The 72,089-nt window shown below is 47.7% G+C and overlaps 2 protein-coding genes across 2 annotated transcripts; one reads left to right on the top strand and one right to left on the bottom strand.

Moving 5' to 3' along the window:
• Nucleotides 1–23,926: 23,926 nt before the first annotated feature.
• LOC8023415 (monocarboxylate transporter 1-like) lies at nt 23,927–53,469 on the top strand. The gene is given in 7 exon segments (XM_029977434.2): nt 23,927–24,122; nt 25,203–25,346; nt 41,159–41,424; nt 42,128–42,222; nt 49,839–50,377; nt 52,007–52,156; nt 53,432–53,469. Coding segments are annotated over 7 exon segments (1,428 nt in total).
• Nucleotides 53,470–58,680: 5,211 nt separating this feature from the next.
• LOC115317830 lies at nt 58,681–67,098 on the bottom strand (the record flags this gene model as incomplete). The annotated part of the gene is given in 2 exon segments (XM_042293844.1): nt 58,681–59,029; nt 66,733–67,098. Coding segments are annotated over 2 exon segments (642 nt in total), but the record flags the coding sequence as incomplete, so codon positions are not given.
• Between the last annotated feature and the right edge of the window lie 4,991 nt (nt 67,099–72,089).

The following is a 72,089-nucleotide window of genomic DNA, read 5'->3' as shown; positions in this document are numbered from 1 at the left end:
GATAGCCTAAAGCGCGAAACACACGCGCGTCAATACTGTCCGATCCGACGTGCGAACTGCCGGAACGACGTTTGGAGGCAATTGGGTTTTCGACGCTCTCCGGTGCTACGAAAAGTCTCGCCCCCTAACGTCGTCCCGGCAGTTCGCACGTCGGATCGGACAGTTTTGACGTGCATGTGTTTCGCGCTTAACTCCTCATATGCACCACTCAAGGCGGCACACACCGATCGATGCGTTTGTAGATATCCTGGCAGTAGAAGTTTATTATGGGTCTTTGCCCTGAAAACGCTTGCCACGCAGAGGATTCTTTATGAGAGGAAGGTAGAAGTCAGTGGGCGTAAAAACGGGTGAGCACGGGGAGAGGGGAATGATTTCATAGCCGGATGCATCACCGGTGCGTCGTAGGGGCGCAGATACACTCCATTGGATAACTTCCCGCGACGCTTGATAACTTCCCGCGACGCTCCCGTAGGATATATGTATAGTCAGGTTCCTGCGGCTGCTTGACCCTTACGTGTATAACCTGTCAACAGCACACCACTGTTGTCCCCCCTCCCTCCCTCTCCCCTTCAAAAAAAAAAACAACAACAAAAACAACAACAAAACAACAACAACAACAAAATTACGCAAATCTTTACCGATTCTGGCTTTGTGTTCTCCTATTTTGGTGGTGTTGAATCCGCTTGCTTCCGCGGTTCGCTCTTTGCTTTATTGTTCAGTCATAATGGTACCCTTACCACTCCTTAACACATCATAAAAAAAAAGAAAGAAAATAAAAAGCTTTGACAGGGTTGGTTTTGCAGAGCTGCAACGTTTCCGTTGCAAATTCCTTTCAGTGTTAAATTTACATGCGCACCTGCAGTCGCGGAGTCCAGCGGGTGGGGACCCTCATCAGGTACAAATAACTGGGCATGTGCAAATCACTGGGAACAGTTATCGTGGGCTAGTAACCCACCATAGCATCGCGATAAAAACTCTTTGAAGATACTGATACTACACGGGCGTGGGCTTCGCCCGCAACGCGAAGTTTGGCCATATATTCTTATCTTGCCGCCAATAAAACAGACTTTATGAACAGCCCTCGTATATGCTCAACTCAGATATATTGTTTGCTGCACATTAGATTCGAATTCCGAATTCTCCTGAAAGGTTTGAAAGTTAAAATCGACGGCAGACTGATTTACTTGAATACAACATATTGATTACCGCTATGTCAATGTTCGTTCGCTTGAAAGGTGATTTGAACAGCTTGTAAATAATTCAAATATTTGCAGAAGTGACGCTTAGCCACGTCGTGTTAAAAAAGAGGAAAAAATCTCTCGCTCTAAATGAATTATCTACAACGTACGCCTAGATGCGTAACTAGCACGTCGCCCCAACTGTCTAAACACCCAAATAGCACACTCTATTTTAAAATAAATAACTGAGGTGCCCAAATACCGAACAAACTTGAGGCACGGATGGGTCAGGTCACGAAGCGAACACCGGCGGGAACCAGCACAAACCAAAGAGGAGAGTCTTCTAATCGCAAGCCCGAAAACTGGATCCTCTCTAATCATACGTTTCGTATTCCTATCTACCCAGTTCGCATCAAACTACTGTTTGCCACGGTCCTCATGAAGATAGCGGACGTTTAGGCGATCGTCGTCAGCGATGATCCCCAGCTTCTGCTAGGACCTTTCCTTAATGCGGTATACATCATTTAATACGTTAATACGCTCAGTGTTGTGTCTCTTACTTTCTGTCCCTGTTTTGCGGAGCTTATTGTCAAAAGGAACTATGTTCTAACCATCCAATCTATCCCTACTGATGCTATAAGTCACTACTCTCCTCTTGAAGACCTCAGGTCTTCAAGTCACATTCGCATGCGCGAGAAGGTGAGGCACACGTGCCGAACCTTTCTGCTCACCGCGCGCACGCGCGGGTCGCGGTACGAGGTCCACTGGATGTGCCGGAGTCTTCTTCGCAATGGGCGCGTTCAGTAGCGGCCCCGGAGTCAAGGAGTCACTGACTCCTTCCACTGGACGGCCAAAAGTCACTTCCGGTGCACGTAACTCCGGGGCTTCGGAGTCAAGCTCCGAAGCACCGAGTCCGGAGACGGTGCACGTAGAGTCAAAGGAGCTAAAATGACGTCATTTCCTGACTGGTGACGATTTCCGGCGCTAAAAGAGAACAAAAATAAACAAAATGGCGGGATAAGCTGCTTCGGTTCTGTCGCGGGTGTGCAGTTTGCTCGCTTTTGTTAATGAAAAGTGCTCAAGGTAAGACGAATAACGCGTCCGAATTTCTTTTTGAGGTAAGGCTCCTTCGGAAAATGCATTGGACCGTATTTTGCTTGGTTTGAATATGCTAATAAACGACGTAAACGTTCATTTGACGCCGTGTCTTGATCGCCGTTGCACGGAAACTCGGTAATATTGACGATAGTCTTGTCCGCGCTCAACAGAGCAAGGCAGGGTATGACCGCGACTTTGGAAGCCGGTTGGACACTCACGCAGAGCATGATACCGATCAATGTTTTGTTTGCGTAGCTAAATCGGGGTGCACGTTGGCTGAGGCTCGCTTCGGCCGACAAAACCTTGAACGCCGAGCGCGGCCGTACTTCCCGTGTGCATACGAGTTCGTTACGAAGGGCAGAACAAACGTATGGCCGTATAAAAGTATCGCAACCGGCGGTGTAGATTCGCCGAGCTCTATATTTTACGTGTGCTGACGACGTTTTTTGTCGGCTTTTATAACAGTAGCTGCCTTTGCACCGCCAAGCGAAGGGCTCGATCGCGTTGCATCGCTTCGAACAGCAGCGCTGATGTGTACAATCACCCGTTTTTTCTGCAACGACCTTGTAAAGACTTCAATACTGGCGTCAAATAAAAGCGATCGTGCTCGCCATCGTCTGCTTCCAGTTCGGAGACCGTCTGCCACAGGGGAGGAAGCGGAAATTGCGTAGAAGCAGGTTTGGAGCAGCGGGTTTTTTTGCCGTTCAGTAGGCGCTCCGATGACTCCGACTCGAATCACTCCGTTCGGAGGCAAGGGAGGCGCTACTGAACGCGCCCAATGCCTCCCAAAAAAAGGGAGAGGACGTGGATGGAAAGAGCTAAACAGAAGCGGTGAGCCTTTTTTTCGCAATTCCCGCGCCCTATAGATGGCGGGGCGCTATATAGTTCCGATATGGCGGTAGAAACGGGGATAGATTCTCAAGGAGTTCCCGTGTGCCGGCTCGCTGACGTTGGTCAGTGTGCTGAAATGAATTAATTTGGATACAAATACAAAGGCGTCAGTGCAGGAGCATATCACGGGTGATGTTGATGTGCGTTGAGAAAATGAGCATGTTGAGTTTTAAAAAGCGGAACACAATTACTATCTTTAGGCACATGCACGAACACGCCGACCAAGGGCCCTAATCTGGACACTTGGCGAAAAAGTCGGCGAGTATTCTGGCGGCAGTGATTGGCCAACTCCGCACTTGGCGCCTGCCGTTCAGAGCCGCTGGTTTTCTCGCCTTCTTTTTCGCCAAGTGTCCAGATTAGGGCCCCAGGACAACGCGGTAACCGCAGCGCCATGGCCCGACAGTCGTCGATAGCCTCTGCCACCGTCTCCGCGGCTGTCCCCGCTCCTCTGGTTCTTCGTTTGTCCGCGAGAAGGCGAGCGGCAGGCTGAACTTGCGCAGTTTGACTTGTCTGCAGTGCAGTGAAACACCGCAAAAATACAGCCCGTTTTTTTATATTTTTTTTATGACTTTTATGTGCGTTGTTTGCGGTAAATGACTCGAAGTTTATATTCTTACTGATTTCTCCTTGACGATTGTCTCCCGAACCAACATCATCTTGATTCTAGAACCTAAATCCCGCGCGTTTCGTTTTGTTACGCCAGCTACGTCACTGCTCCTATAGACCAACACGCGGCCCTGACGTCACGCAGCTGCGGTGGCGCAGTCGACGGCAATGCGCATGCGCAGACGAATCACTCCCTCATGAATTTGGTTTAAGCGCACGCGCAGTGCCCACACCTGGTGTGGGCAAACGCGGGCTTGTTTGTAAACAGCGTGTCGGTCTATAGGCCAAGCGAGGAGAGCCGAAAGAGGGTTTTCACCGTCGAGCATCCGAGACAATGGACCGTGGGGAAACGTTTTTTTTTTTTAGTGCTTCGTCATCTCTGGTGTCTTTAGTATGAGCGTCAAAGATGAATTGAATTGTGTTATAGGTAGTACCGACTAAATATAATAAAAAAAAAAGAAGATTACGCGACGTGACGACGCAACTTTATCAGACTACAGGCAGCTCGCAAGCGAAGAGAAGCCTCGCATTAGGGGCCCTAAACTCGTCAAATACAAAGTTGGGGCCGAAGCTCACGGTGCGCGCCGATTGGACTTCCCCGACCATGACTGCAGCGCTTTTGACGCCCAAGCTCCAATGGGCGCGCTCCGCGAACTTCCGGCTCCAACTTTCTGTTTGACGAGCTTAGGACCCTAGGTGCGCAATCGAGCAACGTAGAAAGCCGTGGAAATGCGGAGACAAGACGCCAGCGTATTCACTGCATCCGTCGGCGACCAGAATCTCTGGTGTTTCGTGTGTGCCAATGTGAAGAGGATCAATGCTTTACGTGTTTTGTGTACTTCGGTGTCGGGAAAATTATGCGCGTGAATCGAAGGTTCACATATTCTCCTTCCCAACCGACGAGCGAAGACGTATTTAATGAATTAAGGCAATTCGGGAGGAAGTAGTTCAAGTTGCGAGCTCTTCGAAGGTATGTTGATTTAGCAGATTTTTGTTTTATCCGTGAGCTCTTGCACTTCTGAATTGTGAATGCGCTCAGAAGGACGATAGTAAAGTAAGCAACTCCGCTATATTTTTGTATCCTCAAGGCGGCATAGTAGTTATATTTAGATGGAGTTACCACTTCGAAAGTGTTTTGACGTATTTTGTTGGTTTTAGCACGCGAGTCACCTGTATTTTGCTATGTGTTCTAGCTTTTGCATTTCACATCACCGGCTATGATTTAGCAGCGCTGTCGTCCCATACTTATGTTCTGACATATACGCAGCTGGATACTTTGCCTCTGTGACTGTGAAAACATTCAAGTGCGAATACCGCAGAGGAGATTTGGTTTTGGAGAAGGTTTTCTCACGATACATCAGTGGTTCATCATCGGACAGATGCTTTAAATTGAGGGGACTGCAGCTTTCAACACAACTGGTCGTCAGTGTGTTGAAGTTGTTGTAAACAAGCTTATGTCGTCCCAGCACATCGCTTAGTTCTTGCGGTTACGTGATCAACGAAACGTTGTCAGGGACCTGACATTAGCTACACTGCCAACGTTAGAATAGTTGGGCACTTGTGCAAGGGAGTCGACAAACATTCTTCTCAACAATGTCTGCAAATAAAAAAAAAAAAAAGCCTTAGGCGTGATGCAGGGTCTGCTCCAGCCAAAAGGCAACTGCCTGTTTTCCCAAAAAGTTAGCCTTGTTTTAAAAATTAGTGTGAAAGAACCAGGACATCGCTGTAGACAGTACTTAAACCCGAAACGGAGGCAAAAAGGAAGTTGTATCATGAGACGAACTATACATTTTGTCAGGTTCATTTATTACATGATGGCCTTCTGACACGCAGTCCATCAGTCACATTTTGTTTCGCATTTGCTTGTTTCCCCTCTATTAAATCTATCTTTTTTAATAAAATAAATGACTCCTTAATTAGCGAGCCGTCACTTATTTTTGTACATCTTAAATACAAAAGCGGTCGTCCAACCTGTGGTGGGAGGTCGAGAGCGTGCTGTTATCTGTTTTTTTTTATCTTTCAGGGAAGTGGAAGCACCCGGAAGGCGCTAGGCTTAAAATGCTACTTCATATATGTTCTAGTTGTGTGTTAAGCATCGACGTAACTTAGACTATTTGTAATTGCAGGGCAGCGCTTGAGTTTTGCAAGGCAGATTAAGTTAAATAATTGCGGAAAGGGTGTAGTAGCTAATATTTATCATGAGTAACTGTAGAGTTACAGTTATATGATCTTCTGATCTTAGAAGACTCCCACATTCGATTAATTGCTTCGCCGTCAAACACAGATAAGTGACATTAGGCAGTTTTCGTAGATCGTTTCCGCTTCTCCCGCTACGCTCTCCGCAACCCGCTACGCTAGCCGGAACTCCACACCCAAGGCCATCGGCGCCGCAGGCGCAGTAGTGGCTGCTTCGTTGCGGACGGCTTAGCGGGGGGGGGGGGGGGGGGGGGGGGGGGGGGGGAAAACGCGGTCCTACGAAACTTTTGTATTCATGCAATATTTCCAGTCAAAGCTATGGGCTGCTCCATCAGCGCGTTGGCACAGCGAAGCCCAGCGCCCAGCTGACAGTCGGTTTTCCGCTCACTAGTCTAGCTACAGTGACGGCACGGAGCCGGGCGCGCAGACTAGTTTTCTAGAAGATGTAGCCCAAACCCGTTGCCGAACACCGCAGCTCCCGAAAACTTGTTTTTACATCGCAATAACTTACGATGAAGGTTCATATGAAGGTGGAATTGACGTCACATAAGGGTAGCTCTCATTCACCATTTCAGCCTGTACCAGTCCGCTGATCAGCGTGAAATCTTCTTTTCCAGCAAGTGCTTGATCGTCGCGCAATTAAAAGCCAGCAGAAGACACGCCGCGCTCAGGAACGCTGCACATTGCACCGGTTCCTGTAGTAGCCTAGTGCACAGCCTCCTATATATTGACAAAGCCTGGCAGATCGCCATGAGAAGCGGCCGCTGTAATGAAAAAGGTGGAGCGGCAGGCAACGGATGAGAGGAGAGCCACATGATTGGCACCCCGCTGCGTCGAGACGCCGAAACACACACTTCTCCCGAGCGAACAAGTGTGTTTCGGGTCCTCGCCGCTACAAAAGCTGTGCCCTGACGTCCAGTTTCGCCAAAAAATGGCTCTTCGATGCTCTGTGCTACCAGATCCTCGCGCTCGAAATCTGCGACCGGACACACTACGGCTCCGTCGTCGAACTGTCAGGCTTAGTAAGTATAGAGGAGGCTATATGCCTAGTGTCACTCAGGAGCAGTGGCGGATCCAAGGGGGGGGGGGGGGGGGGGGGGGGGGGGCGGTGGGGCGGCGATCGCCCCACCCCCCCAAAACGCCTCGCCAGGCAACCCCCCCCCCCCCCCCCCCCCCCCCCCCCCCCCCCCCCCCCCCCCCGGGGGTTCTTCCTCAGCTCGAAGAAAAAACGTAGCAATCGACGCGAGGGACAAAAGATTAAAACAGCGGTGGGTGGACGCGCCTGCTGGGCGCTTCCAAAGTGGGGTTTATCTCCGTCAAGGTCACGGTACGTCTTCCCGACAGGAACGGCGCCAGGGGTTTTGAAGTGGGAGAGACAGTGGGGAGGCGCACGAAATATCAGGGTTCCTCGGACTGCAGGCACACTTCCACACAAGGCCAGCACGTCGAGCACGGGGGGGGGGGGGAAATACCTTCAACATATCTAGTCCCCTTTCTCTCTCTATCTGTCTCCCTCTCTCTCTCTTTGGGGGTTGTCTGCGAAAAATTTGTGCCCTGAAAGCTCCCAAACGCAGACGTCAAGCAGCCTTCCTCAAGGGTAGCGGATTATCCTTCCTCTCTAGCGGCCGCCTTTTCATCACTTTTCGTTTGATGGTTAATTCGTGGTTCTTTGCATGTCTTTTTTGGCTTGCTTTGAGATGCTGTCGCCCACGGGCTCACTAAAGGTATCTTATTGGCACGGTGTGCTCATTGCCAAGGGAAGTGCGGAGGGGACATACCGGGAAGAGACGTTCCAGGGGGGGGGGGGGGGGGGATGCAGCTTGTACAACCAGGAGACTAATTGCTTTTTCTTCTTAACTGGGAGAGAAAGCAAATGCTCTGGGTACAGTGTAGTCTGGGTCTGAGCTTCTCCTGAAAACGCTCCGGACTTCCCCACTACCTTGGCTTAAACATAAGCCCGCTTTCGCCCTCGCCTCCATCCCTCACTGAGGATCAGCGCCGCAGCGCGCAATACAGAAAGAAGCTGACGAGCGCCAGAAGGGGGAGATGTTTCCTCTAATGGGCTTCATACTGCTTGCGGTTACGACTTCTCGTGGGGGGAAGCTAATAGGGAGTTTTAGCAGGTCGTTTCCACACGAACGGTTCGCCCCTCCAACGCATCCGCGACGCCACTACGCCATGCGCGCGCGAGTCGTTCGGGGAGTCGGGAGGCTCTTCTCGTTCGTTTCTCCCATTCCAGCCGCTGGAGTCGTCACCGCAACGCAGCCAGCACCGTTCACGACTCGGGTAAAAAAAAAGATGGCGGTCGGTTCGGCGACCGCCTTCGCCGACCCAGCCGAGCGTTAGGCTTAGGACAGCGGGAGGCGATTTGCCGTCCTGTTAGTCTGCTTCATTTGAGAGCTTGAACCAAATCATTTCGAGGACTGCTCACAATGGTAAGCGATCGTGAGTGCTGTAAACTGCGCATGCTAGTAAATTTTTGCGATCTGCGGGCAGACTCTGCAGTGCCGACCGCGAGCAGACGAAATGATTTGGTTCGACGGCACACAATGTGAACGATCGTTCACGTTCACGATGACGAAGACACACCACATACCTTTACGGTCGTTCAGACACTTTTTACTCTATCTAGCTTCGCAGTTCTTGAAATTCCGACCGGCAAATGTTACGTCGGCCGTCTTGTTTACATCAGTCGCACGCCGGAAACACGAGCCGCCACCACGGTGCCCGCCACCGTCAAGGACGGCCACCGTCGCCACGGATTTACACGTTGCAGAATGTTTCACATGTTTACTAGAAGATGGCGCCACCGTTAAGCCCGATCATCATCATCGTTTACACGGTCGCGCCACTTTCACGATTCGCTAAAGTATGTCAAATTTGACGTACGGTTTCGCGGAACGGACCAGCTGTACCGTTCGTGATTTCGGAACCGTGTGCTTGAAAAACGACTCGCTAAATCTCCCTAATAAAAGAAAGAAAAACGGTACGAGCACTCTGAAGGCTGGATGGAGGCTGCTTACACGGGGTCCTCAAGCCGACGTCGTAGGCATTTATTTGTATATAATGCCGTTTCAACTTATAGGGTGGCGGAACATATTTTAGGAAAGGCGCCCGCTACCCCTTGTCTCCCCTTGGCGCCGTCGTAACTTTTCGAGTTAAACGCGGCTTCTGTGGATTGACGGCAGAGCTTTCGCGCGGCTTTGCAGGAGCGAATATGTGTATGTCGAACGGACTTGGGGAAAACGAGGCCCTTTCAAAGATGCGGCTATACATAAATTAAATAGACAGTGCCTGTGCCCGTTCGAGTGAACACCGACTCCCAAACATCCATGCTCCAGTCGTGATCGGCCTTTAGTCCAGTTGAGATTCGCCGACCTTACAACCGCTCTGCCCTATCATATCTCTTCACCTGTCCTCTCGACCCTGACGAATGAGCTAACCACCCAGAAACAAGCAAGTGTTCCTTTCATACAGAAAATATCCAGACGAAGTGCAATTGAATATAATTTGGAAGGATTCATTGCTGGTTTAAAGGGAAGATGGGGCACTTCTAGATTTGAGAAAAAAACGCTTGAATTGCGTTCATTTGGCCTTTAGAATAACAGATATCAAAATTATATTTCAATGCGACGCACCGGAGAGCCACAACACCAATTTCAAAATAGGGCTGAAGCCCCGCCCCCTAGCCTTGGGCAGCCAAAAGAGCCGTCGATGACGTCACGGACAGCGACTGTCTTTCGCGTTTTTCTCGCTTTTAACAATACTTACGCAGCAAATGGTTTGGGTATTCGGGTTCACGGGGTAAAAATACACTAGAATTCACTTCTAACTCATTTTTTCCAAGAAGCTCCGTAGCTTCCATTTAAGGTCTTGTCTAAGTTCAAAAGTTATAGTTGGCGAAGTGCAACATGCTTTCAAAAATATTCAACAATTTTTCGCTTTCGTTCTCTCGAGTTGCATCCAGAACACGTGATAACACGAGCTTGGGTTGGCAATGCCGCATGTGCTGAGCTCTGGACATTCCAAATATACAGCGAACAACCGACGAACGTGCATGGCAGCGTTCGTTTCGCTCGCTGCGTCAAGAGTGTTTTGACGCCCCGAGCATCGTCGAAGCCGCCGGGCCATTTTTGTCGCTTGTTTGCAACGTACTCGCTCCGCTGATTTAAGTCGCCCTTCCCGTTGCCGCAGCAGATGAGCACTAGCTCCAACCAGAATGTCTGCCAAGGCAATATCTTTAAACTGCCCTCAATCGACTGCTCACGTAGTGTCGGTCTGAAACCCAAGTTTCAGAAAGGATAGTGTCACCACGATTTTTGAGATACTTACCTCTAGCGTGGTCACCCGAAAGGCTTTAATTCAAAGGGTTCATCCCCGACAGGTAAACCGATACAAAAGCTCTCAAGATATATATTATCTTATCAGAGTTTAGTAAAAACGATAACTCCACAAAAAATATAACCCCCCCCCCCCGCCGTTTTAAACCGAGGAACCGCCCCCCCCCCCCCCCCCCCCCTAAAATGGAGGTCTGGATCCGCCCCTGCTCAGAAGGTCGTGTTCTAACAGTGATAACGCGGGTCCCGGCGCTGAATGCTGACGCGGTATTCGTGTCAAATCTCTGTCTCGTGTTCGCCATCTTTAGGCGACGCAGAAAATTCAGCTCTATGGCTTTTTAGGAAGAAAAAAAAGAAGCAAGTTTTGCGCATTTTTTATACGCCGCGGGAAGCAGTTCTTAGAATATTCGGTTGTCAGAGGAATAAGCAATGTTTTTGGCGTTTGAAACGTGTACGTATTGATAAGATAACATATATCTAATCTAAAATTCACCGCTTTTAGATTAATTATCCTTAAGTCTCCACACAAAAGGGAAAATTAGTAATGCCCCGCGAGGAATCGGACTTTCTTTCATTGCTGTCTTGGAGGTGAAAACGAGTAGGATATGTCAAGCCAGGCTGCCACCTGAGGGTCACGTGTCTACTATATGAAGTGAGGACACTCAAGTGCCCTCCATCGTGTTTCACGTCGGCAGCAGACAGCTACAATAGATTATGGCCCAAGGACAGAGTATCCAAAGGTTATCTTCGGAGTAAGCCGATCAAAAGAACGGTACGGGTGCAGCATTTCTGGAAGAAATCCCAAAAACGTGAAGGGAACCATGAACAAGCAAGCCCCGATTGGACGCCTTTTGGGTGAAATTGGCACATGTCATTGCGTAAGCCGGGAAAAACAATGGGGCCCTGTAGCGCGAGGATTTTTCGGAAACCAGCAATCAGTGCCATCGGCGTTGGCTGATGGCCTCCTTGTCTTCCGGGTGTGCGTTGTCTTTTTGCGGTGAAAACTCAAGAGTCTCTCTCTCCTTTCTACTGGTCGAGGGTCGATACGCCTAATCTGATGCAAAGGCTCGGCTCTATTGCAGACTGGCTGCACGTGCTTGCTTACATTCTTCAACAATATGAAAGACCCATTCGACAAAAGAGTTTTAGGCGCCCGTGCTGGATTCGCTTTGGCAAGACCTCATTGCATAAGGTGATGAAATAAATTAGGCATTGTTCTATTATCTCCTTAAAAATGGGGTTACTCTGGACGAAGTGCCCTTAGCACTTCGTCCAGAGTAACCCCATTTCTCTCTTGCAGCATGCAAGCGCGTAAACCATAGCCATTTTGCAGTTCGGATGGATGGATGCTAACGGCTGTATTCTTTAAAGTGGGCGGTAGCTTGTACCACCTAGCTCAGAAATTAAGAACCACAAGTATGATTTCTTTCTTTCTCCAGTTTGCTTACCCTCAGCGATTTCGTAACCATCACCAGGTGGTGTGGGATACTTTCGCCAAAACGTCCTTTAAAAATCAGTAAAAAAAACACAAAAAAACAACACTTTTCCTCTTCTCCCCGGCGAGGGAGTCGCCAATTTTTTCCTGGTCAAACCTAGTCGGCGTTACTCTTGCACCGGGCCCACTGGGAGACAAGGTAGAGACTTCAGGCCGGAGCCACGCAGGCGGGAGTCCCAATTTTCTTCTGTCCCGCCTGTCCCCAGCTGTGTCAGTTAGTTGTACGTCATTCAATTCTCCCTAGATAATTTTCACCAGTCTTCCAATCTTCTCTTTGTTATTGAAATGCACTTATCATCCATTCTTCTATTCTCGTCTGCAAACCTTGGCGCTCCGGCTAAATCCGTCAAGCCTCGGGAAGGGCGGAAGGGCGAATGCACTCAACACCACATGTTCTATTGTCTCGTCTTTCCCTTGGCATAAGGCACACCGCGTATCCATTTCCTCCCACTTTCTCCTATACACCAACTCATGTTTACAAACAAACCCGAGCGCCCGGAGCGCCCCTAGCAGACGCCACCGGCGCCGCGCATGCGCGATGGGGGTGTGGGCAAGAAACTCGCCGTCGCCCATAAGCAAACCATTGAAATGCGATGTTGTCGGCGTCGGTGTGAGTCCCCCTGCCCTTTTTCGCGTTCGAATTGTTGGTTCTACGTCTTGCTGGCGATGTCTATCTTGAGCGCGTCAGCGTAATTACCGAGGCTCGTTACACCGCAAAACTTCGCGTGAATAATGTGACATGTGGCGATTCATTCCGCGTGGACGCCGCAGATTGTACGCTAAAGCCTGATTCGCATGATGAGATTGCGTTCGGAATTTTCAGTCGCGACGCCGCTCGGGCTGCTAAAGCGTGAACCGTAGCTGAGATGGTCGACGACGATACTGAAAATCGCAAGCAGAATCGGACCAACTGAGTTAGGCATAACAACAAGTCGGTGTCGGTCACTGGAATGACCAACATCTCCTTGTATCTACTGTTTACATCGAGCCTGCTTACCAACCTTCAAATTTAAGTCTTTTGAGGCCTGCACTCACTTCTTATCGCAAGTACCGGGCCAACATTTGGTCTACGGACCGGCGTCGTCTAAGAGAGCAGACGACAAGCAGAAACGTTTGAAAGAGCAGACGACAATTCGAACAATCAGGCGGCCGTTTGAACTTGAAGACGCACTGAACGTACTCCACAGGTGGTCCGCACAACTTGACAGTTTTCTGGCGTTCATGTTGGAACAAAACAAATAAATCTGATGACCACAAGTATCCGTGAATTCAACCCAAAGTGCTTCCCGCCCAAGCAATCGTTGTCCGACGGCGTCCGCTTTTCCCTTTTCACGGCACATATCCAGATTCTCGGACGAACCGAGCAGCTGAAAACTGACCTTCAAACCTTTCTCGAAAGTTTTGGTACGGCCCCAGACGAGGCGTTTTGACGAGAAGGCAGGTTTTTGTCTGGTTCCTTTCAAAACAACGCAAGAATACACGTCTGGCATGGGGACTTCTGCCCACAGCCCCAGACCGGAAGTGCGACCGACGCGCCACCACCGCGCCGTGACGTCACAGAGATGAGTTCGTGCCCTAGTCCTTAATACTTCCGTTTTAGCCTCGAATAACAACGCGCTCCTCCGTGAATATCCATACCAATGTTCCTACCTTATTTTCTGTCTTCGTCTCGTATGTTAAAGCTGATTTTTCCGGCATTCTTACCTCCCATATCTTTCTCTCGGATTTTTTACTGACATTTTAACCGAGGTAGTGTACACTACACCAACACTTGACAGTTTGTATTTGAATTTTAGTTTTCGTGTTCGCTTTGTTTATTTAGTGTTTAGACTTTTCATGTATAGATGCGTATATACCTTTTTCGCCCATCGTGTATCTTCGATTGTGTCTAGCCTTTGTTTAAATTTCAACCTACTGATCACCTCTCTATCCTCGAAAGGTGACTAGTTCATGTCTCCCTGCACTTATTCATTTGGTGGATTCCCATGCCCCTCCAGTGCCAGTCTGCCCGCGTTCCTCTGCCGGGTCTCTAAGCTCGGCTAGACCTCAGATTTCATGCATAATACCACATTGCCAAAAGAAAACTCCGCTACTATGACTTCTTCTCATGTTCCCCTAAAAACTTCATGTCTATTGTAATTCCATAGTGCCCTATGCTTCATAACTGCTGCATTCCTTTTTCTTTTCTTTGGCATATTTTCTTCCTGTACTTCTAAGTATTGTTTTCCCTCAGTCAACCATACTCCTAGGTATTTAGACGTGTTCTACTGAAGTATCTTGAATTTTCAGCGTAGCATTGCTCGCTCATCCCCCCACATAACACTGATCTTCTCGGCCTCGGGACTACCAAGCAGGCGAAGCTTTTTATTGAATAAATACATGCTTTCGGGTAATCATTTCCAGTGGACTTGAGTTTAGGATGATCCCACTCTACTTCCATGTTTAAAGTGGGACTATACATTTCTCCAATGCTTGCCAAGCAGGCGTGGTATGCCAATCCACCGGGCCGTGGGCACATCTACGGAGCACGTTGTTTTGCGGAAGTGAGCTATTCCGCATCATCCATGCCCAGGTCGCAGACAGAAAAAGAGGGCAGCGCGCAGAGGACGTTTTTATTAAATTTGGCTTTAGAACTCTGAATTAAAGAAAATTGTTTTGTGGGCAAATACCGGTCTGTCTGCACGTCAACGTTTCTAAGAATCGTTCCTTAGAGGGCGACCTCAAAACTTCACGACACCAATGGCTAAAGGCTCCACTAGACGACGACGACAAACCTTATGCAACTTTCCCGGACATGGCAGAAGTCGGCCAGGGGCGATGCGTTAGTTTTTTACCAATCAGTGATTCGCCATTCGAGGGAGCTCCATTTTAAAATTGAACTCGTATACTCCATCTTACAAATGTATGCAGTTAAGACAGAGCGTGAGCCTTCCTCGGCAAAATGCTTTTGCTTCTACAAGAATGCTATTGTTTGTAGAAGTCGTGGATAAGGGGCACTTTCCAAAGCCACGCGCTCGTGCCGATACCTTTGTCTGCACTGCAGATGTTTGTTAGATGCTGGGCTTCTTGTCCAATTTCTTTTAGCACATCAAAAATATCACCAGTCATCTCAAATGACAAAGCCAGGAAAGCTCAGGTTCGCGGTTGCGGTTCCGACAACAACGTCAGTGCACTTTAAGAACGCGTGTCTCCAGCTTAGGCACATCGACTCGCGTGATGAGGGATTCCTGCATGACATTGGACACACTTTTTTCTTTTAAATATGGCGTGCAAGCTCATCTGTTTCTTCTTGTGCGAAATGCGCTCGCACGCTTTTGTTTTTTCGCGACCTCAACTAATAACGGCGCGCGCCTGTCTGCCTCGTCATCGCGCGTTGTCTATGTATCCCTTTGATTGACGTGACCCTCCTTACGTTCTGATGCGCCACACATGCATTTGGAACACTTGCTGGCCGTATACTCCTCTCCAGCGCTTATCATCGCGACGAAAAATGCCGAGTCATTGAGCTGTGGACGTATGTGCGGCGTCTGTAATTCCGTAGAAGGGAGCTCCTACTAATGTTCGAAGCGTCCAGGTTCTACAGCCCAGTACACGAAAAAGGCAGAGTGCAGAAGGCGATTACTGCAAAAGTCTATGCTATACGCATTACACCCAAAAAGATGCTTCTCCCGGAAAAACGCGACTCGCGAACGTCTTCGAAGGAATTCCACAAAACAAAACGAGTATAACGAGCATGTGTCTCTCTTCGCCACTATCATCGCGGCGGAAGAGCGTGCGTGTGCACGCACTCGCCATGATGCGCGTCAGACAGCAGCACCCACCCAAGATTGGGGCATCGATAGCCACCGAGATGCTTGTCTCGGTCGCGCGTCCAGATAAACAGCTTACCCTCCTCCCAATCTTTTGCCGGATTGCAGCCACGGAAGGCCCCTGGCGAACCACAAGACCAACGAGATCCCCGCAGAACTAGACCGAACCAGTACCTCTGGGCGGCCCGTTCTCACTCCTTGATGTCTTGAGGCGCGTTCTTAGGAAGCAGCCTTACCGCTCTTACTGTCTCGATACGGAATTGGTCGGCATGCAGTTTTGATACACTTCATTTCTTAACACAGGGTTATGCCAGAAGCTAGTTCGCATAGTTTCCTAGTACGCTTCTCTGGCCCGTGCGATAAGAAAGTGAAGGTTTAGGGACTTCACGGCGTTGGGCTTCTAACGAACGGCGACCACGGAGTTTATAAAGGGAGTTTTTAAACTTAAGTTAATCTAACTGACACGGACCACATGAAATAGTGACGAGTCACCTCACCGACCGGAAGACCCTGTGGATTTTCCGACCAGTGCTGCAAGTTGTCCAGCGCAGCACGTCGTTCCCTGTTGTAAGGTAAGTGGAATCATCCAAGCCCTTTATTAATAACCACTTCATCAGCTTAGTACTGAGGTCATACTGTGCACGAGATGGCGTAGTACAGACTGGTAGATCCCCAAAATAATTATCGAATGTTATACGAAATATATTTACAAATTCAATAAGTGTTAGCCCGTAAAATATTTTACATCTTCCAGGCGTGGATAAGCTGCGTACTAAGTCAGAACGTTTATTCTGTGTTTGCTTGAAAGTGATTAGTTCTATACTAGCAAATTTCTTCAAGTTTAGCCGTGTTTTTACATGATTGAAGACGTTTGACACCGCAAAAGAATTTCATAAATTCAATAGACCTATCACTAAGCGTTCGGCGCATGCGTGACGCTGCCATAACTTTAGTTCTCGAAGGCAGGCGGCCGTGCATACGAGGGCTGCCGTAACTTTGGTTCTCGAAGGCAGGCGGCCGTGCATACGAGGGCTGCCGTCTAGTGCTCCACACGCGCAGAGATTGGGTAAGGTTCTTGCACGTGCAGAAAAACTGAGGTTCCCTCGATGCATTGCGGCAACGGTGGGGAAGACAAACTGGCGGGTGAAATCGGTCTATTGTCATCTTTTTTACAAAAAAAACAACAACAAATAATCTTAAAAGCCGGAATGTGAATGTCTCAACACGTATATACCTTTTTTTATGCAGATGAAACCCTGAATCAAAGATCAGCATTTGTTTTTTCGTAATTCAAACTTTTAGCAATACTTTCATTGCCATAGAGAAGATTCAATAAGCATTCACAGGTCATTATGACCAAATTGACCACACACAACACTAATTCGTCAGCGATATACGCAGGTTGTTTTGACCATGGGCAAACTGGACACACTAGTGGCTTTTAGCAAACCGTTACCGTGTTCCGCATACCGCACTACCGGGGCCTTCGAAGCCATCGAATAAAGGAGCCTATGTTGAAGCATATGATTCTAAGCGCGCGCCCTGCGGTCACGGTGTCACCCGGGAGCGCGCTTAAAAGCATGCTTCAAAGGCTCCGGTAGTGCGGTACGCGGAGCAGGGTAACGGTTTGCTCAAATTCCCTACTTTGGGAACGCTGCAAAGTATACGAAAGCGCCGGCTTTCAGGTGCGACCTTGACCAAACCCTCCTAGGTAGCAAGTCGGTAGTGGTGGGTCCTGGTTCAGCGTTCGGTTCGAACACGTATCCTAACTGACTGAACAGGATCGGTGGATATACGGTGAACCCTTTTAATCGGGCGGCGGCTCGCCATTTAGCCAAAGCAAAGCATACACGCACCCCGTGCCGAACGCTGACGCGGCACTCGTGTCGAGTCTGAGCCCTGCGCTGGCCTACAGTAGATGACGTAGGAAGTCTAAAGCTACGGCCTCGTGTTCTAGGAGGAGTTGGCTTCACTGGCCAGGGGTCAGGCGCCTTTTCTCGCACAGCGAAAATGGACACGCGCCAGACCACGAGAAGTTGTGCTCGAAACATTTCCTGGAACGTCTGCAAGCTCGTATAGAGATAAAAACGTCGCGATTTCGCTGTTGGATGACGCAGAAGGGGTTCGATATTTCGAAAGTCCCCCTTATCCAAGGGCCAGAGCAGCAACAACAACATTGAACGCTCGGCGCATGGGCGCTCTCCTTTTACCCATATTTCGTGTATCCACATTGTACTTTGTATAGTGTTTGCTGGTGGGACTGAAACGGAGTGTGCCGCTGCCAGCTACCGACCTCGGATATCGAGATGCAGAGAGCGTTATGCCACAATCATATTTTAGCTAACAAATAATGTCAGCCTAGTTTCTTTTTCTCGTTTTTTGTTTGCGTCACAACATTCATTTACCTATAGATCGATGTAAAGCAGTTATTCTATGCTATCCTTCTGCATAATTCTTCCTGTAATAGTAGTTTGTATGGATGCACCATATATACCGCGAAGAGGGTGCATCTCAGGCGTATCTCATCTGTACTACGTTTATTATATACTTATATACTTGCCACGATGATGGTTTTGTACGTTTTACACCAGGTTACCTCGTGGAAAAAGTTAATGTCAGCCATTCTCTTCAGTAGCCGGGAATATAATTATACCAAGTAAGTTTAAATATATCTAAGAGCGAAGTGATGCGTTGTATTGTACAGCGTTAGGCATTGGCAGCGCCAGCTAAAGTGGGCGACACTTGAAGAACATAATGTGAAGCTGTTCTGTGAGGATCTCGAGGAATGTCCCTGGACGTGCAAAATGCATCCGGCTCTTGACGGCCATTATAGTTTGCATGGCGGTCAGTGGGCATGTGTAATGCAGCGAGATAAGTTTGGTTTCCCATTACGGCAGCACTAAAGTTGAGGAGCCATCCCAAACATCGACTAGACCTGGGCCCTGTTAGGCGAACGTTCAACCAACCTCGTTAACAAACACTGTTATTTGTGCAAACAGCGCAACGACACAGACAGAGTAAGCGATGGCTGACAGACGGCAGCACTGACTTATAAACTTCTATTGGAGCTTCCATCGAATATGAATATTACGTGTGTCAAAACCAAACAAGTCAGAAAAAGAAACCCTACACCTCTATTCCCTGGCTTGTTTGGTTGACACAAGGAATATTTATACTCAGTCAATCAGACTTGTACGTAATTCAACTATAGTAAAAGCTTAGGACTGCTGGGCGAATTGGTAATTGTCATTCATATTAAAAATAGCGCAAAACAGACTGGACAAAAAGACGAAGAAGCACACAGGAAAAGCGCTAAGTGGCAAATAAAGTTCATTGTATGCTTCCAACTTTGCTATCGCTGTGCCCGCGCGTAATCTCGTCTCAACAAAAACACGGCGTACCGCGAAATCAGTAGATATAATCCGCCCACCGCCTGTTCAATAAGTTAGGAAAACAGCCATATCACCCCGCCGCACAATCCGAACGAGGAAAGGAAAAAGCGCCGTGTTAATATTTACAATCTAGGTAGTGTTAATGAAACTGTTTCATTATCACTGTCTAGCTTGTAAATATTAACATGGCGTAAATATTAACACAGGACAGACACGTCGCAAATGAGGCCGAGTAAGTGCGGGATTAGTACCAAAGGCTGGCGTTTTTTTTTGTTTGTTTTTTTGTGTCCCAAAGCTCAATGAGACTTGACCGCTTGTCCCCGCTTGCTCACAACGAATGAACTCTTTCCCGCTACAGGAGGTGTACACACTGCATCCTCACTTAAAGGAGTTAACAAAATGCAGCACCCGCTCTGAAGCTCACGTCATCTGGTCATTTCTCTGAGTAAAGCAATGGCGCGCTATAAGACAGGTACAAATAAGTGCCTTATAAGTTGATTATGTTAAATAGTTCGTCAGCGAGAATAAAACAATTACTCTGTGGCGACTTATACTATTTGCCGTCATTTACGAAAAAGAAAACAAAAACAAACGGATGCATTTCAGATTTCGTCGCCCTTTTCGAAAACAACTGATGCACCTCCGAATCTCCTAAAGCAATGCATACCGGCTAAAAAAAAAAAAAAAAAAAAAGAGAGAAAAAAACGTTTTTTAGGGGATGAAAGGGCATTCTGAACGATTGTTTAAAAGTACTTATACTTTACTTCGAAAGTACATTTTTTATAGTACTTTATTTCAAGTACATTGAACCCGATGTACTCACTACTTTACTTGAAGTACATAACCCCTCATTTTTTTGTACTTCCCAGTAGTTTTAGACGTACTTTACGCAACAGTGTAAACAAGCAAACACTATCTGCGGAATCAAGCTCAGGCAGTGCTAAACCTCAAAGGAGAAACGATACATCCGCAGTACATCATTGACCAAAAAGAAAGAAAAAAAAAAAAAGAAATGCAAAATCGTTAGGCATGCAGAAGCAGAACTATCTATAAAATAAAATTCTGTGAAAACACAAGCCGCTTTATATTCGGCTGCATATTCGGCTAGCACTTCAAAAGTAATTCACAACTTTTCGCAGTAATTAGTAATTTACTCAAGTGCTTTCATTTTGAGTAATTTCTACTCTACTCAAACTACTTTTGAAGCTGATACTTAGTAACTTAATTACTTTTTTTTTGTAACTTGTACATGTCTGGGTCAACTCCTATCAAGTTTATTTCTTAGTCAGTGCTGTCATCCGTGACTCTGCTTTTTCTCTGTTCGTATCGTGCCGTTTGTACTTTTAAAAATGAACCAACTAGCCCAATCGTTAATGTTATCTGTTGCCGGCTGGAGGTGCAACAAAAAGGTTGCGGCGAGGTGTAATGTCAGCAACCAGGAATGCTAGATGCACGCCTCATGAAATTCGTTTATAGAGGACCTTCTTACACACGTGACACCCTTTCCGAGTGCATGCCCACTTATACTCTCATAAAAAGGGTGTATTCTTACACCCCTTGCCTTATGTACGACACCCCAAAAGGGTGTATTCTTACACCCTTCGTCCCATATACGACACTCCAAAACTTCAGTTCGACGTACAGCCGCGCTGACGTCGAACCGACGTTCCCAACTTTCACACGCGGCTTGATAGCCGAGTGGTATACAGCTTATTAGAATAGCTAATGCACGTGTTATTGACTACAAAAAAAAGTAATCGGGGTTCTCTTGGCATTAATGCAAAACCTCGATGATTTTGTATGTGTGTGTGTTTTTTTTGGCAGTCTTTCATACGTACTTTAGCCGTTTAATGAGGTATATCTCACCATTCTCAAGCACCTCGTAAAAGTTCAGGCCGTCTCTTCGACGTCCGACCGTTGTACGTTGAGCTTAAGTTTTGGGGTATCGTATATGAGACAAAGAGTGTAAGAATATACCATTTGTTTTTTGCTGAGAGCGTAAGAAAAGAGACGACTGCCTCCAATATAAGAGGCCACATACAGATGCACAAAAACAGACCAAATCCGTCCTAAGACAGGTCGGATTTATACTTTGTAGTATCGTGACCTCATGGTTTTATGGTGCTCAACTTGTGCACCGGCGTGTCGTACGATCTCTTGGATGTTTTGTGTCGTATGCGTCTTGCGCTTTAGGCATGGCCGTATACGCCATATAGTTGTGAGTGGGGCGAGTTGCATGAACCCGTATACGCCATATAGTTGTGAGATGTGGGCGAGTTGCATGAACCAACTCGCCCACATCGCTACTCTGATTCAGTTCCTATAAAATCGACTACAGAACAGTGCGGCAGAGTCTGTATAAGCACGGGACTTTTTTTCTCTAGACTCTCTCCAATGAACCTTTTCCGAGAAGTGTTCTGCGCACGCGCTAGCGCCCGATGCCAAGCGGCGGAAGTCGGCACGAAAAACCGAGGGAATTCCGGAAATTCGGAAGGAGGCTGTGGATCAGCGAGTAGAGCACGTAATTGCAGCATATATATAAATGTGTTACACAAAAGGAAAGTGGACGGAAAGAAGAACATGACGCTTGGATAAACGCTACGGATGCTCCTCTTTAAAGCCACGTTGGGCACGCGCCTCAGCTCAGAAAGCGAAAAAACATGTATAGCGTAGCTCCCATTATCGATTGGGTAGCTCAGGTAGATCACTTCCTGGATTTTTAGGTCGTGCCGCCACCGCCTGGTGCCGTCGTTATGTGGAAAAGGTCAAATAAACGAATTTCTTCTCCTTTCTGAACATTTTCATAGGTACAGATAGGGAAAGTCAAGCGTTGCTGGCTTTTTCTGCGCATCTGCAGCAACGATTCGTTGTTCGCAAAAAAGAACCAGAATGAAGCCGTTTTGTTTTCCCTGCTATGTTTAGTGATTACGATCATTATTGCTTCAGTATTTCCTAAAAAAAGTTAAATTAGTACGTCAATAAAAAACGACTAAAATAAACATGTTCTTGCAGATGAGACGTTCGCACGGACGAGGGTGAAACGAAGTACTTCAGTTGGTCACCGTGGGTTCGGAGGGGCGGGTCCATTTCAGGCACGTGGGCTTCCAAACCCGGAAGACCCCTCAGCAACTTTGTCGAACATAGCGAACTTGACTGATAAGACAAGGCGACGCACGGTGTAAGCGCGCAGTGGGAGTCCGGATTCGAAGAGGCTGCTATCTCGGAGACACAGCTACCTACTTGGCTCGGCAATATACAAACCGCGTCAACGCTGTCTATACTCAAAGATGGAATTCAGTTGACGCCCCGTTGCAGTTTCTATTTAGGCGTTCCAGATACAAAGAACCAAAGTTAGGAGAGATGTAGCGAAACATAGCAAATAGCGCTACGGCCCTATAGGAACGAGTACAAGAAGTGACCACCGACAAGCCACAGCATTGGTTCTATCCTCTTCTTCTACACGTCATTGCCCGCAGCGCAATTTGTTTTTGCCGTGTTTGTCGTCACCGCGAGCCACCGAAGCCAATCCAATGGCGTTTCAGGGTCTCGTGATCTTTGGGACGGCACTAGCGATGTTTCGGGGTGCGTAGTCACATATGACACGTTCGCTGCGCTGGATTGGCTGGTGTGTCTCGTATACTGTCCGCTGCGATTTATCGTAATGTGAAACGGAGTGTACACCAACAATAAGGATAATGCGGAGTCTTGCGGTTTAGAGAAGCTCGTTTTAGCGAACGCCGTTTTACCGACCCCAGTTTATCGAATTCCTTTATAGAGAAACCCAGTTTAGAGAAAATGGCAATGAGCCTCCTTTTAGCGAATTCGGCCGCCGCGAAGCGGCGTGTGCGAATAAGTCGGGTCAGTTAACATTTTTGTAATGAGCCACCGCACACTGCCGCCGCCAAGCGGCTGGAGCGCAGCAGGGGGGCTCTAGGGGCCCTTGGGCTAACACGCGCACCAGTGATACACGCAAGTAGAAAACCCTTTTTTAAATAGCGTCCCCTTTTCGATAAACGGCATTTCTGTAAACCTAGGCTCTGCTTTCTCTAAACTATGCTTCGATAAAACGTGCCCGTTCTCTAAAACGTGCTTCGACGACATGGCATTCTATCAACTGTAAACCCAGGATGATGTACCGGATCAACCGAACACGTTTTATTGACCATTTGTTATGCTATCAATGGTATGCCAATGTAGAACATTCCAGCAATATCTTAAAACCCGACCTATACTTTGTTTCACTTTACGTTCGGGAGCAGATGATCATAAGATTCTTTGGAGCCGATCGCGCAGCACCAAGAAGGCATCGTCACGGCGCTCGTCGTTTTTGTGCGTCTGCAATCACCAACTACCTGAACCAATCGAGCATACAAAAAAAAAAAAAAAAAAGAAACGGAGGCTTATGAAAATGGATGGATGGGTATGTTATTGGCTGTATACTTTGTAACAGGCGGTAGCTTGCGCCACCTAGCCTAAGTCATACGGATTCACATGCGCGTGATTTGTTTGACGGTGATGACAAATGTTGAAAAACGACGAGCTCAGTGACGGTGCACTTTTTACGCTGCCTTGTTGGCTTGATCCGATCGTATAGCGGTGGCAGCTGCGCTTGGACTTGATGTTAAACGGACTGTAAAAACCTCTGCAAAAATCGCCCTCTGCGCGCATGTCATCTTTGTCTGCTGGGCCGTGGAACGCCTTCTGAGCATGCGCTGCTGCTCTGTTGTGCGGTATATTAGACGCTGCCCACGAGTCTACAGCTCAGTGTCTCAGCATTTTTTACACGGGTGATAAGCGGTACAAAGGTCTTGTTTGCGGTTGTCGACTCGAGGAAATATCGCTGGAGCGCTTTTTTTTTTCTTTTCTCCAGGAGGTTTTCCGAAGTGGAGCTGGCAGCGAAGGCGCAGCGGAGACGTCCTTCGAGATGACCCAGTTTGTGGCTCCAGACTCCCGCGCCTGCTGGGCTGTGGCTGTCTCGGCAGCCATCTACGTCTTCTTCGCTATGGTGCTCGTCAAGTCCGAGTCTGTGCTCTACTTGGGCTTCATGGACATGCTCCAGCTGGGCAGGGAGGCTGCCTCGTGGCCCCTTACTCTGGCGCTCATCCTCTCGCAGCTCGGAGGTATACGGGACCATTCATTTAATGCCGTAGCCGGGCCACTGCTACTACATCGTACAAAAGGCAGTCTACAGACACCGTCCGAGGTGTGCTTCTTCCTTGTCACTCTTGTTATACAAAAACCGTCTGCAGACACGTTCGAAGAATACGTATATGTATAAGCAAACATGGTTGAACCATGCTTGAGGAGTGTCCGCGGGTAATACTGTCGTCATGTCGGTAGAGAAACTCCGTGCCTTTCGTATGCGGAATGCAAGTTCGTCTGCTCTTTTTGCAGGACTTGTGGTGACGTCAGAACTCCGAGTTCTGATTGGCTCTGAATGAAGAATAGTGGGTAGACCTCAAGGCAGCTTGCTTGGAGGTCTACCCACTATCCCTCAATCAGAGCCAATCAGAGCTCGACGTCTTCCTGACGTCACCGCAACTTTTGCACGAGAAGCAGACGGCTTGCATGATGTATAAGTAGTGTGACAGCGGCTTTAGGAGTTTTTACGACAGACAAATAAAAACAAACATTCCCGCGTAATTATACAATCAAATTATTGTCTCGCGTTTTTTTAGTCATCCGTAAGTTCGCACGGGTCATAATCGTTGTTACAACTCAACGATTGTAATGCTCGCGAAAACAAGTACTTCAGCCATGGGCTTTTTTCTCTTTTCAATCACAATAAGATCCAGTGGATGCTTCAACGCCTTGCAGCAACTGCGCGGAACGGCAATTTTGTGTGAAAGCTCGAGTAGGCATAAATATTAATGTAATGTTTCGATGGCTATCCACATATTTGATTGCTTCTTGAAAGCACACATATCCGCCAAGTCAGTGCTTACCACAAAGTTATATTGGACTGTATCAGCTATGGCACTGCATATAGGCCCTAACAGGTTTCCCAAATCGCCAAGCTTTAGACATGATTAAAATAACGCGAACTGGACAGGGACGAAAAAAAAAAAAAGGCACACGTACGACAGGACTGGCATTTTAGTTCACGTGCGACGTGTTGCTGCCGCAGCGCATCTCTCGCGAGGGCACTACTACCAACCCTGTGGTTGAAGCGCAAAATAATGATAAGATTGACTGCGCAGGTCCCTTGTACGGCGTGTTGAGCCTCTGGGTCTCAGAACGGCTGCTCATGATCGGTGCTGCCCTGGCGTGCTCGCTGGCCACCATGGCGTGCTCCTTCGTCTACAGCCTGGGATGGGTTGTCCTGCTCTACGGAATCATCTTGGGTGAGTTGGGCAGGCTGACTTGAATTTGGTTTGATTCGTGCAATTCCTACATGAGTGTAATGACTATTTTTTTTGGTCTGGCCTCTTAGTTGTGTGGCTCTCGGGTTCTGTGCGGTTCTACCTCAACCGATCGGCTGCTTGCGCACGTAAGCGCGCCCGCACCGGCAGGAATTTCATTTCTTTGGGGTCATGAAGTATTTTCCCCCAGATTTTACCATAGTTTTGTCTGGTGTAGTGGTTCACTAACCAGAGGTCCAGAGCACCACATGCTCAAATTTCACCATATTTTCGAAATCTGGTGGCAAATTTTACCATCTAGCAACACTGCGAGTAAACGTTGTCACCAACCTTTTCTACGCTTGCTTAGGCTGGGAACAACTGGCCCCATAATAACATTGAGTCAATAAACTCTCGTCCGTTGAGGCAGACCAAGTTCTGGGCTGTTTAAACATACACACAACCCAATTTGTTTTTTCGTCAAACACAGGTTTTTCGCGTTATGACGTGGCGGGGGAGTGGAGAAAAAACGCTGCAAAGTTTTCTTTTCTTACAAACCCGCAGATCCTTTTATCTTTGGGACGTCTTTCACTGAAGGAGCGAAAAATCTCTACTACTCCCTATACACCGTTTATCCTTAAGCTGAGACTACGGTCAAAGCAATAAGCTCGAGCTTACCCGCACTCCTGGCTTTGAGACATGCATTTATTCGTTCTGCAAGAAACAACGCTTCAAAGCAGCGACCTCGAGCTCTAGTGCTTGTAGCATTGGCTGTAGCCTCAGCTTAAGGGCGAAAAAAGTATAAACCTTCCCAAAAAAGAGCGTGTGGCCGGTGCCATTTTGAGTGTTCGCGCGTATGGCGCGTGCTTTGCTCCTTTTCCGAAGCGACGAACGCAGATCGTACGCTGGGCTGTGATTTTGTAAACATTGAAATGGTGTATTCGCGGCGAGGTGTTTTGGTGGCGCCCTCCTATGGTTTCCTCTCCTGACGTCAATAGCTTGAAGTTCAGGAGTGTTTGTAATGAGCATGGTGGAAGCTTGAAATCATTGTGTTCTGATAACAACACTGCCAACACTGTCAAAATTAAAGTTTTAAAGTACTTTTATTTCCGTCGATAAGAAATCCTTTGCTGACCTTATAGTCAGCATTCGGCCAATCGTGGCAGGCCGACCACAGCGACGCTTTCGCTCGCTCACGTCACCAATAGGCGCCAAACAAGAGCAGCACAAGAGAGCGTGCGAGGACGACCGTGGTTCACACCTGTGACGTCACGACAAAGGTTACCAGCTGCGACAAACATGTTTGATGGTCTCTCAGAATCACGCTGGAGGCTTGGGGTAATTTCATTCTAAACTCAACACCGCCCAAGTTGACATTCTGACGTGGTTCTTATTTCCGCCGATTGGAAAACGCCCCTGCCGTTCCTTTCCTTTCTCTCGATCTTTTAGATATCCCGACGTGGCTAGGTTAGAACCAGCCGAGTAGCGTTGTCCGCCTTTTGGGCGGATTTGGCCTCCGGGCAGTTGTCCCCCATCGGAAGGATCAAATCATTTTACCGCTTTTTTCTAAGCAGCGACTATTGGCCACGTAGGCTACCAAAAGCGTCGGTGTGGTCTGTTTTTCAATATTAGCCCAACTTGGGATGAATTCTTTTTTCATCAATGGTAATAAGAGTAAATGGCATGTTGTCTATATTGACGGTGATGTTTTAAGAAAGCGATGACTCGAAGCTTACATTGTACACAATCAAATTTGTCACCGCCGATTCGAACACGCACCATCGAATTTGGCGTGCACAACTGATAACATGACCCTGACGTCAAAAGAAGGAACTATAAAAGGACATCACTGAACGCGCCTGTACACTATGAGCCCCGGCACGAGCCTCTTCGCTTGGAAGTCTGTCATGGCTGCTCGTGAATTTATGGAACGCTATTTTTTTTTTTTTTGAATTTCAGGATTTCTAGAACTATTATTTCAAAGATTGCACGCGGTGCTGTTCCTTGTCGTCGCTCAGTTGTAAAGCCTCAAGGCAGGAGTGTCGAAACAGGGGGACAGGGCGGGGTAGACATGTAGAAGCTAATAAAAAAAAAGTAATTAGGATAAGTTACCGAGTATTTGCCTCAAAAGTCATTTGATTAAAGTAGAAATTACTCAAGTGTAAAGTAATTGAGTAAATTACTGACTACATAAAAAAGTAGCCAATTACTTTTGAAGTTCTTTTTATATTTTATTATGGTAACAAAAAAGAACACGGGTTTTGATACGTTACCAATACGTTACCGGAATTCGGCTAGCCAAATATAAGCGGTTTGCGTTTTCACAGAAATGCTTTCATTGTTGGTTCTGCTTCTGCGCGCCGAATTGTTTTGTTCTTTGTTTTTTGGTCAATGATGTACTGCGAATGTATCAGTTCTACTTTGAGGTTTAGGACTGCCTGAGCTTGATTTTTGCAGACACTGTTTGCTTGTTTACAGTACTGCGCTATGTACATCTCAAAAGTACTTGAAGTAAAGTACAAAGTAAATGAGAGCTTATGTAGTTCAAATAAATGATTAAAATATGGCAACCAACCAATTCCTAAACATGTAGGAGCCCTAGGTTTCGAACCGACTCGGTTCTTCGTCAGGGGCGACTGTGGCCGTTGAGGAGCGGCGTTTTACGATCTTCTTTTTCTTTTCTCAGGGATGTGGCGCATTCCTCGATCTTCTTCTTTCATGAATATGGCGAAGCCCGTTCACATACACTGCTGGTAAAGCACCAAGGCACCTATTTATGTTGCCTGGCGTCGTTTGAATATGCCAGGACTCGATGAAAAGCCTATGTCGGTTGTTAGCCTCTGCGTCGATAATGCTGGTGTTGTCGAAGTCAATCCGGTGGTCTTTGACTTCGCAGTGCTCAGCGACTGCGCTGCGCTCGTGGTCGAGCTTGCGAACGTCGTTTTTGTGTTGGCGTATTCTTTCATTAAAATTCTTTGTCTCGCCGATGTAAGTGGCTGGACAATCTGCACAAGGGATCTTATAAACCACGCCCTGCGTTTTTTTCTTTCGGAGGGCGATCTTTTGGGCGGGGCATGAGGAATCCAAGCGTGGACATCGGCTTGTGGGCCACGCTGATTCCTTCTTTGGCTAGCACGCGTGCAAGCGCCTCGCTTGTTCCTTTGATGTAGGTTACGCAGATGCGCGAGGTTGGGCGTGGCTGCGTACATGCTTGTGGTTGCTGGTGTCTTTGATCTCGAGCTTGACGAAGGGCAACGCGTTGGATGAAGGTGCTCGTGTATCCGTTCGTTTTCAGATCAGCACGGACGGTTTTTCTTCCTTTCTTCTGTCATCCTCAGAGGAGCATATAGCCTTCGTCCTAGACAGCAGTGTCCTAACCACCGATGCTTTGTGGCAGGTTGGGTGATAGGAATCAAACTGGAGATAACGTCCAGTATGCGTGGGCTTCCTGTAGACTGAAAACTTCAACTTTTCTTTTTCTCTTCTCACGAGCACGTCCAGAAAAGGGAAGGCATTGTCTTTTTCAAGTTCCGCTGTGAATTGGATAGCCGGTTCAATGGAGTTGAGGTGTGAGAGGAATCTCACACCTCCACCGAGTAAGAAATTCTCGAAGCTGATGGAGAGAGAAAATACTAAACACGAAACCGATACCACCAGGTTTGTCATAAACCTCTCGTCCAGGAATCTCTCTTCTTGCGAGACCAAGGTTTTAGCTAAAGACCACGAATCAACATGACTACCACGAGACCGCCTCTGCCGAAAATGGTCGCAGCCCTGGAGGACGGCATCGCGCACCTGAATCCTAGCGATCGTGAGCGGGTGCGGCAGAAGGTGATCGGTATCTTATCAAACATCCCGCAGCATCAACGACACAGTCTCTCAAGAGGAGAAGGAAGTGCGCTCCGGGCGCTTCACGATGATAAAAAGATTGTGCTTCTTCCAGCAGATAAGGGCAATTCGACCGTTGTCCTCGCCCGGGATGTCTACGGCCGGAAGTGCGGTATGTGGACGACTGCTTCTGCATCCTTCAAAGATCTGAAGTGGACAGATTCCTCTCACACCTCAATTCCATCGAACCGGTTATCCAATTCACAGCGGAACTTGAAAAAGACAATTCCTTCCCTTTTCTGGACGTGCTCGTGAGAAGAGAAAAAGAAAAGTTGAAGTTTTCAGTCTGCAGGAAGCCCACGCATACTGGACGTTATCTCCAGTTTGATTTCTATCACCCAGCCTGTCACAAAGCATCGCTGGTTAGGACACTGCTGTCTAGGACGAAGGCTATATGCTCCTCTGAGGATGACAGAAGAAAGGAAGAAAAACCGTCCGTGCTGATCTGAAAACGAACGGATACACGAGTACCTTCATCCAACGCGTTGCCCTTCGTCAAGCTCGAGATCAAAGACACCAGCAACCACAAGCATGTACGCAGCCACGCCCAACCTCGCGCATCTGCGTACCCTACATCAAAGGAACAAGCGAGGCGCTTGCACGCGTGCTAGCCAAAGGAGGAATCAGCGTGGCCCACAAGCCGATGTCCACGCTTGGATTCCTCATGCCCCGCCCAAAAAATCGCCCTCCGAAAGAAAAAAACGCAGGGCGTGGTTTACAAGATCCCTTGGGCAGATTGTACAGCCACTTACATCGGCGAGACAAAGAATTTTAATGAAAGAATACGCCAACACAAAAACGACGTTCGCAAGCTCGACCACGAGCGCAGCGCAGTCGCCGAGCACTGCGAAGTCAAAGACCACCGGGTTGACTTCGACAACACCAGCATTATCGACGCAGAGACTAACAACCGACATAGGCTTTTCATCGAGTCCTGGCATATTCAAACGACGCCAGGCAACATAAATAGGTGCCTTGGTGCTTTACCAGCAGTGTATGTGAACGGGCTTCGCCATATTCATGAAAGAAGAAGATCGAGAAATGCGCCACATCCCTGAGAAAAGAAAAAGAAGATCGTAAAACGCCGCTCCTCAACGGCCACAGTCGCCCCTGACGAAGAACCGAGTCAATTCGAAACGTAGGGCTCCTACATGTTTAGGAATTGGTTGGTTGCCATCTTTGACGCAACAGCATTTTCGTAAATGGCGGCAAATATTGGAGAAGGTAAAGTCACCACAGAGTTTTACTCTCACTGACGAACAATTTAACAGAAAACAAAATAAGGCACTGATTTGTATTGGTCTTATAGTCGCCATTACTTTAGTCAGAAAAATGTCCAGATGACGTCTCGAAAGACGATAACACATTTTCACATGACGATACGCCAACATTTTGTTTTCGAATTTGGAGAATGTACTTTGAAGTCGGTAGTTGTACTCTCCTCGGAAAGTAACAAAAAATACTTTAGTAAAGTACAAGTACATGTTCAAATAATATACTTCAAGTAAAGTACAAGTTCTCGCAATCTACTTGAAATAGTACTTTAAGTGCCTTTATGTTAAAAAGTTAGGAAAATTGCTAAAGTTTTTCGAACGATTTTCAAATCTTTAAAAACCTGCATATTATAAGTTTTCAGAGGAAAGGCAACGCAAAAAGGTCGCTTTTGCGTTGCAATTCAACACGCGATTCTTCGAGTACAGCAGAAACTATGGGAGCACCAGATAAGCTACAGAGCGGGTGCTGCATTTTGTTGCCTCCTTGGAATGAGGATGCAGTGTGTAGACCTCCTGTAGTGGCCGAGAGTTTTTGCGTTGGAAAAAAGCGATGACAAGCCCTTTCTTTAAATGCCTGAAGTATTCTTGAGCTTCGGGACACAAAGAAACGCGTCTTCGGCGCTAATCCCGCAGTTTTACTCGGCCTCACTTGCGACGTGTCTGTCCGCTCCCCGCGCCTCGTAACAGGGTTTTTGTAGTGGGGGCTCTTGAAAATTTAAGAAGTTTCGAACTCTCCAAGCCCCCCCCCCCCCCCCCCGCTCTCCCGAACATTTTCTACCGCACTTTCTGACCCGCCTACGGATCCTTAGGTGGCGGGTTCGAATCCCGACCGAGGTGCCCGCAATATGACGGAGGTATATTGCGGAGAAGGCGCCGTGTAACCGAGCTTTTGGTTGCACGTCAAAAGATCCCCAGGTGGTCGAAATTAATCCTCAGTCCTCCGCTGGGGCGTGCCAGTTGCCCGTCGTAGGTTTGGCACGTAAAACCCCCAAATTTGATTTTGTCGCACTTTTTGACCCACAATTTGTTTTTGTGTGTGTTAGTCGTGTTTCTTTTTTTTTTTTTTTATCTACCCCCGGTTTTTCTCGCCATCTCCCGTCGCCCCCTCTTCTCTCTAACACTACCGACGTCACTACTCACATGGCCTCTCAGTGACCCCGGTAGCGTTGATGACAGTGGCGGAAGACTAGCTCTAAAGCCGCGTACACCGCGCACGGCTCCACAATGTCACAAAGTTCTATCTTCGCCTCGATTGCGAAGCGAAGGTTTTGGCCTCAAATACCTTCTTCCCAAAGTTGTGAAACGTCACTTTGTCGTCACCGATAACTTCGACAAACTACTATCTTGCAACGAGAAAGTTAATAGTATTCACAGTTTCGCTATGGCCAATTTAGACATCATTGACTCTAATGCGGCGTATACGATGTACGGGGAGGTTGGCGCGACTAAAGTCATTGAATCTGGGAAAGTAGCGCCATTGCCTTCCCGCCTGCTAGCCGGACACAAACAAATACCAACTTATAGACGACAAAACCTCTCAAGGCGATTGGCTAATCCGTCTCGGTTGTCATGGCAATTGCCATTTTGGGCCTTTCAAATATTCGAGGCTTCAAAAGAGTCGTTCCAGCCAATCGCGCCAAGGTCGCTACGGAACATCATCGTACTGAAAGCGTTTCTCGACCAATATAAGCGTCTTTGGCGCTGTGCATGCAATAAACTTATGTCTTATGCTTATCTCCCCAGATCTGTTTAAATTGTGTTGCTCTTTTAGCGTATTTTAAGGCAGTAAAATTACTTTTCAAGTGAGTGAGTGAAAACTTTATTAAAAGGAGAAGTAGGATGTGGTCAGTATGCGATGTCCAGACCATGTAGGTCTCGGACTGCATAGGCCCATTCGACGGCCTTGACTTGAGTGTCTGGGTCGTCGCTGGCCTTTACTGAGAGCCACCCGTCGAGTGAGGGAGTAGCCATGAGATCTGGGGGTGGAGGGCGCGCTTTGCAGTCCCAGATCATATGATCTAAAGTAGCTTTTTCACCGCAGAAGTGGCAGTTCGGGCTAGAGATTTGAGCAAATATGTGCGAGTATACATTTGGGTTGGGGAAGGAGTCCGTCTGAAGTCTTCTCCACGCTACCTGCTGCTCCCTCGAGAGGGAGTGGTGCGGCGGCGGGAATTTTCTTCGTCGGAGTTTGAAATGGGTGGTGTGGTCGTGGTAGGAGGTAAGCGGTTCACTGGTTGCCTCCGGAATCGGACTGTCCACTGCTCGGCCAGCTCTAACTCGAGCTTGTGCGTGGGCAGCCTCGTTTCCGGGGTTTCCGGCGTGCGCCGGGACCCATACCAGGTCAATTTCTCGGAGGGGGGATGTCTTGGCGACATTTTCTAGGATATTTTTGGCTGTGAGTGAGATTCGGCCTTTGGCATAGTTGGTGATGGCGTATTTAGAGTCGCTCACGATGGTTGTAGCTTCTGTAAAGGCAATGGCCACTGCAATTGCGGCTTCCTCCGCGGTTTCCGCTTTTTTGGTGAATACCGTAGCGGCAATGAGTGGGGTGGCCGCGTTAGAGTCTCGGGGATGGGGTACCCCGCAGATGGCGAACCGGTGGCGGCTGTCTTGATAGTTGGCTGCGTCAACGTATATGACGTCCTGGAGTCTCTGCAAGTGTCGATGCATAGCCCTGGCTCTTGCCTCTCGTCGACCCTGTTGGGTTTGCGGGTTCATGTTCTTTGGTAAAGGTTTTATTCTAATCTTTTTTCGTATATAGCCTGGAACGGGGCCTGGATGGTCCGCCATAGGTTCTCCTTCAATGCCCAGTCTATCTAAAATCATTCTCCCCGGTGGTGTGCTGGAGAGTCGAGCCGTCTGTGTGGCAGACTTGTACCGTACGCATTACAAGTAATCAAATTACTTGTAATCGATTACTTTTTGGAGTAATTTTGTAATCAGTTGATTACTTTTATTAGGCAGTAATCACAAGAGTAATCTGATTACTTTTTGAAGTAATAAAAATTACTTGTAATCGTTACTAATTTTCCACGGACCCGCCCCCCCCCCCCCCCCCCCCCCGCACACACCTTTTTTTTTTCTGAAATGACAGAAATAAATTTTGCGTCTTTTTCCAACAGAAAAAAAAAAAGAAGATTTTTCCGGACCTGTAGGAAACAAGGTCAACCTAGGGAGCCTTCATGTGAAGGCACCCTAGGTCAACCTCTCTGTATGTGTAGTTTCTGTAAAATGTCAGTTTTTTCTTTTTTTTTTAGCTGGGATTGGGATTGGGAAGCCCCAGGAAAGCCCCAGTGCATGACAAAGGCCATTCAGGACGAAGTTTGAGGGAGCAAAATGTAGCTTTGTAAGTCCTTTGTTCAAACTAGCCCCCTTGCCCACCACACACACAGAAATACGAAAAAAAAAATCATGGTTATGGTACCTACTTGCAGCCCCTAGGAGAGCCAGAACCGAAGAATGTCTAAAGCGGATGCAAATTATAACAAAGCCAGTTCAAATACACGTCAAGATCCCATGGTCTTCGCGACAAGAAAGGTTTCGAGGTTGGAGGTAGTTCATTGTTCTGAGCGCTAAATTTGTAAGTCTTCACACAATAAAGTAATCGGAAAAGTAACGATTACTTCTTAAAGTAATGTCCAGTTACTTTTGCTTTCGAGTAATCAAGTAATCTAATCGAATACTTTTTAGCCAAGAGTAATAGTAATTGTAACCGATTACTTATTTTTAGTAACGTGTACATGACTGCTGTGTGGTTAGATGTGCTTCTTTAAGTTCAGAAAAGGTGTTGTGTACTCCCAGGGCGAGCAGTTTCTCGTTGGCCGTAAATTTAGGTAGGCCCAACGCCGTTTTATATGCGTGTCGGATTAGAATGTCAATCTTTTGTTCTTCTGCCTTCTTGAGTCGGAGGTACGGGAAGGCGTATGTGATTTTGGTGATGACGAAAGCTTGAAGGAGCTTGTGTAGGTCGTGCTCCTCCATACCTCGTCTTTTGTTAGCGATGCGCCTGATCATGCGCGCTACCTGGTGTACTGAGCTCTCGAGTCTCCCAAGGGCTGCAATGTTGCTGGGGGTGTTGGAGATGTGGAGTCCTAAGACACGTATGTTCTCCACTTCTTCGATGTTTTGGCCTTGAATCTTTATGTCAATTGGGATCTTGTCTTCGGGTTTTTTGCTCCGTCTAAGGACTAGGAGTTCTGATTTGGGCTGGGAACATTCGAGGCCGGCTCACCGTGCCTCCTTTTCTACAGTGTCAGCCGCTGCTTGGAGAGCTTCTTCTATTTGTTTCTCCGAGCCGCGGTTCGTCCAGATGGTAACGTCGTCTGCACACAGAGTATGATGGATGTTTTCAATGGCGTTGAGCCTTTCTGGAAGCTTTATTAAAGCCAGGTTGAAAAGGAAGGGCGACAAAACAGCCCCTTGTGGTGTTCCTCTGTTGCCGAGCCTGATTGGGTTGGATTTCAGTGGCCCGATGGTGACCTCTACCGTTCTGTTTTCTAGAAAGGCTTTAACGTAATTGTACGCCCGTTCGCCTGGGTTGAGGTCGGCTAGGTGTTTCAGGATGGTATTGTGTGATACATTATCGAAAGCCTTTTTGAGGTCGAGTCCCAATATTGCTCTTGTGCTTTTAATGGAGGGGTCGAGTATGTCACGTGATAGCTGTAGCATGACGTCTTGGGTGGAGAGTCCCCTTCTAAAGCCCACCATGGAGTATGGCGTGAAATCGTGGTCTTCCGTGTAGTCCCGTAGTCTATTGAGTACCACGTGCTCCATGAGCTTCCCGAGACAGGACGTGAGGGAAATGGGTCTTAGGTTGTCCACGTTGAATTTCTTGTTAGGTTTTGGAATGAATGTCACTTTGGCATGTTTCCAACTGCTGGGGATTAATCCGGCCTCCCAGCATACGTTGATGTAATCTGTGAGTGCCGTGACAGATTTCATGTCAAGATTACGGAGGGCCTTGTTGGTAATTAGGTCTGGTCCTGCCGCTGAGGTTGTTCTAAGCCGGCCCAGCGCGGCCCAAACTTCTGCGTCAGTGAACGGCTCGTCCAGCTGCACGTTTGGTCGCCCCGAATATTGTGGGCTCGTTTCTCCGTCGTCTGCGGTGTTCAGGTATTTCTTCCGGAGGAGGTCCAAGAAGTCTTGTCCGTCCCCGGGGTATTGATGGATGATCGCAGCGAGCTGTCCTCGCGCAGCCGACTTGGACTGCGTGGGGTCGAGAAGGTGGCGAAGCAGGTGCCACGTCTTCTTATTCCCTAGTTGTCCGTTTAGGCTGTCACAAGTTTGATACCATTCTTGCTGGGTGAGTTGTCTCGCATGTCGCTCGATTTCACTTTCGAGTTTGGCGATTCTACTTCGTAGCCTTTTGTTGAGCCTTTGTCTTTTCCATCTCTTCATGAGACTGTTTCTTGCCTCCCACATGTGTGCCAATCTGGAATCGAGGTTACAGTGTTCGGCATCGGTTGGTATTTCGCTCGTATGCGAATCTACACTTTTACATATGGATTTGACCCAATCTTCGATGTTTTCAATTTCAGGCGGGGCCGTTTGATTCCTTTCTTTCCTGAATTTATTCCAATCTGTGAATTTAGTTCGTTTCCAACTCTTCTTACTACTCTCCGTGCGAAGGGTAGTGGCAAGGATGTAATGATCACTGTTGAGATCCGCGCCGGTGTTCCGCCAGACGGGGTTCTTGACATTCTTTGCTAGCGTGAGGTCCGGGGTGGTGTCTCTACTAATGCTGTTGCCAGTTCTGGTCGCTGTGTGAGGATCGTTTAGTAGCGAGAGTCCCAATTCTTGGATTTTGTTCCACAGGATGTTTCCTTTCTTGAACGACTTGTGGTATCCCCATTCGACGTGTGGCGCGTTGAAGTCGCCTGTTATCACTAGTTGCCCCTTTTTGGCTAGTTGCGTGGTCGACTCTAGCAATGCCGTGACTTCTCTGGATTGATCGTTCGGGGAGCTGTACACGTTGAGGACGTACAGGCTCACCTGCTCTTTCTTGGCGGGAATAATTTGTTAGCGTGTAATCTGCCGCAGAATTGTCGAATTCGTGTTGTATAGCCGTGAGTTGGTTGCTCACCAGCGTAGCAGTCATTCCCGTTTTGCGTGGTATATATTTTTGAGATATGGCTTTGTACCCTGTTAGGCTAACGGGCCCCATTGGTTCTTGGATTGTAATAATGTCCGGTTTGACTTCTAAATTTTGAATATGAAGCTGTAGGTTGGATTTTTTGCCTTGAAAACCCCTACAGTTCCATTGCCAGATACTGATCTCGTGGTTATGGGCTGCCATGTTGGGGCACTGTCAGCTGCGCAGCCGCGGTCGCTATCGTGCTCACTTGGACTTGTAGTGCCTTGATGGCCTCCATCATTTCTTCTTTGGTCTGCTGCAGGTTTTTGACAACGTCCTTGGATGTCGCTTCTAGCCTATCTGCTCGGGCCTCTACTTTGTTGAGCCTCTCTTTCTGTTCGAGAGCCAGTTTAGCTTTGACTGCGAAAGTTGACGCCGCTTGGGACGCCGAGGCAGTTTCGATTCGCCTCTTGAGATTCTGGGCATCTTGCTGATCTTTTGAGGCCTGTCTTTTGAGAACGTTCGTGGATTCTACTTCCATAACTGCACCCTCGGAAGGGGTGAGGGAGCGGCACGTGTTGTTAGTGGTTGTTGCGCTTTCACCGGGGTGTTGGGTTTGTGTGAGACTCGCGATTTTATTGCCTAGCACACTGATCTGGGACTGCATTCGTTCTATTACAATGGCTTGCTTCCTCACTTGATTACGAAGGGCCTGCTTCTCCGGATCTTCCTGCCACTTGATGGCCCTTTCTCCTGGCTTGGTCCAGAGGTTTTTGGGGTCTCGCCTTTTGCTGGACGATCGTTGTTGGTCCTTTTGACGGTCCCTCGATTGGCTGCTCCGTGTCGCCGACTTGCTTCTGCTTCGCAGTAGTGGTGGGAAGGACGATGATGCTTCCCTCTTGTCACCTCGGGTCAGGGTCTCGTGTTGCCGGTTTCTGTCCCTCGACTGGTGCTTAAAGTTCTGCCCGATGTTTAGGTCAGGGTTGCTGAGCGGGTTGGGTCTCTGGGAGGCTTGCTGCTTGGCGAATCTGAACTTGCAGTTGCTGCTCCCAGTTTTGTGCGCCCTTGCGCAGATGATGCAGACTGGGGCGCAGGTTGTTGGTTGTCCCTCTTGTGGTGGTGGGTGCTCTTCTCCACACCTGAAGCAGAGGTTTCGTCTTTTTTGTCAGCAGACGTCTTGTCTGTGCCCTGTCTTGCGGCAGTTGAAGCAGGCCTCCACTCGGTTGAGAAGGAGGACCACTTTATGTCTTGTGCCGGGGTATCTGAGGAGCCGGGGGAGCTCCGTTCCGGCTACCGTAATCATGATGTGGTTTGTTTTCCCGTAACGTCTTGCCGACGTGACGATCCAGTCGGGGTTGTAGGAGTTGTAGTTCTGGACTAACTGCTCGTCTGTTTCGCCACAATACTCGTTGTGGATCAGCCCTTTTACCGAAAGATCGGGGGCAGGCGCGTACGCTTTGATGGGGCATTTCCTTCCTTCAATCACGAACTCTTGTAGGTTGAGGTACGCGTTCGCACGTTTCTCACTGGGCGTGCTGATTGTGAAAGTACGGTTGACCGGGTGTTTCTGTAGAATATCTTCTGAATGGGTGTTGCCGTCGGTAATGTTGGCGACTAGGCGAAGCGCTTCGAGCAATAGCGCTCCGCCATGTGCAGGAAGGTCTAGGGCAGACTGTGGCCTAATGACAATCTTGTAATGATCTGCCGGCAGTCTCGGGATCGGGGGTCTTCTTCTTCTAGGGGGAGGCCTAGACCTCTTAGCGGCAGAGTCGAAGGGCTTGCCTTTGTTGTTCATGCATTCATGGCTGCCGGTGGTAGCTGCGGCTTCGTATCCCATGCCGGGTGCAGCGACGACGGCACTGCCTGACGCCGAGCCTTCGTATTCTTTGCTGGCACCGGGGCGGCGGAATCGTTTCTGGTTCTTGAGTACCGTAGAAATCCACGTTCCATCGTTCAATTCTCTGTCTGTGATCGGTTCACCTTCAACGGTGATTTCCATGTTGCATGCGTATCAGCTCCTTCTATGGAGCCGACGTCGTTGGGGGAGCGGCGGCCTTGCGACCGTACTCGGGCTAGGCTTATTAGGCCTAGCGCCAGAAAAATTTGGACGACACAAAAAACGCTAAAAAATAGGTCTTCGGGCACTTGCGCGCACACATCAGTAGTCGTCGGGGTCCGGGCGAGATCTTGATGGCGTTGGTAATGGTTTGGGCAACCAGTATCAAGAACAGAGCGCAAACTCCAGCGGAGAGCATCGAAAAACGCCCTTTCGATAACGGCGTCTTCTTCTTCCCCCCCTACTTTTCAAAGATTCCAAGCACTGACGTTGTATGTGACGGTGGTACGAAGAATTACGCCATCACATGCGGCGTCATTGCTTGGAGGCCCTGACAAATCATTTTCCTGTCTTGAAATACGCAAGCAGAGTAACATAACTGTAAAATGTCTCGGGAGATAAGCATAAGTGATAAGTTTATAGCATGCACAGTACCAAAGACGCTTATATTGGCCGAAGAATGCTTTCAGGATGATGCTCCATAGCGATCTTGGCGCGACTGGTTGGAATCAACCTTTCGACGCCTCGAAGATTTGAAAAACCCAAAATGGCGATTGCCATGGCAACCAAGACCATTCAGCCAATTGAAAAAAAAAAAAAATTGGGTTGTGTGTGTGTTTATACAGCCTAGAACTTGGTCTGCCTCACAGGGGCGACGAGTCTCCCAGCTGTAGATGAGAAATTTAGCCAGTGCGGTACAGCCGCTAGCCTGGGGTCTTTAACGTGCATCACGCAGTAGTGATACACGACCGCACGCCGGTACGATGCTCATCCAGATCGAAACGGGCAGGGGTGGGGCTCGAACCCAGGATCCCTGGGTTCTGCAGCGCGAGCTTTCGCTCCACGTGCTCCGAGCTGGTGTGCGCTAGACCACTCGGCCACCGATCCCCCCTCAGCTTTAGTCGTCTGTCTGTTGGTGTCTGTGTCCGGCTAGCAGGCGGGAAGAACCCACTGTGTTGGTCGCTCGCGCTCCGATGAAGTGCCTTCATACACACGCGCGCTTCTGCTTGATTGGGGGCATCTCAGCCATTTTCCCGCCTAATCTTTTTTTTATGCTTTTTGTAGTGCGCGCAATCCGGTGTCACTGAGCTCGAGCGCGTAGCTTTGGCTAATGTAGAGCCACTAAATGAGCTGCGCTTAGAGTATCGGCACTCCAATCCCCGACATTGTTGTGGGCGCCGCCAGTTTGGTGCTTGTGCAGAGCAGACGCAACTGCCGATCGTCATGATTCAAAAGTGAGACTTCCTCAGAATTACATTTGGTGTTAGGAAGCTCACGTAAGATTGCTTTGCTTTGTCGCGAACTGTTTCAAGATCTGTGGAGGACAAAAAAGCGTTTCCTGTGATTTCAGATAAAGCTTCAGATAACTGCATGGCAACCATGATTTAAAGCCACACTATGGCTGAGTGTCCTTATTCTGAAGCGTAGCTAATTTAGTGGCACTAGGCTAATGCATAGACGCCATTTTACCGCCCAAGTCACGCACCGAGTGCGCCAGAGCATCACGCGCTCGCACATTCAGGGCAAGGATGGATGTATTCGCCCAGAGAGACAGACAGACATGTAGGCACCCTAGCTCGCTACGACTTTCTGTCTCACAATCTCGCTGGAATTTGAGCACCGAGAGTTTGGATGATTGACATCTCGTCCCGCGTGACGCCATCGTCGCGAGAGTCCGATCAGCACGCTCCGCACACTTCGGCCCCAACCTCGTGCTTGACGAGTTTAGCGACCCTCGTCACTCCAGTGCCTATTTTATGTCGTCGTCTGACAGCAACAGGTGTTCGTCGCCGCTAGCTGAAACGCGTTCGCAAAACTCCCTTCCTAGGCTACACCGGGTGTACGTCAGGTGTTCTTCCCTCGACCGCTTCCTCCTTGGGAGCCCGAGCAATCGAAACCATGGAGAGCGTTTACAATTTATTGGGGAATATCATCTGCGCCCTATGGTAGTGGGCGGATAGGCTGAGCCAAGCTCGCAGACACATGCAGACGATCGGCGCTTTCGTCGCTTCCTCTTGCCTTCTCTGTGGTACCGAAGCAAAGTTTTGAGGGTTCGAACCCCCAGTTTGCGGATTCGAACCCCGGCCGAGTGCCCGCTATCTGACTGAGGCTTGTTGCGGAGAAAGCGACGTGTAACAAAGATTTTGTTTGCACGTCAAACGTGATCGAAATTAGTTTTCAATCCTCCGCTGCAGGGACCTGCGAGATGCCCTTCGTTGTTGTGGCACGAAGCCGCTGTTACAAGACTTGTACATTATACGCTTACAAAAAAGACCGTGTTCGTTGCAGACATGATGCCACAATAATCAGCGGAAACATGTTCGAAGCACATCAGATTCATACGCGTGCTTGAAGCATGTTCGGAAAGAGTTCTTGTGTGACCTATGTTGCAGGACCGTCTTACAAGGAAGACCTCAGACAGTTTCTCCAGACTTTCTTTTGCATGATGCATTATCAGTGTGACCACGGTTTAAAACCCCCAAATGTGAGTTTTGACTACTCCCTCCCTCCGTCCCTCCAACAGGGCTGGGCCTGGCGTGCGCCGAGGTGCTTCCGTTCACCATCGTGGCCCGGCACTTCGTCAAGTACCGCGGCACAGCCGTGGGCCTGCTGTTCGTTGTCACGGCGGTGTCCGGCTTCGTGTCCCCGCTGGTCACCGAGGCCCTCCGGCAGGCGTACGGCTTCCGGCTCAGCCTGCTCATCCTGGGCGCCCTGCTGCTCAACATGCTGCTCGGATGCGTGTTCGTCAACTGCGTCGACCCCGACTCTGTCGGAGCATCGTGCACGACGGTACGGGAGCAGCGACGCGGTGTTCGGGAGAGCTCACTCCGGTCGAGGCCACCAGACTGTCTCAAACTAGAGTAACTCTCCATGATGAGTGTACGCATGTACAAATGTATTTTCTGCTTTATATCGGCTATCTATTTTATCGGCAGTATAACTGCAGCACAGTTTTGCGTTGCTGCATCGACACCATCCGGTAAGCTTGCTTCGTTAATACAGTGCAGATTTACCCGAGGTCAGTCCTGTGATCTAGGATTGAGGTATGACTCGTGTCTTTTCGGGCAAGTCAGTCCCGATCCAAAGACTTCGTGAACATAGAAATTATCCGATTTTTTCCCCCTGGTATAATCATTGACAGAGTAAAAACGGCGTAGCGTCACTTTTGGATTTCCTGCCTGCAGTCCGCGCTCTTTGTCTTTCGCCGAGGTTCGCGAGACGCCGCCGAAGCGTTAACGAAAGTGAGGAGTTCGCGATGGAGGCGGGACAATTGGAAAACCCCTTTGCCATTTTCTTTCCGTCAGTGACTGTAGGCGGCAATATCTTAGTAGCGTAAGAGTGAATTAAATTGTAAGCCAAACTCTGATATTAATCACAAAATTTGAACCATGTGAAAAAAAAAAGTTAACATTTAAATGTATCACTTAGTAACGATTGGGCCCAAAGCTGCTCTCAAACTGTCGCAAAAGTGGCACTTCCGGTTTGGACGCAGGACCGCACCCGGAGGAGCAGCTTTCACTCAGCATCGATGGCCCTGCCTTACTCCAGGAAAGCTTCGCTGGTGGACGGTCAATCTATGAGCATCGGGTGAGGTGTTTCCGGCAAGTTGGGCAAGTTCCCAACGCCCTAAGTTCCCAACGCCCTAAGACGAAGCGCAGCTCAAGTTAGAACCCGATAGGGCCAATCAAGCAGAGCCGAAAGTGCAACCTCACGACGATCTTTGTCGTTCTTCGTGTGCTATCAGTGGCTAGACCAATCAACCTCGGTGTGTCCGTCCTGACCTTGCAATTTTAGCCTGTCCGTACTGTGTTTGTCTTCTAGCCTTGGACTGCGCTTTGACTTATAATACCAAGTAAAGTTAATTTACTTTATTTATTCTACCGTCAGGGCCCGCCGACCCGGAGGTATCTGAGAGGAGTAGGAAAACGCACACGCACGCGAAAGAGCAGCACTTTTTAGACATCATTAGGTGACGCCAGACCACGGTGGAAGAAATACATTTAAGTGGTGACTCTGGCCGCTCTTCCCACGGGGAGCGAGCAACCAGATCGTGTTCGGAGCTAGCCTCAAACAAGAAGTATACTCTGAAAGTATCAAACTGCCCTCTGTTTCACCTTATGATGTACCGCAGAAAAGGCTACAAGCGCGAGCTCCTTGCTCTGGAGCACATCACGGCGGCACAAGCTCTCGTGACTTAAAAGCCGCTGCCAACGCCATGAGCTCGCGCTTCTAGTCTTCGCTGTGGTACAACATAAGGTGAAACTAAGTGCAGTTGTTCCGCGCCGCCGCGGAGGGCGCTGATGTGTGAGCACCGTGGGTATGAGGTCTCTCCTCGGCGGCCACGGTGCCGGGGGCGTAGCTTGCTCGCCTTTTTCGCGGTGTGGTGGTGGTGTGCGGTCAGTGGCTGGCCTCATGTTTGGCTTTGGTGCTGTGTCAATCACCGGTGCGACCATCGTGCACGAAGATGAACCTTAACCCGAAGACGTTATGCTATAAGGATGGGAAAGCCGTGCTTCGTTCCCAACTCCAATTCGGGGTACCGGAACTGCGCAGAGCGAGTGTCCTTGTTTAAAGCTCCATCGAATGACGCTCGGTTGGGGCAGTGGCGTCGTGCAATCCCGAGGGCCGATCGCAAGTTACAACCTAGTCTCATCATCTCGTTGACCAAGTGAAGACCGAGCTTGACAGTCTAATTTCTGTCGAAGACTGGGAATGCGAAGATGTCTGGAGAGTAAAGGCTCGAGAAACCAAGGCTGTGGACTGCATGCCACATTATGTAACTGGGTGTTTGAGCGTGAAAATAAAAAAAAAGCTACACGCTACCCTGCATGCCCATCCTTTTTCAGCATTGACAAGAACACTTCCACTGAAGCAGCACTGACAAACGTGAAGAGCAGAGGAGGCCTTATACACCTTAACAAGAACCTTTTTCCAGCTACTGATGAAAGCGAAACAGTTCTTCGTGGAAAATAAAAGCCACCAGACTGTCTACCGGGACGCAATCGACAGTGTTCTTGACACATGCACAATAACGTTTCCATGCGCTGAACACAAAGAAGAAACAATCGCCCATTTGCTCCACTACTACTTCAGCATGCGAATGCGACAACACTGTAAGCATATTACGATGAGTAGGAACAAACAAGCTCAAGAACTAAAGAAATCAGCAAAGCAGCGCTCGTCTTAGTTTAAGGGCATGGGTGAGCAACACAGGATGTGGAAGATGGCGTTCTTTGGTAGTATGCAGTGAATTCAGCTTTTATGCACATTTTAAAGCAAAAATATTTGTCAGGTATTTTTTTACCTGTAAGACGGGGTGACACCATATTGTGAGAGTATAGATGGAAAGTGATTTATGTCTTATAACCGTTACTATTGTTTGACTTTCAGTCACTGTGTCATCATGTCAGTCAGTATGTCATCATACTGTGTCATCGTTTCAGTCACTATGTGATCATAAATAGGATGATTTTTTTTTCTGCTCACAAGGTTTGTATGCTCCACACTACAAGTTGACATTGTATGTATAAATCATTTGTAAGGCTAAAACCTTTATGCGCATGTAAACAATTATCTAGGCCCCACTATGTAACATTATTAGATTTTTTTTTTAAAGGCAGGAGCAGGGTGGAAAAAATCACCCGACCTCATATAAAGCCACGCAATGTGTGAAAATAATTTACGGAATGGTTAACAAACATGCTGTTTGACAAAACATGCGAGCACGACCCAGGAGTTTACTCTAAATTACTCTAAATTATTGAAGGCCCAGTATATTATGCTGGAAAGTTTTATATCTACACGAGTATTTTTGTCACGTTGAGTCATTATCAGAATGTTCTCGTTTAAAAAAAAAAAACAAGAAAAACAGGAACCGTACGGGGGAAAAGGCAATCAGTGCCAATGCGCCAACATAAATCCACCATTTCACCACACAGTACACAGGGATCGAGTAAAGAATGCATAATTTCCTTCACAAGCCCTCTATAGTATACAAGCCTTCACAAGCCCCTTTATACGTGGGCGCCACCTATCCCCGAGCGAGTGAAGCGCGCTCGGTGCGCCGAACACAATGTGGTCGCCGCGCGAGACAGAGTCATCACCTAAATGTATTTCTTCCACCGTGCGCCAAACATTCAACGCCACAAATTATATATAAAAAAAAAATTAGCTACTATGCTAGGGTTTGCCGACGAATATTCGAAAATGTAAGAAACATTTCGTACAATATGTTTCGCCATAAACAACGCATAACTTTCCCGTGTGCCTTCCAGTCTGGCAACGCCGGTGCTGTAGTCTCGTATTTGTTCCTTGCGACGCACGTTTCTTCGATTCCTGGTGATCTCAACTGTTTGCCCTCTTTTCCTTTTGCCCAACCGATCCACCGGTGACGAGGAGCTTTGAATTGCTGGCCGCCGGGGATATGTAGAAACCTCGATGCTATCGGCATACTGTTGGCGCACTGCGAACAAAAAAGCAGTACAATCTCCCAGTTGTTCACCCGGAACGAAGACTTTATCGAGGATAACCCCCTTTCTTCGCAAAGTAATCGCTGCTCACCATTTGGCGTGCATAGTGTAAAAAATTAAACGTGTTAGTATAAATATATACCAACACTCGTTCGCAAAATATTTTTTACTCACCATAAAAACACTTGCAAGGCTTATGTACCGTCATATGCATCTTGGAACCCAGACTGCTGAAGAGTGATGCGTTCGCGGAATGCTGCCGTCGGTTAGTTCAGTAGTCTCTCTGAACTACCGCTTTGCTTGACGTGCTAATGGGCTGATGGTGCGTCGTTAATATAACAGCCGGATCGAAATGAATGTTCAGCAGAACTAAGAACTATCAGCCCTCATTAAGCGACGTCGCGGCCATTTTGCTTGTAGGTACTGCTCCTCGCTCGGCGCCCCTGCTCTTCCAGTCACGTGCCCTAGAATTCCCTCTTCTAGGGACAATAGTTAACTTTAAACCACGGTTCGCGTTCGAGAAAACGGGCCCTGGTGTTGAACAACGCGGCTGCCATGTGGGCCGAAAGGAACTATGACACAGTGAAGACGTTGTCGTCTGCTCTCATTGTAGCACATGGAGCGCACATGCACCGCGTGAGGTTTGTGGGGTTCCACACTACGATTGCCTTAATTGCGGGGAGCGCAACTAAGGTGGTTTGTGACGTCATCCCAAAATCTCGTTTCGCAATCGAAACCGAAACCAGTAACGCGGTAATAAATTATTTACTGCGCGTTGGTGTGAACGCAATACGCGTTAGCTAAAACGCACACATACAAAGAAAGCCTCCCACAATTTCATGTCTTTACTCCTTTAAAGTAGCTTAAAAGCGTGTTCACACATACAGCACAAAGTTAAGCTTGCGCTAATCAGCGCTGCATTAACGCTAGATCAGTGCTGGATCAGCGCTCCACTGCATAAAGCGCAGACCGCATGGCGCGTTTTTGCTCGCGATTCAGGCGCGTCGGCGTCAAACTGACGTCATTTCCAGCGCGCGGGCGCGCGTTTTCGCGGTAGCGTCGGTTTCTAGCCGACCCAGAACAAGAGGCGCGCGCCGAGGCGTCGAAGCGATTCTCGCCCAATGAGGGTCGGTCGAACTATCACGTGATCCTGCACAATACGCTGTTTCGTATTCAGCACATTTCAAAGTGTTCAAAAGCATTTTTATTTTCCATATAAAAATTGAAAAGGTGTTTCTTTTGACACACACACCCGTTTTATTTAGTTATTTGTTTATTTAATTCTCATTTTGTAGTATTTGCGTCAACATTTACATCGCGTGTTGAGAATTCTGTTGTCTGCAACGCTGATAACGCGCGGCCGGCGGCGCTTGGCTTTGTCTGCATGCGGGTGCCCCCGCGTCAGCTTCCGCGCGAACGTTCATAGCGCGTCGCGTTTTCGCGTGTAGAAAAACGCGTCATGCGGTCTGCGCTTAAGACCTGGCCACTTGTTGTTCACACACACATGAAGCGCTAACTCAGTTCTGAGTTAGCAGTGACAGGGAGGTTGATCGAAACGGACATATAAAAATGGCTAATCTCGACGAAAATAATCCCTGGAGAAGGAAAAGATGGACAAAGGACAAACACAAATCTCCAAGCACAGCTGTAGGTGACTGGTGCGCGACCCAAAAAATCCGCCTGGTCCGGGTATCGAACCCGGGACCACTCCATTACAAGTGGAGCGCTCTGCCAACTGAGCTAACCAGGGTTTAGATGTCAGTAGAGCAAACAGGTTTTATCAGCTGCCACCAGTCTAACACCAACAAGGGAGCAGCTTCCAATTTAAGGTTATGATTATAATGTAATTAAATCCAAAGCTGCAAGCGAGCTGGACAAGAACGACGAAAACAATTCCTGGAGAAAATCCGCCTGGTCCTACCCCGACCAGGTGGATTTTTTCGGTCGCGCACCAGTCACTTATCTGTGTTCGGAGGTTTGTGTTTGTCCTTTGTCCATCTTTTCCTTCTCCAGGGATTATTTTCGTCATTCTTGTCCAGCTCGCTTGCACCTTTGCATTTAATTGCCTTATAAGAATGGCTAATCTAATCAACCTCAGCAGTGATGTGATCAGTCCAAGTAATTTTGGAGCACCTTTTGGGGCATCCGAAAGGTCACTGCGGAGCAGCAAAAATAAGCTTCACAGCATAAGCACACACTTCATCTTCAACCGTGCGAATTGTTTATTAAAATTTGTGTTGGCCGGTCCCACTAAAAGACAATGTCCACCTTGCCTTGCCGCACGGCAGGTTTGATTCTTTAGTTGGCTGTTTAGCTGCGTATAGAATCACCAGGTGCTTTAACAGGATGCTGGCGGATGGACAGAACGAACTGCTGTGTATAGTTATTTTATGTACGAAATCAAATGTAAACCAAATAGCATATTCCACCGGAAAAAAAATGTTACGATAGAATAAAGTCGAGCACCGAAATTGATGTTTCCCTCCAAGTTCTAAAGGCTGTAATAAAAGTGCAGTTCTTAGTTCAAAGAAAACGAAGCTTGTATCATTTGATTATGAATATGTATGAAAATTAGTACGCAAAACTTCGATAATAAAAATTAACATGTACACAATAAAAAGGCCTTCTAAAAGAAATAAAAAAAAAAACGCTTGTTAAGGGTATTCCCAACCTTGCATTTGCTGCTACAGCTAACTTAGTCTTAAATTACTCGATTGTCCGTGCCATCGAACGGAATAGAACCTATGCGGAGAGCAAATCGTCTGCTTCTTTTGCAGGGCTTGCGGTGACGTCAAAACGACGCTGAGTTCTGATTGGATTTCATTGAAAGGACAGTGGGTAGACTTCAATACTAGCTGCCTCGAGGTCTACCTGCTATCCTTCCAATCGAGTCAATCGGAGCTCGGCGTTCTGACGTCACCATGACCCATGCAAAAGAAGCAGACGAACTTGCGCTCCGCATATAAAATTAACTAAACGAGATTTGACTAAAAAATAAACATAAAGAACAGTTTATAAAAGTTGTCGCAATACTAAAGTATCCTGGATGAATCTCTAATATGAAAAGGATGGTCAGAATATCGCCGCCCATCATATATATTAGCCGGAGTTTTATTCAGAAACCGCGTATAACGTCCCGCTCTAGAGGAGTGATTTCCCCTTAGTATGTGGATGCCCTGCGGCGAGGCAAGATAAGCCAATAGACCGATTTCACTAAGCGTTCCACGCATGCGTGACGCCGCCATAACTGCAGTTCATAGGAGCCAGGCGCCAGCTCGCGAGACAGCCCGTGCCGCCTCGTGCTCTGCTCGCGCAAACCCTCGTGGTGTATTCACACGACGGAGGTTTCTTCCACAGAGAGGAGCCAAGGTCATCGTGTTCTTAGGTCACGTGCGCTCATCACGGTTGCTTGCTATATTCCGTTCACCCTTAGACTAGAAGCTCCGCCTTCAGATCGAGCTCGCTGGCTTCCGCAGTGTTTTGGTTACGCGTGCCTGCGCGTTCACACCTGTGTTAGCAAGGTCAGAAAGCTCGCGCTGAAGGCGGTTTAGTATCGGCTTAAGAATGAAAGGTGTATGGCCAATACCACCCGGTATAGCCCGCGCTCCTCACTTTGAGACGGGCGTTTCTATCGCGAGCGCTCATTCCGCAGAAAAGCATTTCAAAGCTGCGATCTCGTGTTCTCATGGTTGCAGCATTGGCTGGGGGGATCGGTGGCCGAGTGGGCTGAAGCGCACACCCAGCTCGCCGCGCGTGGAGCGAAAGCTCGCGCTGCAGAACCCAGGGATCCTGGGTTCGAGCCCCACCCCTGCCCGTTTCGATCTGGATGAGCATCGTACCGGCGTGCGGTCGTGTATCACTACTGCGTGAGCACGTTAAAGACCCCAGGTTAGCAGTCGTACTGCACTGGCAAAATTGCTCATCTACAGTGTAAACCAGTGTCGCCTCATCCTGGCAGACCAACCTTACACTGTATAAACACTAAACGTCCAATTTGACTTTTTGCAGCATTGGCTGCTGTCTCAGCTTAAGGGTGAACGAAGTGCAGCAAGCGTTCATGATGTGGCGCGCGTGACCTCGAAGCGCGATGACGTTTGCTCTTCTCTGTGGAAGAAACCTCCGTCGTGCGAATACACCATCAGCGGCGTAGTGGCGCATGCAGAAATACTACAGCTGCCAGGGTGCACGACGTCAGTGGTAATGAAACTGGCCATGAGATCGGTGTATTCGCGATGCCTATTCCGCGGTTGTCGCTTCACTGAAGTACACCGGTGGGTGGCGAAAAGCGCACTCAACGAAGCTAACTAACCAGCCAGAACATTCCACGAACATGAAACTTCCAGGTGTGTTATTGTATGATAGAGAAATAAAATCGAATATGATGTTATTTAAGTCAATAATCGAGAGTTTTGAAAATTCTCCCAAGCCAACTGTAACAATCTGGCTGTGTAGCGGCGCCTGACCTGTCGTATTTTGAGCATTAATAAAGTCTGAATGTTGGTCGCAATGCGGTGCAAATTTCTCACATTTTGGCAAAATGTAGCAGAATGTAGCAGGGTGAGCACTTTGGTGAATTTGATGCAAATGGCGCAGCAATTACATCACTGCGTCAGTGCAGGCCATGTATAGTCGCGCTGTACTGACCAAAATGCTTCTGGACAGCGCTGGCACAAATTGTCCACGACCTTAATGACGCGCACCACCGTCAATAATTGTTTCCCGCGTTCTCGACAGGTTTCAGCAGTCCCGCGAAGGAGAGCCCCTGCTTCGAAAGAACTCCCTGACTACGGTCAAGACCAAGTTGATGCGCAACCTCGGCTCCCTGGCCAGCGTGGCGTTCGTGCACATCAGCGTTTCCCGGGCCCTCACCGTCTTCGTACTGGCGTCTCTGCTACTCACGGCGGTGGACTATGGCAAAGATGGCGGCCTGTCCGGCTACGACGCCGTGTCCCTCGTGACGGCGCTGGCCCTGGGAGACCTCGTGTCCCGCGTGACCACGGGACTCGTCCTGGATACTCACGTCGTCAGCCGGGGCACCGCCATGTTGATCGGGTTCGCGCTCCAGACCGTGGCCCTCGCCGTGATGAGCTTCGAGAAGAACTACTGGGTCCTCCTGATCTGCTGCTTTCTGGCCGGCCTCTCGGGCGGGGGTCGCATCTTCATCTGCACCGTCATGGTGACCGAGGAGTTTGACGAAGCGTCGCTGTCCTTGAACCTGGGCGTCATGAATTTTATCACGGGCGTCTCCTTCTTCGTCCGGCCGCCCGTCATAGGTTCGTATGTTGCGGTCGCTTCCTTTATATCCACTAACAGGAGCGGTAAGCCACGGTCGCACCGCTACTACACCATACAAGAGACAGCCGACAGCCACTGTCTGAGGCGGTCTCGTCACATTGGTTGTACACAAAACGTGCGCAGACATGTGTTCGGAGCATACACAAGTGTGAAGGAAAAATATTTGCAGCATGCTTGATGCGTGCCCGCACATAATTGTGTCATTGTGTCTGCAGCGCACGTAAGTGTGTCTCTTGTATCAGGTACGAGCAATGTGCCTGCGGCTGTAAGCATCGATCAGATAATCTACTGGTGTAGCGTCGGATCCTTTTGAAGGAGTTATGAAACGATTTCGGGTTGGAGTGCTCATGACTCTGCGGAGGCGAACTGGTCCTAGTCTGGCCCAGGTACCACTTGCACGGACCGCCACTGATTAAAAGCTTCTTGGTCGCGGTGACATTGCGAGGATAAGAGGGGATTATTTCTTTCAGTCTTGCCTTCGGAAAGCTTGGTGACGGAATTTTGTGATCGAAGCCACCCGCCTTATGACAGTCAAGCGCGGCTCGTGGATTGGACGCGATAACAGCGTGAGCACTCGACTTTGGCTTGTAACAATCGATGCCTCGGCGGACACTCAGGTAGTGACTGCCGTCCAACAACAGCGCTGATGAGAATAGTCGAACTCTAATAATGCCTGGAGCTCAGCACGCGTTTTCTGCTTTGCCGACTCCAGCGCGTGGTTATGATTAACTTTGGCGGCATAGAATAGGCACCAGGCCACGTGTCCCTTTGTTCTGTCTCCGAGTTGAGGATATCAACGATGCTAATATTTCTCGAATTTTTTTCGGCGACTCTCATTGCTTAGAGAGAAAAACTAAGGCAAATTTATTCGGTTATTAACGTTAGGAATTTTAAGTGGTATTTAGGGACAGTAGCAAAACCATTTCATGGCTCCTTCAAGTTCGGTAGCTGCAAAGACTCTCCAGTAAAAGCGTAGCCGCATTGAATCACGCCATTCTTTTTTACGTCGCACGTGGACGCCTTCCGTATTACCGTTGGGTCATCGCACAGAGAGAGAGAGAGAGAGAGAGAGAGAGAGGGGGGAGGCCCCAGCAAGATGAAAAATTTCGGGGGTAAGGGAGGGGGACCGGGCCCTATGCCTCCTCCCCCTTCCCCCCCTCACCCGGGCTAAGTGCCTAGCCCGAAGGCTACAAGGTCTACAAGTTGTGAAAATTTTAAGAATATAAAATGAGTTTTGAAAATGCAATTCACGGATATATTCTCTGAAGGTGCCTTTAGTATTGAGTGACTTAATACTTGCAAATAAACGAATTCGTTTGATAACATTGTAAGTAAAAAAAAAAATCCTTCCGGTTTCTCCCTTTTTCTAATTCCGAGCTAGAGTACCTTGCCACAAGAGAGAAATTAGACCCGCAGCTTTGAACACTGAGCACGAAAATAACTTTTTTAGGGGATGGACGAGGAACAAAACGTAGGAAGGGAGAAACTGAGAATGTTTACGTCGGCCGCTACAAACAGTTGCATTGCCTTTCTAAAAGGGTTGCGCGATCGATAACTTAAGATGGGTGTTCCTCGATTGAACAGAGCGCGGTGTTTGCTCTGTGCAGGTTACGTTCGGGACGTGCTGGGGTCGTACGATCCTCTCTACATTTTCTTCGCCATTGCCAACGCCGTGTTTACGCTGACCTGGAGCATCAGCGTGCTTTGGGACAAGTACAAAAAGGCACGCCTCTGGAAGAGAGTACAGAGCCTACAAGGTAGTGATTTTTGTCTCTCTCCAGTGGGACATCAAGAGGTATTCTTACCAGTTCTAAAACTCTCGCACAGGCAGTATCAGGGCCGGCTTGCTAGAAACAGCGCCTTAGCTAAGACTCTGTGAAAGAAATTTTGCCAAGCCTGTGGCGCGCGAGCTTTTGTTATTCGATCTCGCATGGCACTCATCTCGTGAACTTGGCTTAGCAGTTATTTCTATCACGCACTCTTGGGTAAAACTAGAGTGCATTCATGTGCGCTTTGCTTAGCGGGATGACATCTGGCCATTTTGTTCCGAACGCTTATTTTTATGTTTATGTTCTGTAGCGCGTGAAAGAGCGTATCCCTGCAAGCGTTTGTGGCGCTGATTGTGCTATGGCGACATTTTGTTTTCGTCGATTTCTTTGTATTTTGTCCGTGAGCGCGTGCTGTCGGCATCGGGTACTGCAAAGGGTGGCATCACCCTAAACAGATGGACATTGAGGCACCCTAGTTGCAACATTTGCTAGCAAGTACTTTAAAGCACTCTTCGCCATCATAGCAATCCTGTTTTCGGCTCACAAGTAGTTTGTGCCAAACAAAATCATATTGCTTTTCACTTAGCGTTATTTCGCGGTTTTCATATATCCGCATGAAACTAAACACAGAACTATCATGATTGACGTTGCACATCCGACATTCCTTACTTTGCCCATTTTCCTTAACGTCCGGTGTGTCCTAACACCAGAAACCGGCATTTTAAAGGTTAAAAACGAGACGTTGCGAATATGGGACGCACACTTTCATGCGAAGCTGAAGTGACTCAAATGGAAAAAAAAAATATGCATATTTACAATAAGATTGTTGTCTCTTCTGGTGATGGCTCAACAGCCGTTCAATTCATTTTCGAGCACGAAACGATACACAGTCGCATGCTTGCGGTGATTAGTTTTCAAAACCGAAACTCGCGTATTGTGGTTGCGCAGACTGCTACCGCTACTAGCTTACTTCCGTTGTCATGCCACTTCTGCAAGAAGTCCCAAAATTACCAGTAAACACACAAAAATTACACCGATACAACCATATTGAAGAACATCACCTTATTTAGTAATAACTGTTTCGATATATCAACTTAGGTCTAGGAACACTGTATTTTTGCCGAAACTTTGGCGAATCTCTAGAAACGTTCGGCGAAAATTCGGCTTTGCCGAATCTCGAGATTCGGCGCCGAATTTTTGATGCTGCAAATGTTGGGCCCACCACAAATTGTAAAGAGTGTCCTCTTTTGTACGTGTTTACAGATGACGGCGCAAGTAGTTGAAGCCTCTCGCCGTGCTGAAGACTGTCGACGTATCTGTGTCCTGTGCAACTGCGACGCAACTGAACCGAGCCCCCTCTGTCTGCTTTGTGTTCCTGCTACGGACCCGGGGGCTAAAGTTCCCCGCCGCCGAGTAGCCGAGTGTTTTAATGTTGTGTATATTTTATTTATTTACATAAATGCCTCGTGCTGTTTTACCTTGCGATTTTGATTACGCGCAACGACGAGTTATTAAACGCCTAATACTTACAAGATTAGCGTTTTTTATTTTGTTTTTGAACAAGCTCACGCGGTTTGCACACAGGCTCTCACTTATGTCTTCTGACAGCTGGCTTAAAAAGTACGGGATGGTCTGGTTCAATTAGCGCGACGAATGCCGAATATTTGCAGACGAAATGACCAGTCGGATCTTCCACCGTGTTGTCTGTCTCTGAAAGATGTTATTTTGTTACCAGTTCGTTACACGGAAACATAGAAGTCGTGCCTTCAAAATATTCGCACCAGCGAAAAGACAAACAAAAAACAAGTCGTCTTGCCACCTGCAGCTCCGTAACCTACGCCATTTCGCACTCCGTGTGTGCCAAGCGTTTTTAAGCTCGTCAGCCGAAACACGGTGTGGTGATATTCGGAAACACACTCTTGACGAAAATAATCCCTGGAGAAAGGGAACAAGGACACAGGACAAACACAAATCTCCAATCACAGTAAGGTTCTTGTCCAGCTCGCTTGCACCTTTGCATTAACTGTATTATCATCGGGCTCTTGACGCTCGTGTTTGTCCGCAACCGGTGTGGGCAAGGCCCGTCCGCAGGAACCAGAGTCGTGTGAGATGCATCGTCTGCGCATGCGCAGTGCCAGCAGCAGCGCCGCCACAATGGCGTAACGGCAGAGAATTGAGTTATATACGGAAGCTTCACAGCGATGCAAGGACGGGGATGATATGCTTATCGTATGGCTTTTCGGCTCGCCGGTATTGCACCTGCGCTGCACCAGGGGTAACTTTAGCGCAACCCCGAGCGTCCCACGTGCTTCGAGTCGTCCTAAAATTGATAGATTTCGGGGTTTAACATTGACGTTTAAAAAGTTTATGATAAACCGATCTCACCAAGCGTTCGGCGCATGCGTGAAATCGCCATAACTTGAGTTCACAGGAGGCAGGCTATGGTTGCTATTGGGATACGTGTACCGAGCGCTCCGCGCTCTTGGGTAATTCCACGTGCCGTCGCCGCTTCATAACGAAAAAGTGGCGCTGTGGCCAGGATACCGGTGCGTTTCTGCTCGGGGGGGGGGGGGGGGGGGGGGGGGGGGGGGGGGGGGGCGTGGGGCGTGGGGCGTGGCATGAAGTGTCTCCTCCGTATTCGTTATGCACTGAAGTGCTGCGCCAGCGCGCACTCCGCGTGCTCATGCAGGACCCACTTCTAGGACCTGCTCGTGGTACCCTCGCGCGCCGCGCGATAGCAAGACGCGCAGGTTGCCGGTACCATCGCGCGGCGTCATAAACAAGTGGCATGCATTAGGTTTTCTGCTCGGCACACCTCCCCCTACTGGCGCCGTGGGCGATCTAAGGCGTCGCTGTGGTCGCCCTGCCACGATTGGCCGAATGCTGGATTTCTCATTGAAGGAAATAAGAGTAGTAAAAGAGCTTCAATTTTGACGGTGTATGCAATGCTAGTTTCAGAGCGCATTTATTTCAAGCTTTCACCATGCTAATTACAAACACCATCGAACTTGTTGTTCGCATGGTATTGACGTCACGAGAGAGAACCATAGGAGGGCGCCACCAAAACATCTCGCCGCTAACCACCACCATGGCAGGCGACGGTGCCCGAGACTTCTCGAGCTCTGCACGCGCAGAGTTTCAGCAAGGTTGTGCGATGAGCAGAACGACTAAAGTTTCCTCTATGCATTGCGGCAGCGGTGGCGTGTTCAAACTGACTGCTGAGATTGTTGTTTTGGAATCGTATGCATATTATAGGTTAATTATAGGTAGCCAAGTGAGGCGGCGGAGAAAAGCTTGCTAGCCACTGGTTTCCCTCTCCCGAGAAGGCGTAAGCCGCGGACGTTCTGGGCGGAGTCATCTGGTTTTCTAGCCTGTTCGATCCGTATCGTGTCGGGGTGAGTACGCCACCATGCTGCCCTACTCTCTCGCACATCTCCTCGCGTCTCCAGTTTTCGGCGGACCAGAGAGATCGCGCAGGACAGTCGGGCCTGCCCTCCTCCGAGTGGACTCTCTCTCTCTCCCTCTTTAAGCACTGCTTAGACAACTTAGCACCCCCCCCCCCCCCATTTATTTTGACAGTTGACTCTAAAGTAAGGAGTGGACTCGACCACCATGCCCAGACAAGTAGACCAAAAGAAGTGTAAGCAGCGAGCGAGTGCAGGCGAGCTGGTAATCAATCGACATCTTGTAAACCCTGAGATGGGGAACGATAAAAAAATGAGCAGATTTTGTTGTGTTCATCCCCCTTTTTTTTTATCTTTCTCCATCTCAGGGTTTACAAGATCTCAAAAGAAGTATCGTCCGTACCCTCGAAGACGATGCTCTTAGCCTCGCACCCGGCGCTTTTCAGCCGTGCCTCAAAGGCGTGATAGTGATAGAATACAGTAGCGCACATCAAAAACAGAGAATTCTCCCCCCCCCCCCCCCCCGCCCCCGCGTGGCTACATCGTCTGTTACGCGAGTTGTGAATCCGCGAATCCAGGGGGTACGGACCCGGGTTTGATGTCTGTGCAGGTGGCGGGAGACGTCGAAAAAGTTCCAAAAGGTGAAACGGTGTAAAAGACAAAAACAAATAAACACGAAGTGCTTTCTCCTTCCCTGGAGACGAAGAAAACAGGATGGGAGGCGACGGAGAGCCTCTTCGGTGCTGTCCTACTTTACCTTTGTCTTTGGTATATCTTAACATGCCTTGCCCGCTTTTCTAGTGGTTCTAGTAACCGGTAAAACAAAAAAAAATCGTGTTTTCTTTTCGGTTACTTCCCCCTTCCTGATGTTTTCTATTTTGTTGAACTTGCTCCCTTTATGGCGCTGCATATTCTGCTCGTATTGCTCCAGTTACTGTATTATGCTCATATTTCTAAAACAGTAACGAGTAATTAAAGTAATCCGTTACCAATATTGTGTAACAAAATTACATCACAAATTACTTCCGAAAAAAATAACGTGGCAATTACAAAATTACTTGAAAAAGCGATAGATTACAAGTAACCCGTTACTTGTAACGAATTACTTGCCAAGTCTGGTGACACTACGCGACTGCAAATACAGACAACCAGCGTGCACAACCAACGCACAACACAATCAAATACATTCGAATGGTTCGGACGTGGTTCTCACTTCGGTGTCAGTCGGAAATCAGAGCCAGTTGCAAATCACTGGCTCGTGTTCCTGGAACAATGTCTGCAGCCCGACATTTCCTGTTACTACAGCTCGCGTAGATCGGCGGCGAACAGCCCGTGTCCCGAGCCGACCCCGAGCGCCCGAGCTGCATACGTAGCTAAAAGCAAATCGTATGCTGAAAAAAAAAAAAAAAAAAAAAATTGCGCCAAATGTGAGAAAAAAAAAAGAAAAAAAGAAGGCTACACAGTTTATTTTTTGAAGAAAATCGAGGGTCATTGGAGTTTTTTTTTCATATATATATATATATTCTGAATCATCCAAAATTTAAAGTTTACTATTACTGTTTGCACATTTTCAATATCATAAGTAATATTGTATACTTCCCGGACACAAATGTGCAAAAATTTATATAGATAATAGAACTCGCGTATATCAAATTATATGTCTGCAGCTGCGTTTGGCACTGGCGCCCTCGCCATTGTCGATACTAACTGTCCCACGACGAATCTTGGAAAGAAGCGTTGCTTCAGTTGACGTCAATCGTTTGAAATAACTAAACACCTGGACATAGTTGCTGGGAAGCTCCAGGTACCCTGCTCCCCCAATAAAATCTGCATGTTCATAGCGTTTACTCTTATGAAAGCACAACCCCTCCTCCCTCGGAGTAGCACAAATGGTATGCTGCTACAAGCGGCAAACCGAAACAAAAGCTTTTGTCGTTGTCCAGAAATACAATCACCCGTTGTTCAGAACAAATCTTGATGAGAGGAAAGGTAAAATACCTTTTGCCAATAGTAGATTTCGAAGGAAACAGTAGTGGTTTCTTCTCAGAATCACCGATTCTGTCTCTCACGCATAATTTATTCCTACAACACCGCCCTTTCTTTCCTTTTTTTTTTTGTGCTATCGTGATTTTAAAATTTTGAGTTTTCCAGATAAATCTGAATTTAGGAAAATTTTACCGGCGAGTTTTTTTTTTTTTTTTTCCGAGTTTCTCAAATTAATCCGAAAATACGGATACCTACTTATAACTAGGGCTCCGTGGTTTCGGAGTTTATCTTTCGTGAAATTCGGAGGGTGTTTTTCGGAGTTTATTTTTTTGGCAAAGATTCGGAGCTTATCGGAGTTTATATTTGTTTGATTCCCAATTCTCCAAAATTCGGAGATTAATTTCGCGGTGTTTCCTATTAGAAAATAATAAAGAATAACCGGATGCAAACGTATGCCAGATAAAAAATAAAACGCGCTTGTACCAACTAAGATTTCTTCAGTTGAATTTGGCGTTGGTGTCATTGGCAGTACTAATTTGTACCACGACAAAAGTCGCACACAAGACGTGGCTTCGATAAACGTCGATACATTAAAATCAATAAACTGCCAGAGGTAGCCGCAAGGAAGCTCGTAGTCATCCCATCAATCTATCCCGCGGCCGCGCGAGGAGGATGTAATAGAGAGGTTTCAACTGCCCCTCTTCCCTATTTTATACAATCTCTATGGTCCGTAGCTTTCACTGTTACCCATAGAAAAATAGCCTCTCCTTTCCTTAAATCCCACATCCCATGGCCCAAACTGGATACCAAAAAAGTGGCTTTTGTCGTGACACGAATGGTACGATGACCTGTTTCACCGAGCCAACCTTGACGAGACAAGCCATAAGACTTTTGACAACGGTCCAAGTCTTGAAAGGTAATTACGGTGTCATTTTCCCAGGCCCATTGATCTTGCGCTGCTCAAAATAATATTAATAAAAAAAATCTTTGTGGGGATGCATAACAATTCGGAGTTTATCGGATAAATCCGAATTGACAAAAATTTTACCGGCGGGTGTTTTTCGGAGTTTTTCGGATTTATCCGAAAACACGGAGCCCTACTTATAACTGAAGAAGCCAAGCAAACGAAACCAAAACGTTTATTCGCCGTCTCTGGAAGGTAGTGGTGGGGTCTAACGTGAAGAACGATGGGCACTTAATGAAGGGGAACCTCCTTCACGGTGACCGATGAAGATTTCCGGCTGTAGGCTTCGCCGTCGTACTTGGACACCTTGAGCTTTCCACCTATGGTCTTGACGCCGGTGAAGACACCCTTCACGGTGAACCGGACCGTGATGTCGTTGATCTTTTTGAGATCGGGATCTTGGAGGACAGTGATTTTCGGGAAGTGCACGTATTTGCCGTTGATCTGCTTGTCGAGGCAGACAGCAAACCATCCTTGTATCGTGATGTCCGCACTCCATGGAATCTCCTGTGTGCAAAGAATAAAACACGAACAATGTGCTTCGATCATTAATATTCCGCGAGCTCTTTTTTTTTCTTCAGATAAACCGTATTAATGTCTATCAGTTTAAGATTCTCGTAGCAAAGGACGAAAACACTGAATACACAACTAGAATTGTTTCTCTAGAGACAACGGCCTTGCACGATTTCTTAGTTTTGTATTTAGTAACCTATAGAAAAAAGCCTGGGGCAGTTAGATATTTTTAAGTACTAAATTTAAACCGATCAGCCTTCCACTCTACCACTTGATTGCTTGGTATAGAAATTTTCCTTCTGGCAACTTTATTTTACTGCGGTGAATTTCGAAATTCTAGGTTTACGAAGTGCATACCAATGTTATTAAAGCCAAACTACACAATTTCAACTGCACTCTACACTTGTGATCGTTACCAGGTGCAGAGAATCGTATAAGTTCATTATTATGATTATATAACTATTTCGCAAAACGTAAGAGTCAGTAAACTTGTTTGCCACCATTATCACGGCCGAACCAACAGGACAAGTTCTAACAGTGACGTCACACTGGAGGAAGGACGTACCGCGGCGGACGTTACGATACACCCCAGCCAGTCCGGCGCCGTGAACGTATCACGTGAGCACGCCTGAAGGTCACGTGACAAACACACACGACATTCGATTGGCTTTGCTAGCTCGTAGCGTCCTCTGTGGTCTCGGTAAGTGGCTCTTCAAAAGGCCAGCCATGGCCCATGTCCAATACTCGCTGCTTCCATAAAAAATATCAGTAGGTTGTTAAGGGTTGGTACGGGCGGGGGATCGTGTTGCAAGTTTAGACAAGATGAAAATACTCCGTCCCAACGGGCGTTTGGTGTCGCTCAGCTGTATGAGAAATTCAGCCAGTGTATAGCCTGGGGCATTTAATGTGCACTGCGCAGTAGTGATACATGACCACACGCCGGTACGATTTTTATCTAGATCGGAACGGGCAGGGGTGGGGATGGAGCCCTCGATACCTGGGTTCCTTCAGCGCGAGCTTTCACTCCACGTGGTTCGAGCTGCGGTGCAATAGCGCACTCGGCCAAAGGTTCCCCCGAGCGTTTGAAAGGCTTCGGAGATACTAAAAACCATTCATTCATTCATTCATTAATTTTCAGTGTCCACAAACAGCTTGACGCCTCCTTAGTGGCACACTTACCAACTCTGCTTCAACGAATATAAAATAAAACATTATCAACACGAAGAAAAAAAAAGTTAAGACAAAACATTGGAAGCCTACCGGTCGACATAGGCTTGGATACCATTATCTTCACACACACACACACACACACCACACACCACACCACACCACACACACCACACCACACCACACCACACACCACACCACACACCACACCACACCACACACCACACACCACACCACACACCACACCACACCACACACCACACCACACACACCACACCACACACCACACACACACTACACACACACCACACCACACACCACACCACACCACACACCACACACACACCACACACACACCACACATATACATATATACAGGGTGTTTTTTTCTAAGCTTAACACATTTGTTTAAAAAAAGCCGTGAAAGTTACACTTATGCCGCTTGTGGAGGTGAGTTGTACGGCCAGGGGGACATATTATATTGGGCTAATCGTAACGATCTGTCGGCTAATTAATTAAAATTTGTTAATTAACTTTTTATTAATGAAAATAGGCATATGGTTCCAACTAGAAACTTGCTCAGCGTCATCGAAAACCACTAAATCAGTCATTTTCAGAAAGGCTTTCGGCGCGTGAGAAGCGTAGTATTGTACTAAAGTTTCCACTCGTGGAGCAGGTACAAGGCTGGGGCTAGATAAGAGACGGGAAAATCGCGCGGGCGCCTTATCGCAACCGCTAGCTTTGTACCTGCTCCACGAGTGGTAACTTTAGTGCACTACTACGCTTCTCACGCGCTCAAAGTCTTTCTGAAAATTACTGATTTAATGGTTTTCGATGACGCCGAGCAAGTTTCTAACTGAAACCATATGTCTATTTTCATTAATTAAAAAGTTAATTAACAAATTTTAATTAATTAGTCGATTGATCGTTACGATTAGCCCCCTATATTATGTCCCTCTTGCCGTATAACTCACCTCCACAAGCGACGTAAGTGTACCTTTCACGGCTTTTTTTTAACAAATCTGTTAATTTAAAAAAAAACACCCTGTATGTATATAACTCTTTGTATGATGTATTACCCTGCAACAATCCTGAATGGGATCAGTAGTTTTGAAAATAAATAATATGCTGTCGAAAGCTGCTCATGTCATAAAAATTCTCAGGGGTAGTACTCGCAGCGATCTGTTCAGTATGGCTATATGTCAACTGTAAGCGGGTCATGAGTGCTGCATGTTGCGGATCAGAAGGATAAAACAAGGAACACAGTCTATTAAACCTTAGAGGAACACAGATGTAGCTGAGAAGCAGGGGTGAATCGGTAACTCCGTTCTTTACTCTATACGGGAGCATCAAATCCCGCACAGTTCTCATGTGGTGCAACGTATCTAACTTCAGTCTCCATATTCCTTTCCTATCTGATGTAATAATTACGTTAAAGGTCAAATGACGAGCGAATTATTTTTTTTTTGTGCGCGCTAAGTTGAGTTTACTTAGTTAATTTAATACAATTACACACAGCCGAGCCGAATTTGACGCGGGAACATAAAAATGAACAAAAATAGCGCAAAAAAATGGTTCCGTAAAAATACATGTAATAAGTGTGATGACACTGATAATTCGAAATGATGCATCTGTAACTGAAGTTATACGAACTGATTGAAATTTATTGCAGAATTCTGCAATAAATTTCCTCTATTTCTCCTCTATTGCGGATAATTTTAACACGAGTAATAACTGTGGCATCCACAACAGAAACTAAGCACATCACCCTTCCTAGAAAACGACATAACTCTCGTCTTTGATTCATTCAGATGAATGCATTTGAAAAGCACTACGCCAAAATAATATCTATATCTTGCTGAAGACGCTCACAGTCCTCTACCGAATTCACCACCGGCAACTTAAAGGGACCATGAAATGACTTTTTTACTTTTTCCAGATAACTTTTACAATAAACCGTCAATGTTCAGTGAATGCCGAACAGGCATCCGTTTTCGTCTCGGTTTATTAACTTCTACACAAAAAATTAATGAAATATCGACTTTTTCTTGACCGCAAAACAAGCCGTGACGTACGATGTTTCCGGAACCGGAAGTTCTCTCTGCAGTAGGAGATGGGAGCGTTAGCGAGTTGGGGGTTGGGGTGCGCCGGTGGGTTTTACTGCGCCGATGTCACCGACGTATTTTCTGAATCGGCGCCTCTAATCGCCGCATCGCAGCTGAGCGAAATTCAATGAGATACGTTGCGCTACAGCGACAGCATGGGACTAGTCCCATACGCCGGTATGCCTGTTGGGAAGTGCAGATGGGAACAATTTTGCCGCGGCGTTTTTCGCGGTCTCGGAGATGCAGGAGCGAGCCGACGTTAAAAAAGATACGTTTGAACTGTCAGCAAGAGCCACGTAAATACCTGTTCACACTCGGAGCGGACGCGCGCGTTTGATGAAGTGCTGTATTCGCGCTGTTGGTAAGCGCTTCGGGACCGATCTTTTACAATTGCAACTCGATACTGACGCGACACTCGGCAAAGAAAGGTTGGACCGGTATTGCACGAACTGTTACAGCTCGACAGTGACGTGCAGTCTGTCAGAATAAAAATGGCATACCAATAACAAAGTGTACATACCGTGCTACGAAGGTAATCCATACAGCGTTTATTTCAGCTCTATATCACACAAAACAAGGAGAGGATCGACGAGGGTCCCTTTTCGACGAGTGTTCGTCAACACTGCCTCGGAAAACAAGGGGAAGAGATTGACCTCACCTCTTAACCTAAAATTGAGGTCAGCGATCAAACTATAATACGGAAGGGTCCACAAGGGTAGCGCGGGCATATTCCATTCAGTACGCCAGCCGGTCGTAGGCAGACGGTCTTGCGACGAAGCAACGCTGCGCCAAGTCGGAGTGCCTGCTAGGCCTATATTCTGACAGCTTCGTCGGAGCGGGATTCGCGGCTGTTGTCGCTCTTCTCGGGTGTTTGTGGATCCAGCGTTCTTGTTCGTCGTGGTTTGTTTTAAGTACATTTCTTTCTTGCTGCTTGAAGTCGGCACGCGCGAGATGAACACGTAGAAAAATAAACGTTCAGTCAGTCAGAGTTTTGAGAGGAAGGAAACCAAAGAACCGTTCTGAACTTGGCCCTGCCCTACTGCGCACGCGCAGTAGTTGCTTCGTTTACCACACGATAGATGGCGCTTGGCTCTCAGCATTATCAAATTTGGCAATTTTCGCCACACATCTCTAATTATGCTACAAAATGTGGATCTGAATATTATTTAACAAAACTTTTAGGAAACATTCGCCGGCTATTTATTGTTTACGATCGCGGTGCTGGTGAGGTAGGCTCTTACCCAATAGGCGATGTGGATTCGGCTGACGTGCACCGTTTCTGCGTATGCATCGTAGTGAAAAGGCAGAGCTTTCGAAGGAAAGAAGTCGCAAAAGAGTCCAGTTTTCTTTTAAAAGTTCTATAGCAAATAATTTTTTTGGGCTCCCTAGTCTTGTGTTTTTGTGTTCCTTTTCACACCTTTTACGACGTGCGGTGGATGAAATTCGATTTTAAAATCATTTCATGGTCCCTTTAATATTATCAGCAAATAACGGCGGGATCGGGGGCCGAGTTAGCTAACACGTCTCAGCTCGGAGAGTGGAGCGAATGCTTGCGTTGCAGAACCTCCTGCGTTCAATCACCAGCCCCACCCGTTTCGATCTGGATGAGTTTCGTACCGGCACGCGTTCGTGTGATCACTACTGCGTGGAGCACGTTAAAGACCCGAGCTTAGCGGTTGTACTGCACTGGCTAAATTTCTCATCAACAGCTAAGAGACAGGTCACCCGTGGAGGAGTTGTCAAGGCGTCAACATAAACGGTACACAATTTCTTCAGCAAATAACAGCATATGCGTAATCTTAATACAGGAATCAATATCATGTACGAAAAAAAAAATAAACGCAATAGAAGGTCAAGGTTTCTGCCTTGGGGAAAACCAGAAGCATCTACGAAAAGATTTAAAAAAGCGACCGGACACTTGTACGAAGTACCCTTGTTAGGTTAAATAACTCTTAAAGAAACGACAGTATATGGGAGATAGACCGTAGTACCAAAGATTACTGAAAAGTAGGTATTGATCAACCTTATTAAATGCCTTGGTCATATCGAAGTATTATCGGCTATGCACAAATGTTACAACATTATTAAAAGTCAAGAATGAACGTAGGTTTGTTTCCAATTAGCGGTCTTTCATTAGATTACGTTGCTCAGGACACGTCCGTGCTAGCGTCACTAAATGAAGCTACGCTTTCAGAGTACCGAAACTCCCAAGCTACGCGTCTGAAGCGCGTCAGGCGCCGCCATCTTGGCACGCGCACATGGAGGAGTGACTGCAGCTGAGCCAAGCCGAGCTGTGGTCGTCGCCTGCGCCAGCTGCCGTGGACACAGCTGTGGCAGCGAATCAAGGTCGTGTTGTTCCTATCTCGACGTAACACGGAAAACGCGCGTGCTGAGCGACGGACTTCAGCATGCGCGCGCAGAAAACAGCAAACAGCAGCAGGCAGAGGCTCGCTGGACCCAAGATAACACTGTACCAAGATGGTGGTGTTGAAGAAGCGCGATGATGATAGCGACTCACGTGACTGCCGCTATCCAATGATGTCGCAGCGAACCAGAATATTGTTGAATAGAGCGACTGTATTGTCGGCAAAATGCCAAAGAAAAGGAATGCGGTACTCTGAAAGCGTAGTTTATTAAGTGACTCTATAGTCCGGGCTAGAACGAAAAGGCGCGCTTTCTTACGTCCTTCTCAATAGGGGTAGTTTCTCTCTGTCACCGCTGTTCGGTGGGGTAGCGCTTTAACTCGTTCTAGCAAAACACTCTAATCTTACTATGTGTGCATCTGGACTCCAGTGTTGAATTGGACGAATTTCCAGACTGGTTAGAACTACAGGCCTTGAGGCCGCCTTTTTGCAGGGACTTAAGCAAAAACACTTCGTTGTCGTCATTAAAAAAACAAACAAAAAAAGTGAAAGCCGTTTACAAATCCCTGTAACGCCGAATTGGAGCGCAGCTCTTGAGGAGGAGGAGTGAAGGGTACTGAGGGGAGGGTAGACCCCTCCCCCTTCTCCTCCTCCTCCCCTCATTCTTTAATATGCTCCGGGGGGGGTCACGTGACCTCGGGGGGGGTGTCACGTGACCTCGGGGAGGCGTGACCTGGGGGTCACCTCAAGGTCACGTGACTCCCAAGGTGACCCCCACGTGACCTGGAGGGGTCACGTGACCTCGGGGGTCACGTGACCTCAGAGGGGTCACGTGACTTGGGGGTCACGTGACCTTCAAAGGGTCACGTGGGGTCATCTTGGGGTCACGTGACTTTGAGATGACCTTGGAAGGGGTCACGTGACCTCGAGGGGTCACGTGATCCCAAGATGACCCCGCGTGACCCCCAAGGTCACGTGACCTTCAGGGGGTCACGTGGGGTCACGTGACCTTGAGATGACCTTGGGAGGGGTCACGTGACCTTGGAATGACCTTGGTTACGCCGACGCCAACGGCGACGCCGACGCCGCTCAAGCCGGGAACGGGCCCCTAAGAGCTGCGCTCTAAAACATTGTTATAAGCAAGCGTTTACTTATCGTAAGCCAAAAGTGTTTCAATCAGCGCACTACAGTTGTTACACATGAGTGCTTTGGCACACAGTTTCAATCACGGTGGTCGGAACAGTTGTTAAGGGTGGTTCAGGCGACACCTGGAAGAATGGTGTTGTCGCGCTCCCACGCGATAGAAAAAAACACCCTCATTGCTTCTAAATCGAAACCAAAGGCCGTAAGGAATGCCGCTGTCTAGCCCGGCCGTGCTTAGGAATATTATTTCGAGAAAGATATGCCCACACACGGGTGTGCAAAATGATTTAAAGAACCTTGTACAGGATGCAGAGTAAACAAAAGCATCTATAATGGTCAACAACAGAAAGGTCACCCGATCTTTTGAAAAAAAAAACAAAAAAAAATTGGGTTGTGGGGATATTTATATAGCGTGCAGTTGATCAGCCATTTAAAGTTGCGACGAGTCACACGCTGTAGATGAGCAATTTAGCCAGTGCTGTACAGCCGCTAGCCTGGGGTCTTTAACGTGCTCCACGCAGTAGTGATGCACGACCGCACGCCGGTACGACGCTCATCCAGATTAAAACGGGCCGGGGTGGGGCTCGAACCCAGGATCCCTGGGTTCTGCAGCGCGAGCTTTCGCTCCACGCGCGTCGAACTGGGTGTGCGCTTTAGCCTCTGCTTTAGCCCACTCGGCCACCGATTCTTTTTTTTTCTTCTTTATTGTCGGCCACCGATCCCCCCCCCCCCCCCCCCCCGATCTTTTGCAACAAAACTACAGCAGAGCGTTTTTACGCTGTGAGAAAAATTCCAGATTCAAGTGACAAGTTAAATACGTGAAGCAACACTTGACAAAGCAATTAAGCACAACCCCAGACCATAAAGCTAGGAATTCCATCCACGCCCGAGGACAGCTATAGACGAAGGATTTGCTTACCTTAACTTCGTCTACGACGATCCACTCTATCTTGGCGGATGTGTTGGGCGGCGTTTTGATCTGTTGTTTAATCGACAACGTCTCGGATTCTGTATATTCTCCAGCTACGCCGGCTGTCAAGTTCATCCCCGTGTAGTACTTGCTGGAGCCACCCAATCCCATCGGAAGCGTCGCTGACAGAGAGATTTCGAAACCAGTGGTGATCGACAGTTGGTTGTTCCAAGAGGACTTGCGGGTGTGCTCTTTGCTCTTCGTGAACGTGGTCTTAATGGAACCAGATGAAGCTTCGATCCACTCCGTGTGAAGAACTGTGGACGTGTTCCTGATAGTGGAAACATTGCCGTAGACGACAGGTCCCGTTTTGATATGCAGCCTAAACCTTGACAACATGAAAAAAAAAAAACTTGATTAGCAGACATAACTTCCCGTGAGAAAGAGAGGCTTCTTCCTTCCAGCTAAGTGGGACTGCTACAGACTCCGAAAGACAGAGCCGCATATACTTATCTTCTAACTATAATTGGACAAAAGCAAACGGAAGGCTTGATTTATGTTTTTTTTTTATTTCGTAGGGTTTAAGAACTAAGTTTTTATGGCAGAATGTATCAGTTTAGGTCGATGAACGTTACAAAAAGTTACCTCAAAGCTCTATTAGCGTTAAAAGATACCATAAACAGATGTTGCAAGGTGTATACACAGCTATGTTCGCTGTCGATACATGTCTTATAGTTCATTGTGTGTTTGTTGTTTTTGCTTGTGTGTTCGTTTGTTTGTTTGCTTTTAAACAATTTCTTCGAGCTCTGTCGTTGTAGGCCCCATGAGGATAAGATATAGCCAAATGGGTGCGCTCATATTTTAGCAGTGTATGCTGGTTGTTTCGCTTGACTTATATTTAATTAAGAACCTGCTAGCAGTTGGATTTTGATCATCGTACTATTTTACTTTTACAAGTGACACTGAAAGTTTGAAAAGCGCCGAAAATGGTAGAAATCGAGACAAAACGGTATTGCACTCTGTGGTGTTAACTTGAGGCGTTTTTCAAACTTGAAACTGAACCAAATGATTCAAGTAACCTTTTTGCTGCAAGTGAAACTGGTTCTTGTCTGAATTCAATCAAAAACAAACCTTGATTTGTTGAGGCCAGACATTTTACCAACCTTTCAAGTTGCTTGGCTACCATGATACGACCCAATCCTCCGCCAAGGCCGAAACCTATACTGAAAACAAATACAAAACGCATTAAATATTAAAAAAAACAAAACATGCCTTGATCATATCCCATAAACTCGGTGTCACATTGTCGTGGCAAGCGAAGTATGATAAACGCACGAACCCCGAGTGTGACGTCACGTCACGGTGTCACGGGACTTCACACTCACGTGGTCCCTTAACGTAAGGTGGCGTCACGTGTCACGTGTTATACTGACCTCACGTAGCGTCGCACCTTGACGTCACTATCAGACTGTTTATATGACCTTGACTTGTGTATCGGGCGAGCGTTACAGAAGAGCGTGACGCAACTGTCGACAGTGTATGTGCCGCCTTCCCCATAAAACCCAGCAGCCCCGTAAGACAGTCACATTTGTTTGCACCAGAGGACATCATAACCTTTAAAGGGTAACTCCGATTCATGTTCTCGATTTTAGGGCTACGACGACTTTTAGTGAAGGAAGTGTTCCTGAATTACAAGGTGCCAGTTTTTTTGTTGTTTTCGATGCCTTGTGGAGTCTAGTGGACATCATATCTCAAAATTTCTTTTCGGGGACTACGGCGAAACTGAAACTACCGGCTCGAGCATGGTGGCAACCCCTATGATCAACTTCATAGCCGTCGTGTGACGCAAAGTTCGTATTGCGGCGACGCAAAACATATGACTGGCTAAGTCACAAGAGCAGTTCCGATCGGTCAGCTAAAATGCTACGGCTATTTTACTGCTTTGCTTTGCAGATATCAAACATCTGTAGCAAATATTTGTACACATTCAATAATTTGTTGCCGGACCAAAAGCGAGTTCGCCCCAACAAACGCAGGCCCCATGACGAGCACCCTCTCATCTTCTGTGAAGAACTACAATATTGGTGGAATGCAATGCACGTTGTGGAGGTTAATTGTAAACTCGCGCTGAGCAGGAACGGACTAAACTATGGCCGCCAGTGAATGCCACCTTTGGCACCACCCGAGCAGCACAGAGTTGGCCAAGCATTGGCCAATGGCTGACAATGGCCTTTTGGCCAGTGGCCAGACAGTGGCCAGAGATTAGCCGATGACTGGCTTTTCTCTGGCCATTGGCCAGTGGCCACTGGCCATCAGCCATCGGCCAAGCATTGGCCAATGAAGGGCCACTCTTTGGCCACCGGCCACAAAACCTCCTGTGATATAGCCACGTCTCCTGTGATATAGCCACGTCGATTCACAAAAAAGAACAAAAAGTTATCAATTTAAGGTACGTATGAGAGGTACCCCCGACTACTCAGTTAGGGCACGCCAAAATAGACCCAAGAATAATGCATATGCATGGGCGAGCAGTAGGTTTTCCGAAGTTAACTTGAGGAAAACGAAAAGATAAGACCGGCCAAAATAAATACAAGAATAAAAAGACCGTGCGCCTTCAGTAAATTTTATGAAACGGCGAGAGGCAACTTGTACCGTCCCTCGACTATTGTGACTAGTGTTTTTCTTTTTTTGGCCCACTAAAAAAACGATATATGTGATCAGTAAAATACCGTTCTAAAATCACTTATCCCCCTCTTCCCCGTAATTAATTTCACGGGATCCCTTTACCAAATTAAAGATAGGAAAGCGAAATTCGAGAATCTCTCTCGTGTGTGGTAAACACTTCAGTGAAAGCGACTCCGTGTATCCTGTTGGTTCCAACAAGTTCTGTGAGTGCTGCTCTCTTATTAGTTCCGAGTTGATTCTTTTTAGAATTTAGTAAACTAGTGAACGAACATTTCCTCACTATAAATGGCACAAAGAAGGGTGGCTTCCTTCCGGAGTCGTTTCAACCAAATCCCTGCTTATTCACTCGGTCGACGTGAAACGTTAGACAACTCCTCGCGATCGAAGTCTTAAAAAGGCCGACGTACACTTGGCGCTTTCCACTCTTGCCCGCCTCCTCCTTTCCTATATCTTCTCCACTTTTTACCTTGACCCAACTTGGCTACCCTCGTAGCTTAGAGAAGTGAATGCGCTAAGAGAATTTTCTTCCCTGCAGAAAACCGAGGATAGGAAGTCGGTGACAGTTTAGCATCCAAGCTACATTAGGAATACACCTGCTACGAATTACTACCGTTTGTATGTTGAATCTTTGGCGGACCCAAATGCGCATAATGCGTGATGTGCTTCTCAGCGAACAATTTTAAATTTGTAAACATTTCTTAGTAAAAATAGGATAGAATAAATTAATCACCATAATAATCCCTGGAGAAGGAGAACAGGGGGATGAAGAACAAACACAAATCTCCAAACGCAACTAGGGGACTGGTGCGCGACCGAAAAAATCCGCCTGGTCCTGGTATCGAACCAGGGACCCTCTTCATTAATTTCATTACAATCATAACATGAATCAATCGCCTTAATTTGCCGGGACATAGCCGACATTTTATGAATTTATGAACATTAGTGTTTGTTTTTCGAGCACAAGTCGCCGTGCGAAAAACTTCTTTGCCACGTATATTATTCGGGAGTAGTTAAGCGTCAGTTGCTGTCGAGCATTTGTCGGGTCACACCTGGATCAAAGCGTCGGTACCGGCAAGCTCATTGCATGGCTACCTCTGTACTCACAAAGCCTGGCAGTTCGATGACGGAGCCATATTGGCGACGTGAACGATCGAAAGCGTCGCTGTGGTCGGCCTATCACAATTGGCCGAATGCAAACTATGACGTCAGCAAAGGATGTCTCATCGACGGAAATAAGAGGAATGCAAGAACTTCAATTTTGACGGTGTTGGCAGTGTTGCTTTGAGAGCGCTATGATTTCAGGCTTCCACCATGCCTTTCACAAACACCATCGAAGTTGTTGTTCACAAGGTAATGACGTCACGAAAGGTAACCGAACGAGGGCGCCACCGAAACATCTCGCCGCTAATAGCGCCCGGTCGCAGATTTGGAGCGCGAGGATCTGGTAGCACAGAGCATTTCTCGGGGAGCCTGTAGTCAGCGCACAGCTTTTGCCACGGCGAGGACCCGAAACACGGTTTTCAAACCCGACGAGAAAAGAAGCGGTAGCCCGAGGAACGCGAGAAGCACGAGTGGACATTCCATCGCTCGGGATGAGTGTGTTTCGGTGTCTCGCCGCAGCGGGGCGCCCGTTACATGAATCTTGTCTGACGCTCTGTAACCTTTCCACTTTCGGCGACCGCGTCTCGTGGCGATCTGCCAGGCTTTGTCAGTACAGAGGAGGTTACGACTCAATGTATCTAATACCCCATTTACACGACCGTTTAGCTAAGGGACCTTTATTCTCTGCGGCCAATCAATTCACGATCTTCCGCGTGTGGCGTGTGCTTGCAACCCAAGAGCACGGGCTGATTCGTCGATAGCAAAGGGACCTATGTTAAAGGTACCTTTATGTTGACCGTGTGAATGGGGTATTAAACAGGTGTGCGGCGCTTTGTAACAAACTGCGCGCACGTGCACAACTAAAAAGACATTACGTCATTTACTCTGGTGAATGCAAAAGTTTTTTCTACAACCTCTAGAGATTAAAAACATAAAAAATAGGGAGGCTTTTAATAGGCCTGATGCACGCCATGCAAGCTGTAATGTGAAGTTCAAAACTTGTTTTTGAACATTTGAAAGTTCTTTTTGTTTTTTAATATGAAAAGAAATTTAGATGCGGTGTTATTCATTGCAGAGATCACTCACGAAAACGTTATACAGGTTTCTTTAACAAATAAACCGTTTTTAATCGGCACAAATACGAACTAACATAGCCACTTAGACGAGGTTGCCCATTGTCTCCCCTGCTCTTTATAATATACCTCAGTGAGATGGAAGAAAGATTAGAGCAGTGCAACCTAGGTTTTGACCTGACTTACATTGAGAAGGACATAAAGTAAATCAAGTATTGCCAGGGTTAATGTATGCAGATGACATTGTACTCGTATCAGAAAATCGTGAGACAATACAGGAACTGATCAGGATTTGCAGCAGTGAAGGGGACAGTTTCGGACTAAAATTTAGTAGGGACAAGTCTGGTATAATAGTTTTCAAAGAAGAGAAGGAGGAACCCCCGGAGATACAGGACACATTGATAGAGCATGTAGAAAGGTAGAAATATCTGGGTGTATGGTTAAGTGAAGGAAGGCGGTATCTAAAAGAACCATGAAGATATTGTAATAAAGAAGTTGAAACGAGAT

This window comes from Ixodes scapularis, unplaced genomic scaffold (assembly GCF_016920785.2).
Source record: "Ixodes scapularis isolate PalLabHiFi unplaced genomic scaffold, ASM1692078v2 PGA_scaffold5__190_contigs__length_132052651, whole genome shotgun sequence".
NCBI lineage: Eukaryota > Metazoa > Arthropoda > Arachnida > Ixodida > Ixodidae > Ixodes > Ixodes scapularis.
Note: the sequence above shows the minus strand (reverse complement) of the source record. Positions and strands in the feature narration are given on the sequence as shown.